Below are 72,089 nucleotides of genomic sequence, written 5' to 3'. Positions count from 1 at the left end.
GAAGAAATTTATGAACAGATTCACAATAACTCCTTTAAAAAAAGCATGATTGCAATGATTTTCCTATAAATTCTGTTGATGTCAATTGTGCTAATAATATGCAAAACCCTAAGCTTGGGGATGCTAGTTTTGCTATGTCTACTACTTGTTTCAATGATCATGATTGGGGTGATTCTTCTTATAACCTTGAAAATTTATTTAAGCCCCTTGATGAATATGAGATTGATAATAGTGTTTGCAATAATATTGAAAGTGGGTTTGGAAGAGTGTCAACTTTAGATCCCACATATTTGGAGTATGTTCAATCTTATGATATTTTTGATAAAAGTGGGTTCTGAAAGGTCATGACTTTAGTTAATGTTAATCCCACTATCTTGGAAGAGTGTAAACTTTGCATGCATGTGGATCATGTTGAGAATATGTTATTTGATAGCTATTTTGTTGAATTTGCCTATGATCCTACATGTAATTATTATGAGAGAGGAAAATATGGTTGTAGAAATTTTTATCTTATTAAATTACCTCTCGTCATGTTGAGATTGCTATCGTCTCTTTCTTCTTCCTTGCATATGCTAGTTTTTGCTTGCCTTGCAAATTTGTTTGCTTATAATATGCCTATGCATAGGGAGTATGTTAGACTTAGATGTGTTTGTCACATGTTTCATGATGCTCTCTTTGTGCTTCAATTCTTGTCTTTCATGTGAGCATCATTAAAATTATCAATGCCTAGCTAAAAGGCTTTAAAGAAAAGCGCTTGTTGGAAGTCAACCCAATATTTTTCCTTGCTGTTATTTAATAAATTTTGCTTCTACTTTCTGTTTAGATGCGTTTTCATGTTTTATTTAGTGTTTGTGCCAAGTAGAACCTATAGGATAAACTATGATGATAGTTGATTTGATTCTGCTGAAAAACAGAAACTTTGCGCTCACGAGAAACAATTCAATAAATCACAGAAACGAGGTTTTGCATTGATTCGTTTTGCTGCTGATCAATAAACGAATTGTCCAGTACTTCCTATTTTGGTAGGATTTTTAGAGTTCCAGAAGTTTGCGTTAGTTACAGATTGCTACAGACTGTTCTGTTTTTGATAGATTCTGTTTTTCGTGTGTTGTTTGCTTATTTTGATGCATCTATGGCTAGTAAAACAGTTTATAAACCATAGATAAGTTGGAATACGGTAGGTTTAACACCAAAATAAATAAAGAATTAGTTCATTACAGTACCTTATGTGGTGGTTTTGTTTTCTTTCACTAACTGAGCTTATAAGATTTCCTGTTGAGTTTTGTGTTGTGAATTTTCAAGTTTTGGGTAAAGCTTTTATGGACTATGGAATAAAGGGTGGCAAAAGCCTAAGCTTGGGGATGCCCAAGGCACCACAAGATATTCAAGGATAGCCAAAAGCCTAAGCTTGGGGATGCCCCGGGAAGGCATCCCCTCTTTCGTCTTCGTTCATTGGTAACTTTACTTGGAGCTATATTTTTATTCGCCACATGATATGTGTTTTGCTTGGAGTGTCGTGTATTATATTAGTCTTTGCTTTTTAGTTTACCACAGTCATCCTTGCTGTACACACCTTTTTGGAGAAGCCAATAAAATTAGAATTTGCTAGAATACTCTATGTGCTTCACTTATATCTTTTGAGCTTGATAGTTTTTGCTCTAGTACTTCACTTATATCTTTTAGAGCACAGCGGTGGCTTGATTTTATAGAAATTGCTAGCCTCTCATGCTTCACTTATATTATTTTGAGAGTCTTTTAGAACAATATGGTATTTGCTTTGGTTATAAATTTGGTCCTAGAATGATGAGCATCCAAGTTGGGTATAATAAAAACTATCATAGAAATTGAATTGGATGCTATGATCAATTTGCTGCTTGATAATTGTTTTGAGATATAAAGGTAGTAATGTTAGCGTCATGCTAGTGGATAATTATGAAATTAAGAAATGCTTTTGTTAAAGTTGGCAAGTCTCGTAGCATGCACATATGGTAAAAGTTGTGTGACAAATTTATTGCATGAGGTGCTCTTTTGATTGTCTTCCTTATGAGTGGCGGTCGGGGACGAGCGATGGTCTTTTCCTACCAATCTATCCCTCTTGGGGCATGTGTAGTAGTACTTTGCTTCGAGGGATAAGTAGACTTTTGCAATAAGTATATGAGTTCTTTATGACTAATGTGAGTCCATGGATATACGCACACTCATCCTTCCACTTTGCTAGATTTTCTTATTACCGAGCAACTCTCGCCGGTATTGAACCCATTATTTACCTTCCTCAAAACAGCCACCATACCTACCTATTATGACATTTCCATAGCCATTCTGAGATATATTGCCATGCAACTTTCAACCGTTCCATTTATTATGACATGTTTCATCATTGTCATATTGTTCTTTGCATGATCATGTAGTTGACATCGTATTTGTGGCAAGGCCACCTCCATAATTTTCATACATGTCACTCTTGATTCATTGCATATCCCGGTACACTGCCGGAGGCATTCACATAGAGTCATATCGTGTTCTAGCTTTGAGTTGTAATTCTTGAGTTGTAAATCCATAAAAGCGTGATGATCTTCACTATTAGAGCATTGTCCTAGTGAGGAAAGGATGATGAAGACTATGATTCCCTCACAAGTCGGGATGAGACTTCAGACTTTATAGAAAAAAAGAAAAAAGAGAAAGGCCATAAAGAAAAAAAGGGAGAGGCCAAAGAAAAAAAGAGAAAAGGAAAAAAAGAAAAAAAATAATGAGAGAAAAAGAGAGAAGGGACAATGCTACTATCTCTTTTTCCACACTTGTGCTTCAAAGTAGCACCATGATCTTCATGATAGAGAGTCTCATATGTTGTCACTTTCATATACTAGTGGGAATTTTTCATTATAGAACTTGGCTTGTATATTCCAATGATGGGCTTCCTCAAAATGCCCTAGGTCTTCGTGAGCAAGCAAGTTGGATGCACACCCACTTAGTTTCTTTTTGTTGAGCTTTCATATATTTATAGCTCTAGTGCATCCGTTGCATGGCAATCCCTACTCACTCACATTTATATCTATTGATGAGCATCTCCATAGCTCGTTGATACGCCTAGTCGATGTGAGATTATCTTCTCCCTTCTTGTCCTTACAACCACCACCATTTACCACCATAGTGCTATGTCCATGGCTTGCGCTCATGTATTGCGTAAGAGTTGAAAAAGCTGAAGCGCGTTAAAAAGTATGAAAAAATTTCTCGGCTCATCATCGGGGTTGTACATGATGGGAGTATTTTTGTGTAATGAAAATGAAGCATGGCCTAACTACATGATTTTGTAGGGATAAGCTTTCTTTGGCTATGCTATTTTGATAGGACATGATTATTTGTTAGTATGCTTTGAAGCATTATTATTTTTAAGTTTTATAAGCTTTTATCTTGAATCATTTGGATCTAAACATTCATGACACATTAAAGAAAATTACATTGAGAATTATGCTAGGTAGCATTCCACATCAAAAATTTCTTTTTTATCATTTACCTACTCGAGGATGAGCAGGAATTAAGCTTGGGGATGCTTGATACGTCTCCAATGTATCTATAATTTTTTATTGTTCCATGCTATTATATTACCCCTTTTGGATGTTTATGGGCTTTATTTTACACATTTATATCATTTTTGGGACTAACCTACTAACCAGAGGCCCAGCCCGTATTGCTGTTTTTTTGCCTATTTCAGTATTTCGAAGAAAAGGAATATCAAATGGAGTCCAAACGGAATGAAACCTTCGGGAGCGTGATTTTTGGAACTAACGTGATCCAGAGGGCTTGGAGTGCAAGTCAAGAAGCAGCCGAGGCGGCCACGAGATAGGAGGGTGCGCCCCCTGTCTCGTGGGCCCCTCGGGCGGCCACTGACGTACTTCTTCCTCCTATATATACCTACGTACCCCGAAAACATCCGGGAGGCAGACAAAACACAATTTCCACCACAGTAACCTTCGGTATCCATGAGATCCCATCTTGGAGCCTTCGCCGACACTCTGCCGGAAGGGGAATCGACCATGGAGGGCTTCTACATCAACATCCTTGCCCCTCCGATGAGTTGTGAGTAGTTTACCACAGACCTACGGGTCCATAGTTATTAGCTATATGGCTTCTTCTCTCTTTTTGGATCTCAATACAATGTTCTCCCCCTCTCTTGTGGAGATCTATTTGATGTAATCTCTTTTTGCGGTGTGTTTGTCGAGATCCGATGAATTGTGGGTTTATGATCAAGTTTATCTATGAATAATATTTGAATCTTCTCTGAATTCTTTTATGTATGATTGAGTTATCTTTGCAAGTCTCTTCGAATTATCAGTTTGGTTTGGCCCACTAGATTGATCTTTCTTGCCATGGGAGAAGTGCTTAGCTTTGGGTTCAATCTTGCGGTGTTCTTACCCAGTGACAGAAAGGGTTGCAAGACACGTATTGTATTGTTGCCATCGAGGATAACAAGATGGGGTTTATATCATATTGCTTGAGTTTATCCCTCTACATCATGTCATCTTGCTTAATGCGTTACTCTGTTCTTATGGACTTAATACTCTAGATGCAGGCAGGAGTCGGTCGATGTGTGGAGTAATAGTAGTAGATGCAGGCAGGAGTCGGTCTACTTGTTATGGACGTGATGCCTATATACATGATCATGCCTAGATAATCTCATAATTATTCGCTTTTCTATCAATTGCTCGACAGTAATTTGTTCACCCACCGTAATACTTATGCCATCTTGAGAGAAGCCTCTAGTGAAACCTATGGCCCCCGGGTCTATCTCCTATCATATTTGCTTCCAATCTAGTTTTATTTGCATCTTTACTTTTTGCATCTATATCATAAAATACCAAAAATAGATTTATCTTATCTTACTATCTTTATTAGATCTCACTTTTACAAGTGGCCGTGAAGGGATTGACAACCCCTTTATCGCGTTGGTTGCGAGTTCTCAGTTTGTTTGTGTAGATGCGTGGGACTTTTGAGGAACCTCCTACTGGATTGATACCTTGGTTCTCAAAAACTGAGGGAAATACTTACGCTACTATTGCTGCATCACCCTCTCCTCTTCAAGGAAAACCAACGCAAGCTCAAGACGTAGCAGTGTTCCACGATGATCTCATCGGATGAACCACGATGTCGAGGATTCAGGTAATCCCGTATACAATTCCCTTTATCAATCGGTACGTTACTTGCCCGAGATTCGATCGTCGGTATCCCAATACCTCGTTCAATCTCGTTACCGGCAAGTCACTTTACTCGTTACATAATGCATGATCCCGTGACTAACCACTTAGTCACATTAAGCTCAATATGATGATGCATTACCGAGTGGACCCAGAGATACCTCTCCGTCATACGGAGTGACAAATCCCAGTCTCGATTCGTGCCAACCCAACAGATACTTTCGGAGATACCTGTAGTGCACCTTTATAGTCACCCAGTTACATTGTGACGGTTGGTACATCCAAAGCACTCCTACGGTATCTGGGAGTTACACAATCTCATGGTCTAAGGAACTGATACTTGACATTAGAAAAGCTTTAGCAAACGAACTACACGATCTTGTGCTATGCTTAGGATTGGGTCCTGTCCATTACATCATTCTCCTAATGATGTGATCCCGTTATCAATGACATCCAATGTCCATAGTCAGGAAACCATGACTATCTATTGATCAATGAGCTAGTCAACTAGAGGCTCACTAGGGACATGTTGTGGTCTATGAATTCACACATGTATCACTGTTTCCGATTAATACAATTATAGCATGAATAATAGACAATTATCATGAACAAGGAAATATAATAATAATCATTTTATTATTGCCTCTAGGGCATATTTCCAACAAGCGGCACATGCATCGTGGTTGCTGTGGACGAGTGTCGCACCGTACCTCCCGTGTCTATGACCGCGCCATCCGCCGTCAACATTTGCATGCCCGCACCCTGCGAGCGGAGAAAGAAGCCGACTCGCGAAGCTCGACGAGATGGAGTCCAGCATGTCTGCCCCGCCACCATCATCGAGGAGAAATAGAACATGGGAGGCCGCCGCCGCTTGCACCGAGGAGACACTAGCGTACACACCTGGTGTCTTGCCCAGTGGCAGGCCACCATCGAGCCCTTCCCCTCCGGCTAAAGCAATCCAGGCGGTTCCACTCAGATGAGCGGCACTGCCGAACATGGGGAAGCGAGCCACCCTCTGCACTGAAGTATATACCTCTGGGGCTCACGGCAGTCCGATGAGCGGGTTGTCGGACATGGGGAGATCTGCCGCGGCCGGCCATAGACTAGTCAAGGGTATCCATGCCATGGAAACGAATATCCGCCGACACCGGATGTAGACTAGTTTTACCTTACCCCAGCATAGTTTTTAGTTAAAAAATATTCAAAATCTAATGAATTTTGTCCGATTTATATCAAATCCGCTGTGTTTGCATGAATTTGGTTTGGTTAGTTCCAATAGTGGTTGAAATGTATACGTCCAGTGTTGGATGATCAGTTACCGCATCAGTGTTCATGGACTGGTCTCCTGGCCGCGGACAAATAACGCAGCAAATTTGCGGGTCATCATTAGAGATGCCTTTTGGAATTTGAAGGTAAAGATTATAGCAAAATTCCCCCGCAAAAAATAACATTATTGCAAATTTGAGTTTTAACGGATACGGCTCCATTGGGTGGATTTGGGGATTCCTCTATACCTCTTTCTTCCAGCTTTGCGGTTTGGTCGAGTCACCTGATTAATCACGACAACGCGAATGACTTGTGGGTCCCGAGTTAGTCCAGCATCCACTGTGTGTGAGGTGGAGACGGGCGCAGAGCCACCAATCCTCGGAATCATAAAAGTGCTGGCCCAGCCTAGCGCGCCCATCAATCAATCCGCGGAATCTATTCCCCCCGCAGCAGACGCCATGGCCGCCGCACCGACGCCGCAGCCCTTGCTTCCGGTGACTAACCCCTCCGCCGGGGGCGGCGGCCTCACCGACTCCGCGCTCGCCACGCCGGCCTTCCAGCTCTTCCTCAGCAGGTTCTCCGACACGGCGCGGCGCTCGCTCGCCGACCGCCGCCCCTGGACGGAGCTCATCGACCGCTCGGCCATCTCGCGGCCGGACTCCCTCTCCGAGGCCACCTCGCGGCTGCGCCGCAACCTGGGCTACTTCCGCGTCAACTACGCCGCCGTGGTGGCCTTCTCCCTCGCGGCCTCCCTCCTGGCGCACCCCTTCTCGCTGCTCGTCCTCCTCAGCATCCTCGGGGCCTGGTGCTTCCTCTACGTCTTCCGCGCGCCCGACCAGCCCGTCGTGCTCTTCGGCCGCACCTTCACCGACCGGGAGACGCTGCTCGGCCTCGTCGTCTCGTCGCTGCTCGCCTTCTTCCTCACGTCCGTCGCCTCGCTCATCATCTCCGGCCTGCTCGTCGGCGGCGCGCTGGTGGCGGTGCACGGCGCGTTCCGCATGCCCGAGGACCTCTTCCTCGACGACTCGAGCTCTGTGTCAAGCGGCAACACTTCCCACAGGCTGCTCTCCTTCCTCGCGTCGCCCGGATCTGGTGTTTGAGCCTGCGCGAGATCTGGTAGCCTTCTTGGACCAACGAGTTCATTTCAAGTCTGAATCTAATTTCGAGAGATCTGATTTTGGTTTTAGTATGTATCTCCAGTTATGCAAAGATCCGCGTGAGCTGTATTCTCTCGTATTTTGACCAGATGTTAAGCATTAGCAAATTGATCACTGTGCACTATGAAACGATTGAACGTTAGCAAATTGATCCGCATTATTAGCTGTATTCTCTCGTATTTAGCCAGATTGTTCATAGTATACAGGTTTTATGGTTTTCACTGTGTCTGCCTTTTGCTGTAGTTTTTTATCAACTTGCTCAAACTAATTCTGGTGCCTGAATTTGGGGTTGTGGTGAGATATTTCGTCGGTCAAACAGCTTCACTTATGTCAGAGCATCGTACACCCGGCCTCCTCAAACGCCTTCTTTCGGATGTGCTCACAGGGATAGTGTGTGTGCGTGTGTGTGCATTCACAGAGGTGAATGTATACGTGTGTATATGAGCACTTGCGTCTGTGTATTGTGTTAAGAAAAACGCTTCTATACGTGGCAGGCCGGAAAACTCACAAAATTGTGACCTGGGCGGATTCCTTGAATCGGTTTTATACGTCAAGGCTAACCAGCACCCACATATCCAAAGTCTAGGATAAATATGAGGATGCCTCGACCCATTCAGGCAGGCGTGTGTGTCATGTCGGGCCTCGACCCATTCAGGCAGGTGTGTGTGTCATGTCGGACCAGACGGACTGGACTCACTACAAATTCCATCTAATTGACCAAGTCCGTCAAAATCCAACGCCCTCCTCCCGCTTTCATCCCTCATTTTTTGCGTCCGAGCCCTCGCCGTCCTCCATTCTTGCTCCATCATCTGCGTCGCCCTAGATGTTGTTGCCACCCGCCCTCAACCGCCGCTATGGATGTTGCCTCGGAGTCGTCCGTGGGGCTCCTGTTGAGGATATAACTATTTGTATAAGCCGCCCAGGAGGGGCCGGGTTACGCAAAGAAGACTTACCAGAGAGAAGCCCAAGACCAAAGGTGAAGATGGCGGTTCATAGAGGGCTTAAGGCCCGCAGGCGACTTAAGGCCCGTTGTAATAAACCGCCATAGTAATATGACTTGTATCATAAGGTAGACTTAACTAGTCACCGAGCCGGACACTGTTTATAAGCCGGACGGGACTCTGTAAGCCGCAGGACGTCAACCCGTGTGAGGGAGTCCCGGACTAGGGGGTGTCCGGATAGCCGAACTATCATCATCGGCCGGACTCCAAGACTATGAAGATACAAGATTGAAGATTTCGTCCCGTGTCCGGATGGGACTTTCCTTGGCGTGGAAGACAAGCTTGTCGATACGGATATGTAGATCTCCTACCATTGTAACCGACTCTGTGTAACCCTAGCCCTCTCCGGTGTCTATATAAACCGGATGGCTTTAGTCCATAGGACGAACAACAATCATACCATAGGCTAGCTTCTAGGGTTTTAGCCTCCTTGATCTCGTGGTAGATCTACTCTTGTAATACCCACATCATCAATATCAATCAAGCAAGACGTAGGGTTTTTCCTCCATCAAGAGGGCCCGAACCTGGGTAAAACATCGTGTCCCTTGTCTCCTGTTACCATCCGCCTAGACGCACAGTTCGGGACCCCCTACCAGAGATCCGCCGGTTTTGACACCGACATTGGTGCTTTCATTGAGAGTTCCTCTATGCCGTCGCAATCAGGAGGGATGCCTTTTCCCGTCTTTAAAGACGGCGCCGTCGTCAAGGGAGCTTTGGCCACGGCCAAACTATCCGGCTAGGCGGTTTTCTTATGACCGCATGTTCGGCCGCCGCTCCGGCAATGACCTCTCAGGTCATCAAAAGCGATCTTCACGTCAACTCGGAATTCGCCGAGCAGCTAGATTCGATGGAGCTCTCCTCCGTAAATGAGCTCTTGGATCGCATCGCCGCCCTGGGAGTCGCTACAGACTACGATCAGATTGGGCTTAAAACCGATCTGAGAGAAATTAACTCTCCCCAGGCTACCCACCACGTTGTTGTGGTAGAGGAACAACGCGGCGACTCTTCTTCTATGTTAAAGACCAGTTATGTCCGGATTCCCGATCCCTCCATGCCGGATTCCCGTGGAGGGACGGACGTCAATCAAGTACTGAACCTAAAGTCAGGCATCGGACCAGATTTGTTGGATAACATCCAGCAATCCAAGCTTCCAAATCCGGAAACTTCTCGGCCTTTGAGCCTCAGATTGGGCGGGGTTCCGAATTTAATTCTGCCCGCCCACCCAAACATAAGCGATCTATCTCAAATACGGCAAGAGCCCGATGAAACAGTACATCATTACCGGGCCAGATTCCTCCTGGTTATGGACAGGATAAAGGACTGCCGTGAGGAAAGCGCAATCTCAATTTTCTGCAACAATTGCACGGACAAGGGAATCATGAACGCCATAAGTCGTCGCGAAGTTACACGCTTCGCCGACCTGGCCACCACAGTACAAAAATACTGTGCGATGGAGAGTGCCTGGAAAACCGAAACTAGGTTTTGGGACAATCCAGCCCTAAACACAACCCTAGTTTGAAATAAAAGGGTGCGTCATACTCAAGCACCTGGGTTAAAAACCAAAAAACAAAAACCCCCTAAAGGGCACGGAACCGTACTGGAGGGATGGCTCAACGGACCCTGTAAAATCCATAGTGCAGAGGGCGCCACTCCAACACATAGCCTTCGAGCATGTTGGATACTACGGCAGGTGGCCAAAAGTGGCGAAGGTTTTCTAGCCCCGGGCAACCAGCCCAACAGTACCAGTACGATATTAACAGTCTTCGAGACTTTCGCATCAAATAATATGCGGAAACGAACAATCCGCAGCCTCGCCGAAGTCTACCAAGTAGCAACAAAAAATCCATGGAGCGACACGGCTATCACCTTCAATGCCAGCGACGAACCTAAATTCCGAACAGCCCGAGCACCAGCCGCATTGGTCCTCAGTCCGATAGTGGACGGCTTTCGTCTTACCAAGGTACTCATGGATGGCGGCAGCGGATTAAACCTCATCTATGAGGAAACCCTCCAAAAAATGGAAATTGACTGGAGCCGCATTGAGCGAAGCAGCACAACCTTTAGAGGAATAATCCCTAGTCGGGAAGTACGCTGCACAGGAAGAATCACACTAGATGTAGTGTTCGGCTCATCGGATAATTACAGGTCTGAGGAGGTCACGTTCCAAGTGGCCTCATTCGGCAGCGGATATCACGCCTTGTTAGGGCGAGAGGCATTCACAATTTTCCAAGCTATACCCCATTACGGGTACATGAAGCTTAAAATGCCGGGGCCCAATGGAATCATCACTCTTGTCAGTGATCCAGATATAGCACTCCGCGCTGAAAATAAGACAGCCGCACTAGCCCTAGAGGCACTATCCGAAGCCCTAGCGGCAGAGGAACTCACTGCGTTGCGCTCCACGGTGGATAGGGACGACGTGATACTCGATAAGAGATCTAAGTCCACCTCTTTTAAACCAGCAGACGAAATAGTCAAATTCCAGGTCCATCCAACGGACCCCACAAAGACGGCCTTCATTGGGGCACAATTAAACCCTGATGTAGAAGCCGCACTACGAGAATTCCTTCGGGAAAATTGGGATATTTTTGCCTGGCACCCTTCAGATATGCCAGGAATCCCATGCAGGCTGGCAGAATACAGCCTAAATATCCTAAAAGGATTCAAGCCAGTCAAACAGGCTCTTCGGCGATTTTCCGAACCCAAAAGACAGGCAATGGGAGAGGAGCTAGCCAAACTCTTAGAAGCCGGATTCATCAGAGATATAAAACATCCGGACTGGCTAGCAAACCTGGTAATGGTACCAAAAAAGGACAAATCCTGGCGCCTTTGTGTCGATTTCAAAGACCTTAACAAGGCCTGTCCAAAGGATCCTTTCCCCCTCCCCCGCATCGACCAAATCATCGATGCTACCGCAGGGCACGATTCATTGTGCTTCCTTGACGCATACTACGGATACCATCAAATCAAGATGGCGGAAAAAGACCAGGCCGCAACGGCATCCATTACTCCATACGGACCATTCTGCTTCAACACAATGCCCTTCGGACTCAAAAACGCCGGTGCAACATATCAGTGCATGATTTAGACATGTCTGGCTACCCAGATAGGCAAAACAGTGGAGGCATACGTAGATGATGTCGTCGTTAAGACCAAACACGTCGAAACTCTAGTAGACGATTTGAGGCTTACATTCGACAACCTCCAAGCATACGACATTAAGCTCAACCCGGAAAAATGTGTTTTCGGCGTACCAGCCGGAAAGCTCTTGGGCTTCATTGTATCCGGTAGAGGAATTGAAGCAAACCCAGCCAAGATCCGAGCTCTGTCACAATTGGATACCCCAAAAGACCTCAAACAAATACAAAAACTAACTGGATGCGTGGCGGCTCTAAGCCGCTTCATCTCCCATTTGGGAGAAAAGGCACTGCCCCTCTATCGCCTCCTCCGGCGCACCAAACACTTCGAATGGACGGATGCTGCCACGGCCGGACTCGAAGAAATTAAGGCCATATTGGCAACAAATCCGGTCCTAGCCGCGCCCAACCTGGGTGAACCGATGTTATTATATATCGCGGCAACACATCAAGTTGTCAGCACGGTACTCGTCGTCGAACGAGAGATAGAAGGGCACAAATTCCCTCTTCAAAAACCAGTGTACTACGTATCCACTGTCTTAACTCCATGCAAGTCCCGGTACCCACATTATCAAAAGATAGCGTACGCGTTGTTCATGGCATCCCGGAAGCTGCGACACTACTTTCAAGAGTGTTCCATAACGGTGGCCTCCGAAGTACCTCTCAACGATATTATAAACAATCGCGACGCGACGGGCAGGATTGCAAAATGGGCCATTGAGCTCTTACCATTTGACATAACCTACAAACCACGGCGAGCTATAAAGTCGCAAGTTTTGGCTGACTTCATCGCCGAATGGACCGAAGCCGAACTCCCTAAAGAGTACGGCACATACTCCAATTGGATCATGCATTTCGACGGCTCCAAAATGTTGGCTGGCCTGGGGGCTGGCGTCGTCTTGACGTCCCCAACCGGAGACACAGTCCAATATGTACTTCAAATAATGTACACGGACTCCAACAACGCAGCCGAATACGAGGCCCTTCTACATGGTCTCCGAATGGCAATCTCCATGGGTATTCAACGCCTAGAGGTGCGTGGGGATTCAAACCTCACAATATCCCAAGTAAATGGAGACTTTGACGCCAAGGATCCGAAAATGGCAGCCTACCGTAACGCCGTCCTAAAAATGTCAACTCGGTTCGAAGGACTCGGATTCCACCATGTAGCCCGGGATAATAACCAGGCAACAGACGTGTTGGCACACATCGGTGCAAAACGCGACGCCGTCCCTCCAAACATCTTCCTGGAGCGGCTCTTTAAGCCATCCGTATTATGGGAAGAGGAGTCCGGAAATAACAACCCGGAACCAACTGCACCACCCAACACGAAACATTCTGACACAATCGGCGGCTCAGCTAATGAAATAACACCTTCAGCCCACGAAATAATGGCAGTAATTGCCCCGTGGATGGAACCATTCCTAGCCTACTTAATTAGGCAGGAACTTTCCAAGACCAAAATGAGGCCCGCTGCATAGTTCGGCGATCTAAAGCCTACAAGGTCCATGAGGGAGAAATTTATAAGAAAAGCACAACCGGAGTCCTTCAAAGGTGTATCTCCGAAGAGGAAGAGCGAAATCTCCTGGCTGAAATTCACGCCGGACTCGGCGGGCACCACGCCGCAGTCCGGGCCCTTGTAGGCAAGGCCTTTCGTACAAGATTTTATTGGCCGACAGCCCGGGCAGATGCTCAGGACTTAGTCCAAGGATGCGTCGGTTGCCAGCTCTTTGCTAATCAAAGCCACATGCCACCCACCGCCCTCAAAACTATACCCATCACTTGGCCGTTCGCGGTCTAGGGGCTTAACATGGTTGGACCCCTTAAAGGGGGAACCCACAAGCAAAAATACTTATTGGTCATGGTGGGCAAATTCACCAAATGGATAGAGGCCAAGCCGGTTAAAACGACCGAATCCGGACCTGTAATAGACTTCATATCTGGGGTAGTACACCGTTTTGGCGTCCCCCATAGCATCATCACTGATAACGACACGAATTTCACGGCCGACGAGGTTAAACTCTGGTGCAAAAACATGGGCATCAAGCTCGACTACGCTTCAGTCTATCACCCTCAAACTAACGGTCAAGTCGAACAAGCAAATGGTCTAATCATGAGCGGCATTAAACCCAGACTAGTGCGATCCCTCACGGAATCTAACACGCACTGGGTAGAGGAGCTCGACTCCGTACTCTGGGGGCTGCGGACCACGCCAAACCGCACTACCGGATTCACACCATTTTTTATGGTATACGGCGCAGAGGCAGTTTTGCCCTGCGATATAATTCATGACTCACCTTGCATGCGCATGTACAAAGAAAGGGAAGCCGAGTTGGATCGGCAGGATACTTTGGACGCCTTAGAGGAGGAGAGCGACGTGGCAAAATCCCGTTCCGCATTCTATCAGTAGCAGGCTCGAAGATATCAAAGCAGAGAAGTACGGGCCAAAACTTACAATGTTGGCGAGCTAGTTCTACGCCTGCCGGACAAGAAAAAGGACAAACTTAAGCCCAAATGGGAAGGTCCCTTCATCATCGACCAAGTCCTTACCGGCGGTGCATATCGTCTACGCAACGCATCTAACAACCGACTCAAGCCAAACCCATGGAACGCAACCCGTCTCCGAAGATTCTACGCCTAGCGCCGGACTCAGAGTTCGTCTCCTTCCTCCATCCACCTTTCATATTTTTTTGCTGTATTTTGTTTCCCTCCTTTTTCCTCCCTCTTTCAGTAAAAGCCTTTGAGGGCTGATCTGCGCATTGTTCGCACACACTCGACGTGCTACTCGCACTCGTTATACCTGGGGGCTTCTTTAACAGAAGCTTATTTATACGGGCTTCATGCCCAACACATGTGTCATACTTCCGCATGTACCTTTTACTCACCATTATATGCATCGATATGACTTAAGTTTTGGCCAAGCTGGGTTGCCTGGCTCCTGTGCTTACCCCTACGTTCCCGATTGTTCGGCTAGGAGGTAAAGGGAGCACCTCTGCGATTGTTACCGCCGGGTCAACCGGATGTGTACCTCAGACTGGGTGAAGCCGAAGGCTAGCGTTCTTAAGGGAATATTCGGTCGGTGACTTGAAAGATGATTTATTACTTATTTATTTATCTGCACCCAGATGCTTTTTCTGCTCTTTTCACAGTCCGGACATGCACTTTAGGGCATGCCTCCCAGGGAAAGGAACCCCTAACGGAACTATTCTCCCTGGAAGATGTTTCTTACTAACCATGTAATATAACATAGATAGTTGGGCACTTGTCTGATAAAGCACTTATGACCCCTACGCCTGGTCTCCATGCATGCCCCGGTTTTTGTATAACCGTGAGGGTATTCGGACACACTCCGGAGTGTTGGGTCCCGAGGTTGAAGCGAAAAGGTCCGCAAAGACAAACGATCTACAATCTGGCTAGAAGGCATTTTACATGTCATTTTAAATTACATCGTCAAAATGACTGATTTTACTCCTCTTCTATCCCATCTAACAGGCTGTCTAGTTTATAGTCCCGTTGGGAATATTTCGCGGCCAACTCTACTTGGCCGTACATCAGGCTCACAGGGATCTCCTTCCCATCGGGCCCCACAGGTCCGACCTCGGCCATGTGGTTTGGATCAGCCTTCATGTACCGCGTATTCACCATGGCCCAGGCCTCCCTGGCGCCTTGACGGCAGGCCGATATCTTCCACAGACGGAAGCGCTGCTGTACTCCCTGAAGCTTCTCAGTAAGCCCTCCAAGACCCTCGGGTAGGGAGCCGGAAGGCCATAAGGCCTGAACGATGCCGCTCATCGCCTACCAGACATGTTCGTGCAGTTGCAGCAGCTCGGGAAGAAGGTCACCCGTGGAACCAGGCATTTCCTCCGCCGGACGACCCGTGAGCACACCTACAGACACATTTTTGTCAATCGACTTCCTCGCCGAACTCTTCTTTTCAAAGAGTTTGCTCAAGCACTTACTATAAATGCCGCGACGAAGCCGCCGACTCTCCTTTACGGAGTTAGACAGCTGGACCCGAACATCTTTTAGTTCTTCGCCCAGCTGGGTGTTGGCATCTTGGAGTTTGTTCCTCTCCTGCTGCACCCTCATAAGCACCTTCTCGCCGGCCTTCAGCTGGCGCAACAGATGTTGCTTGTCCGGATCTAGTCCGGCACCCTCTGCAATATTATTGTCAGACTAAACACACATGCCGCACTTCATAAACTACTTCTATTTTCGAAATATGTATTACCAGAGGGGGTCTCTGTGGCTCCCCCGGCGGCGGCTAGTGCGGCCTCAAGTTGGGCCTTGCATTCTTGAAGCTCCTGGGATAGGTGGGTATTCTTCTCCGTAAGATCCTGCATAACAAATGATCCTTAAATCAGTTAGTTTAACTATTTTAAGTCTCGGGGGCTACTGGCATATATAACTATTAAAATTCCTCACCCGTATGTCTTTCACATACTGCTCCATGGCTCTGGTTAAACCATCTTGAGCAGCACGGAGGTGCGCGTCTCCCGCATTAAAGGCATTCAACGCCTATGGGGAGAAACACGCGTCACGAAGAACTGTCCGATGACGCCTGTGATTCATGGCGCTCTCCACCTCAGACCTGGTGGCGGACAACCTGTCGGCATCCTCCGTTGGAGGAGCATCCGGCTCGCGCCTTGCGCTCGCCTCCCCCTCCGGACCAGGTGTTGGAGCCTGGCTGGCGGAGGCTTGGTTGGCAACCTCTCTGGACACAGTCCGGCGAGCGCTCTTTCTCCTGGAAGAATCATGAGAATTAATATACCTCCCAGGAGTCTTTCTCTTAAAGACAATAGTGCGCCATACCTTTGCGGCGACGTTTCGATTCGCGCCGCACTTCTCTTCCGCCTGCTGGGCCGCACTGACCCTGGTTGGTCAGTCGCCGCGGGCTCGGCTTCCCGCCGTAAAGGCACCTCCTGCGAAGCACCGTTGGTACACGGTGGTCAGAAATAAGCATTAAAAAAGTAATGGTGGCAGGACTTCGGTCGTACTCACCTGGGAAGCCGGAGATAAACTGGGGTAGTCAGTCGTAATGGCGACTAGAGCATTGTCTATGCTGAGTTGGTGGAACACCCCATCAATCAGTTCCACCATTATGTCCGGATCCTCCCCGGAGGCCGGATCAAGGGATCTTCCCGGATCCTCGGGTTGTGGAGTCAGGCTTTCTATGCCCTCCACATCCCGGCGCAGTTCCTGCGTCGAAATCATAAAGTAAGACACTTATCTTTGAAAGCACGGATCGGATATATAAACGTCCGCTTACCCAGCTCCGAGGGTTATTCATGGAGAATCCATTCAATGGACTCATGCGGAGGAAGTCCTCCTTCTCCCCCTTATACAAGCCGGACAGGATCTTCACCAGATCGGCGGCCGATCCCGATCCCTTGCGGCCATGACGAGTGGAGTCATTCTCCCCGTTGAAATCCCACATGGGGTGGCCCCTATATTGGAGCGGTTGCACCCCTCGCATAATGCATGTGGCCATGACTCCAATCATGGTCAATCCGGAATGGGCCAGTAACCTTATCCGGCCCATCAGATATTGGACGCTCCTATCATCTTCCCGTTGAGGGCTCCACGGGCGCCAACTCAGGCGTTTCTTCAGAGGAGCGTTGCTAAACTCCGGGAGGCCGATCCGAACTGGATCTGGCAGCGGGGCGTCATCCATATAGAACCACTCCGAAGGCCAGTATTCGGACGCCTTCTTCGGGGTTCCGGATAGATATCCGATCCCGGCGATGCGCCATATTTCGGCTCCGCCCACTTGATATATCGACCCCTCGTGAGAACGGGGTACGAGGCAAAACAATCTCTTCCACAACACAAAATGGGGCTCGATGCCCAAGAACAGCTCACAAAGAGCTACAAAGCCCGCAATATGCAAAATGGAGGCAGGTGTGAGGTGGTGAAGTTGGAGTCCATAGAACTCCAGGAGCCCCCGGAGAAACGGATGTATGGGAAATCCGAGTCCCCTTATTAGGTAGGGGACGAAGCATACCCGCTCTCCTTTAGAGGGATTGGAGACGCTCTCTGTCTGCTTCCCACCCTTGTAGGTGGCCAGTCCAGCTCGAACCGGAACTATAAAGGCTGGGGGAAGGTATCCCTCTGCTTGGAGCGTCACTAACTCGCTATGCGGGACTGAACATCTCCTCCAATCTCCTGGCTGAGGACTGGGAGCGCGAGAGGAGGATCCGTGTCGACTGTCCATGTTGGAATGGATTTTTGTCAGATGCGCTTTGATGAGTGCTTGCGGAAGGAGGATGGTGTGATTCGGATCTGGATCCTCGCCTCTCTTATAGGCGGCTTATTCGTGCAGCTAGGGGGGTAAAACGTAAAAATACCCTGGCTTTTCGCATTCGTACGAACGTGGAAGAGGGCCATTATTGGACGTGGAAGCCAAGGAGCGCAACATTTATAAGGAAACCGGACACTATTCGGCAAACACATGGAATATGGAGGAGAACCCGCCTTGCAAACGCCAAAGACAATATACACGCCGGAATCGTTGTCATTGAAGCCTGGTTCGGGGGCTACTGAGGGAGTCTCGGACTAGGGGGTGTCCGGATAGCCAAACTATCATCATCGGCCGGACTCCAAGACTATGAAGATACAAGATTGAAGACTTCGTCCCGTGTCCGGATGGGACTTTCCTTGGCGTGGAAGACAAGCTTGGCGATACGGATATGTAATCTCCTACCATTGTAACCGACTCTGTGTAACCCTGGCCCTCTCCGGTGTCTATATAAACCGGATGGCTTTAGTCCATAGGACGAACAACAATCATACCATAGGCTAGCTTCTAGGGTTTAGCCTCCTTGATCTCGTGGTAGATCTACTCTTGTAATACCCACATCATCAATATCAATCAAGCAGGACGTAGGGTTTTACCTCCATCAAGAGGGCCCGAACCTGGGTAAAACATCGTGTCCCTTGTCTCCTGTTACCATCCGCCTAGACACACAGTTCGGGACCCCCTACCCGAGATCCGCCGGTTTTGACACCGACACCGTGTATATAAGGGGACGACCTGCTGGTGGCTTAGGGCAAGAAACAACTCATCGAGAGCCGGGCATAGCATATCTCGCTCCCTGATCATCGAAACATCAATACCAACCCAACTAGACGTAGGCCTTACCTTCACCGTAAGGGGCCGAACTAGTATAAAAATCTCTCATGTCCTTTGTCCCGATTAACCCCTTTAAGCTTCCTAGTTGCGATGGCTCCACAACTAAGTCCTTTCACGAGGACATCTGACGTGACAATTACACGACAATTGGCGCCCACCGTGGGGCCAGCGCACGGTGGATTTGAGTTCTTGAAGGGCAACTTCAAAGGGCTCAAGGGATACGTAGTGGGCCGGATGACCAAGAGTCGTCGCGGCAAGATCTACATCGACGACGAAGGCTGGGGCCCCGACGCCAGCTCAATTGAGTACGGGTACCGGGTCCCCTTCGGAGGGACCACGTCTTCATCGGCCGGATTGGTGAGCCGGGACCTGAGCCGGACAACTGCACCGACCTCGTCGAGACGGCTCAGCGTGCGAAACCCGCTCGAGCTCAACCCGGCATGAAGCGTGTCTTTGTGGGCTGCATCCACGGAAAAGAGCTTACTGAAGGACCTGAAGATGGTGGTGAGACGACCATCCTCTCTGATGGTGATTCGTCCGCCGGTTCAACAGATTCACTGTATCAAGTACAAGATGGCGTGCTTGGGGGCTGTTCCGATGGCTTCAGTATTCCGGACCCCTGTGAGTCGCCGAATTGGGCAGGAGTCTTCATGGCTGGGACTCAACCCGGCCAAAACTCTATAGCCGCGGCTGCAATTATGTCCGGGATAGGAGCGGTTGGGGCAGGAGGCCCTGTGCGCCCGCCGGCTCAAGTGCTGATAGACCTCATGGACAAGCTTACGGCCCTGTTAACCGCCACGGTTATCCCTGCGAACAAAAATGAGCATGACGTGGAGGTGGCACGGGTACATGAGGAGATAGCTCAGGCCAAGGAGGCCTTGGCAGCTGAGGATACTAGACTAGCTACGGAGCGGGCGGCTCTCGACGCCCGGGCATAGCGGTTGCAGTCAGAGGCTTACCAGCTCACGATGAGCTTAAACGCGTCCAATGAGGTAATGAGGAGGAGACACCAGAAGACCCAATCCCGGTTACCTCCGAATTACGACCCTCAGGTTCTTTTCGCTACACCCGGAGCCGGCCCAAGTAACCCTCCAGATGCCAATCAGTTTATGACATCCGGAGCAGGAGGACCGGCTCAGCGTCGAGAGATGCCACCTCCTCATGTGAGCATGGCACCACCGCATTATGTGCCGATACCGAAGGGTCACTTTTCCAACCCCATGGAGAATTTAATCGCAGCATCAGCGCATCTGGCGGCTCTTTCAGTGGACAGTGATGATCCAACAGCGGTGGAGACCCGGAGGATCGGGGAACTTGTCCAGACGGCCCTAGCTCAGGAAGAGACCTATTCTTATAGCCGGGATAGGATTCATTCAACTCCTCCGCCTTGGTTAGCACCGCCTCGTCAGAACCGGAGCCCGAGTTACAGCAGGCACATTGAGTCCGAAGCTTTGTCAAGCAACGCCCAATGCCGTGACCAACATGGTGGCTATAACCCGGTGCAAGAGCGAGTACGTCAGGAGAACGAGCGGGCGGCTCAACAGGCGGCTCATCAGGATATTCCAGAGTATCCAACGACTTCTATTGAGATGGGAGTAGCCACCAGAACCGGTGGTGTTCCTTGTTTGATACCGGCCTTGTGCAACATGCGCCTGCCCAAGGACTTCAAGGGACCTCGAAAGGTGCCGAATTACACGGCCGACTTACAGCCTGGAGCATGGATTGAGAGTTATGAGATGGCCATGGAGCTGTTGGAAGTCAGTGAAGCGGCAATGGCTAAGTACTTCACCATGATGTTAGATGGAACGGCCCGGTCTTGGTTAAAAAGCCTGCCACCCAATTCCATTGGTTCGTGGGAGGAGTTAAAAGCCCATTTTATCCAGAACTTCAAGGACACCTGTAAGCAATCTATGTCAATCGTGGACTTGACGAATTGTAAGCAGGGGAAGGGTGAATCCAGCACCTATTGGGTACGCCGGATCAAGGAGATAATTCATTCATCTGATAAGATGGATGCCGGCTCTGCAGTCCTCATGTTGGAGAAAAATTGCAGCTTTGAGCCGCTGAGGTAGAAACTGGGGCGCCTTAAGCGTGACTTCAGGGATATGGGTACGCTGATGGCGGCTTTAGTCAAATATGCCGATTCTGATAGTACCAAGGATCCCGCATCTGACGATGAGAAGACAGGGAAGGGAAAAAGGAACGGCAACGGAAAGGGTCAACATCACAACCCGGTGAATCAAGGCGGCAATAAGCGTAAGGCGGACGGCAACCCGAAGCTTGTAGCCAACGCTAATACACAGGGTAACAATCAGAGACGTAAGGGTAAGTGGCCTCGATCCGGCGGGTCAGGCCCATCTCTTGAGCAGCTACTCAATGAGCCCTGCCCGAAACACGGCACCCGGGAGCACCCTGCTACACACCCATGGAAAGATTGCGCGATCATGAAGGCGTTTAAAAATTCCAATACCTTTGATGGTTGTCATGGATCTGGCGGTGGTTCAGGGGCTGGCGGCTTTCATGGCCCGGGCGGCGGTTCAAATTCCGGTTTTCAGGAACAGCCGGGTGGAAATAATCCGCAGCAATCTGGTCAGGGAGGACAACAGCAGCAGCAGTCGGGTTATCAGAGCCATCCGAAACAGTTGAGTGGTGGGCAGTACCATGTGTTTACCACTAGCTTATGCAAACCTAACCAGAAGGTTCATAAGAGGGTCGTAAATTCGGTTGAGCCGGCAATTCCTCGTTATTTAAGATGGTCAGAGCAACCCATCATTTGGAGCAGAGAGGATCACCCTCCACGCGTTGATAATCCGGGTCAGTTAGCCTTGGTGGTAGCACCCCAGGTTGGTGGATATAAATTCACTAAGGTACTTATGGACGGAGGTAGCAGCATCAATATACTCTATTATGAGACCTTTCAGCGTATGGGGTTGACTGAGAAGAATCTGAGAACATCCAACACTGTTTTCCATGGGGTGGTTCCAGGCAAGTCGGCTTACCCAGTTGGCAAGATTGAATTGGAGGTGGCCTTTGGAGATGAGTATGACTCCAGGGCTAAGAAGTTGACGTTTGAAGTGGTCAAAATCAGGAGTCCATATCACGCTCTGTTTGGGCGACCGGCTTATGCTAAGTTCATGGCATGTCCGTGTTACGTTTACTTACAGCTCAAGATGTCGGTTTACAAGGGCACCATCATTGTGTATGGGAGTCGAAAGGTGGCCTTGGAATGTGAAGAAGGCGACGCGGCTTACGCTGAGACTGCCTGTGCTACGGAGGAGCTCAAATTCTATCAAGACAATGTTGACCCGGCGGATATGACCTCCCTCAAGAAACCAACTACTGAGCATGACCCAGCGTTGAAGTTTAAATCGGCCGCTGAGACAAAGCTTGTTGACTTTACCCCGGGAGACGCCTCTAAGCAGTTCAGTATCAGTGCCAATTTGGATCCTAAATAGGAAAGCGCGCTCATCGAGTTCATCCGTGAGAACCGGGACATCTTTGCATGGAAACCTTCTGACATGTCGGGTGTACCAAGGGAACTCGCTGAGCACACTCTCAATATTGATCCGAAGTATAAGCCGGTCAGGCAGTTTCTCCGACGGTTCAACGAAGAGAGACGGAAAGCTATTGGGGAAGAGGTTGCCCGGCTCTTAGCGGCCGGGTTTATTGTTGAAGTTTTTCATCCGGAGTGGTTGGCTAACCCGGTGTTAGTGCTCAAGAAGAACGGCACTTGGCGGATGTGTGTGGATTACACGGACTTAAACAAGGCTTGTCCGGCTGATCCCTTTGCTCTTCCCCGTATTGATCAGATCATTGATGCTACGGCGGGTTGTGAACGTTTGAGCTTCTTGGATGCTTACTCTGGTTATCATCAGATCAAGATGGCAGTTAAGGACTAGGAGAAGACAGCTTTCATCACTCTGTTTGGGGCCTTCTGTTATGTATCTATGCCATTTGGACTCAAGAGTGCCCAGGCGACTTATCAGCGATGTGTGCAGAACTGTTTGCACGATCAAATTGGGCGTAATGTTCATGCTTATGTGGATGACATCGTGGTGAAGTCCAGAGAAAAGGAAACCTTAATATCCGACTTGAGAGAGACCTTTGACAATCTTCGGGTTTACAAGATGATGCTTAACCCGGCCAAGTGTGTGTTTGGTGTACCTGCAGGCAAGATCTTGGGTTTTCTGGTGTCAAACAGAGGCATTGAAGCTAATCCTAAGAAGATCACAGCGATTACCTCTCTAGCTAAACCGGCGTGTATCAATGATGTTCAGCGCCTGGCGGGACGTGTTGCTGCTTTAAGCCGGTTCATAAGCCGGTTAGGGGAGAAGGCCTTACCACTATATCAGATGATGAAGAAAACAGTCACTTCCGTCTGGAGCGATGCTGCTAACAGTGCCTTCGAAGATTTAAAGAGACAGTTGTCTGAGCCACCGGTTCTTGTGGCTCCCATTGATAGAGAGCCGCTATTGTTATATGTGGCTGCTAACTCGCGGGCCGTTAGTGTTGCCATCGTGGTGGAGCGTAAGGAGGCATGCAAGGAGCATCCGATTCAACGGCCGGTTTACTACATCAGCGAGGTGCTCATTGAGTCTAAACAAAGGTATCCACATTGGCAGAAGCTTGTTTATGGTGTGTTCATGGCAAACCGGAAGCTGAAGCAGTACTTCCAAAGTCATCCTATAACGGTGGTAAGTTCAGCTCCTTTGGGAGACATCATTCAGAACAGGGAGGCCACAGGACGAATCGCCAAGTGGGCTATTGAGCTTGGGCCTTATGATTTGAAGTATATGCCTCGTACTGCCATCAAATCTCAGGCCTTGGTGGACTTTATCAATGATTGGACAGAGTTGCAGGCACTTGAGGAGAAGCCGGATAATACGTATTGGACTATTCACTTTGATGGGTCCAGGCAGTTAGAAGGATCAGGGGCTGGAGTTGTTTTAACTTCCCCTCGAGGTGACAAATTTCGTTATGTGCTCCGACTCATGTTTCCCTTTACTAACAATGCAGCTGAGTACGAGGCCTTGCTCCATGGTCTCTGGATGGTGGATGGCCAAGGAAATGAATTTGAGCCGGGTAAGGTGTTTGGGCGACTCAGATCTCGTGGCTCAACAGGTCTCGGGCACGTGGGATCCTAAGGATCCCCTTATGGCGTCTTATCGTTGTGAAGTAGATGTTGTAGCTGGGCACTTCAAAGGGTATCAAGTGGAGCACATTGATAGAAGGAAGAATGAGGCGGCTGATGCGCTAAGCCGGTTGGGATCTCAACGTAAGCCAGTGCCGCCTAACACCTTTATTGATGTTTTGCATAATCCTTCTGTCAAGGTACCTACCGAGGAAGAGCTTGCCGTGCCAGACTCGGAGGCACAGTTGGTGGTCGCACTTCACGCCATCCCAGATTGGACATTGCCATACTTGGCTTATATGACCCAGGGAGAGCTGCATGAGGATGAGACCTTGGCGAGACAAATTCAGGCGGTCCAAGTCCATGACAATTGTTAATGGTGAGTTACATCACCTCAGTGTCACAGGGGCATTCCAGCGTTGTATGTCACCTGCGGAGGGTCAAGAGATACTTCAAGAGATCCATGAAGGAGATTCTGGTCACCATGTCGGCTCAAAATCTCTGGTGGACAAGGCTTTCCGTCATGGTTTTTATTGGCTGACGGCTCATGCTGATGCAGAGGATCTTGTTAGCAAATGTGACAGATGTCAAAAATTCTCACGATGAGCCCATGTGCCGGCTCAAGAATTGAGGATGATTCCAATTACTTGGTCGTTTGCAGTCTGGGGGTTGACATGGTGGGACCCTTCAAGAGGTCTAAGGATAAAAAGACACACCTCCTGGTGGCAGTGGATAAATTTACAAAGTGGATTGAGGCAGAGCCGGTCAGTCAGTGTGATGCAGCCACAACAGTTTAATTCATCAACAAGGTGATCTTTCGTTTTGGTTTTCCACATAGCATCATAACTGATAATGGCACTAATCTCTCCAAGGGTGCCATGGAAGAGTTCTGTCAGCGAGAGCATATCCGGCTTGACGTTTCAGCTGTTGCTCATCCTCAATCCAATGGTCAAGCAGAAAGAGCTAATCAGGAGATCTTAAGGGGTATCAAACCACGGCTCTTGGTCCCTTTACAGCGGACTCCGGGTTGTTGGGTGGAGGAGTTACCCTTTGTGCTGTGGAGCATCTGCTGTGGAGCATCAACACTACGCCTAATAGATCTACAGGTTATACGCCTTTCTTCATGGTTTATGGAGCAGAGGCAATTCTGCCAAGTGATATTCGGCATGATTCGCCCCATGTGGCGGCTTACGTTGAGGCTGATAATGAAAAAGCTCAATAGGAGGCACTTGACTTGTTGGATGAGGAGCGAGACTTGGCAATAGCCCGCTCAGCGATTTACCAGCAAGACCTTCTTCGCTATCACACCCGCCGGGTCATAAGCAGAACCTTTCAGGAAGGCGACTTAGTGCTCCGGCTCATCCAGGATCAGTCTGATATGCACAAGCTATCCCCTCCTTGAGAAGGACCCTTTGTGGTCAGCAAGAATCTGAACAACGGGTCATACTACCTCATTGATATTCGAGAGCACAAAGACTCACGTAAATCGGAGGAAGAGACCCGCCGGCCGTGGAACATAGCCCATCTTCGGCCTTACTATACTTAAGCCACCGGCTCTCAAGATGTATATATTTTGACGATGTATATATTATGAAGTAATAAAGCAGGACCTCTGTCCTTTTTTATTTACCCTCAAAAGTTTATATGTCTTTTTTGTCAGATGGTGGACACAACCAACAGGGAGCGGATCATATCTGAATCCGGCTTATGATCATATCTGAATCTAGCCATGATCACTTGGGGGCTTCCTGTTCAAACATAGGTCGTATCCGAACCAAAGAGAACATAGCTGTCGATACCCACTTGATCGGCATACTGCCAAACCTACTTGGGGGCTTCTTGATCATATTTGAATCACAGCTTAACCCCTTTTGGTCTGACGTGGATCATATTCGAATCAGCATCATTAAACAACTCTTATTGTCACTTAGGGGCTTCCTGTTCAAACATAGGTCGTATTCGAACCAAAGAGAACATAGCTGTCGATACCCACTTGATCGGCATTGCCAAGCCACTGGGGGCTATATGATCGTATCCGAATCTTAGCTTAACCCCTTTGGAACGGTTTACTGATCGTATTCGAATCAGAAGCCTGTAAATTATTTTGACTATCCTGCGACCTTGTGAAAGGCATTATGAGATGTTTTTTGTCTTTCCGGTTTAATATTGGTCACACGAGGTTGTTAAGTGCCAGGTGAGCATCATGTCAGCAGGAAAGATTATCAAAGGATCGCAGAATAAGGTGAGTAAATTCAACACACCACGGAAGCAAAAGCCAGAAATATATAGCAGTGCCGGCTTACGAAAGAATTGAGCACTAGGAACATGCGCGAAGGCATGTCAAACATTGGGAAGTTTTTTCTACCCTATTACAAGACTCCCCGAGTCTGAATAAATGAAGCATTGTTTTTTGCAAAAACACCTGGCGATTCACTCCTTCGGCGGGCTTGAAGACTCCAGGTTATCCTTCTCTGCTTCTCCGTCGGCTGTTTTGTCCTGGAAAGTTGACGAGGCCTAGTCAATGCCGTTCAAAGCTTCAAACTCAGCTTCATCATCTATTAAACCGGCTGGGTCCACTTCAGGGGCAAAAGTATGCTTACGAATTGGAGGGATCAGGCTGATTTGATCATATGGAGTGTTTGAAATTCTCCGATTCTCACTGTCATAAGCCGGCGCATACTTGCTAAGGTCAGTGTCGTTTCCAATAAGGGTTGCCACGGGACGTATGGCTTTGACGCAGGCGGTGAAATCATGGTCGTCAAATACAGTGTCGTCTTCCTTCAGACTTGGGTATCCAAGGGCAAGGTCGGCCGGGTCTAGTTCTGGGAGCCATGCTTTAGCCCGGCTCAATGCGGCTACGGCCCCGGCTCTTGAGGACGCCCGCCTTAAGTCTTGGATCCACTGAGGAAGAAAAGCGAGGCTCTTCAACACGTCTTGCAGAAGGCGGGGATGTGGAGTTGATAAGGCTACAATGGCCAAGGCGTGTTGTGACCCGGAGTATAGCTGTTCCACTAAGGTGTAAACTGCTTTAAGCTTGATCAGCATGTTTTGCTTCAGGTTGGTACTCCTGGGGCCTGTATGTGCACAAGCATAACAGTCAATCGTAAGTAATTATTACAATAGTCATTGTAAGGTTACAATGTTTGAGGTTTTGCACAATAACTTACCGAAGATGGCTAAGACCGTTTGAGATACCTACCGTTTTAAGTCGGACAGCTCGGTTGTTGCTTCTGCAAGAGATGCTTCTGCTATCTCGGCCCGAGTCACCAGGGAAGCCTTCTCATCAGCCCAAGCTTTCTTCTCCGACTCAAAATTCTTCTTCAACTTCTCATTTTCAGAGATGCTGAATTCAAATTTGGAGTTGGCCTTCTGAGTTTCAAGTTCTTGAGTTTCCAGACAACTCTTCAGGACAGTAAGCTCCGATTCAAATTGACTGGTGGTGGCCTGCATTGACACCACGTTATGGTAAGGATCACGGTAAGGTAACATTCAAGTCCCAAGCACTTTACAAGTAAATATACTTGGCACTTGGGGGCTAATGTAGGCTGAAGAATTTTAAACCTCCCATGACGGGTCACACATATTAAGTCTCAAGCACTTTACAAGTAAAGATACTTGACACTTGGGGGCTAATGTATATTGCAAATTTAAAAGCCTCATGTTATAACCGGGTTAAATAAATTCTTTTTGAGCTGGATAAGCTAACAAGTAAAGCAGATTTCTAAGTCTACAACATATTTATTCATAAGCAATAGACTTGGGGGCTGGTACAGTATGTAAGATTCAGGTAAAAAGTATAAGTTATACCTCAGATTTGTGTTGTATTTGTTTTACCATGTCAATTTCCAGGTCACGGATATTATGCACTTGATTCAGATAGCCCGAGACTATATCACCAATGCTTAAGTGAGTATAATTAGTAATGTCCTGCTTGGCTTTTCGGCGTTCGGCAAGTTCTTCCTTGGCAGTACATTTGGCAAGGACGGTAGGCCGCCCTAGTTCAACAAACTGAGACCTCACAATCTCAACTCCCGGTTCATTTGTCTTGACCGGGCTAGGAGTATTCGGGTCATTTGTGTTGAGAGTATCTTCGGCGGGCGGATCAGAGGTTGGCGCTGGAATATCAGAAGCCGGATCAGGCGGCGGTTAATGGTTAGAGCTGTCTGGAGAAGACGCATTAATCACCGGTTCAGTTACAATCGGGTCTTGGGACGGCTTATTCTTCTTCGCCCTCTTGCTGGGTTTCACTTGCATGCTGTTAACAAAAGCAGAAGGATGAATACGCAAGCATGGGTAAAGTAAAGTTCAAAGTGCATAAGGTTACATTACCCGGGAGCAGTTTTGAAAGCCGACATGTTTGACTGCATGGATTCACTGGAAGAAGGAGAGGTATCCTGATAATTGGAGTCAGACGAATTGAGAGGATGACGAATTAAGCCCGCTAAAGGTAAAACAGAATGTAAATCGGAGATAACCTCAGTCCGACGCTTCCTGGTTACGTCAGGTAAGCCGGAGGAGAGTTCCGCATCCTTGTTGTTCCGGGTCTGCCTCCGGTTCTCAAGCTGTTGTTGCTTCAAAAGAAATTGAGGATCTTGATAAGCAAGAGCATGTGAAAATCTTACTTTCCGGGCCACCCTTCGGATCTTTTGCTTTGGCAAAGGCTCTGAGTCGGAGGAGATTATAGTTACCTCTTCATTGGCTGCTTGACTGTTCCCCGTATCCTCCTAAAGGGATAGAATGTCAGACAGGTAATGACAAGGGAATTAAGAAAATTTAAAGATTACCTCTTCATCATCCGAAGAACTATCCTCCAATCTGAGTAAGTCGGAGGCGCTGGGTTTCTTCTTCTTCGAGGATCCCGTCTTGGCGGCTTTCCTTTCGGCTTTCTTGGTTCTCCTGGCTTGTTTGGCAGCCTCATGGTCGTATTTGACCTTCCAGAAGTTATCATCGGCCTGTGGAAAAGGATAAGGAATTATGAATACCAAAAAATGTATAATATAGCAGAGAGTATTTATTAAGATTGATAACTTACTGCAAGGGCCGGGTTCTTCTTGCAAAAGGGAAGTAAGCCGAAGGTGTTACTCGTCATAGTGCCCTCCTTCAGCAACGACTAGGTCGTAGCATCCACCACATCATCTGGTAAGTCGTCAGGACTATGGCGTAACGGGTCATCCTTTTCGCCTGTATAAGTACACATTAAGCCGGGACGGCGGCTTAATGGAAGTACTCGCCAAGAAACCTAGACTCGGACCAGATCGATGCCGTTTAAACCATTTCCCAAGAGAGCTTTGATCTTGTTGATGGTGGGATTGAGAGGCAGACGTTCAACGGCTGTCAGTTTGTCTGGTAGCGGATGGTTGGACTCAAGGCGCATGGCGCGAAAGCCGGGCAGAAGCTTCTCATCAGCCGGAGAAGTGTCCTGACAGTAGAACCATGTCTGGTTCCAAGATTTTGGGTGACTCGGCAGCTTAGCATAAGGAAAAAGACAGTCTCTCCGTCGCTGGATTGAGATGCCGCCAAGCTCAAGACTGGGCCCATTGGCACGTTCATTTTGCCGGTTCATGTAGAAAAGTTCCCTGAATAATAGCAGACTTGGCTCCTCTCCCAGGTACACCTCGCAGAAGACTTGGAAATTGCAAATATTTGACACGGAATTGGGTCCGATGTCTTGAGGTCTAAGGTCAAAGAAATTCAAAACCTCCCTGAAGAATTTTGAGCCGGGAGGAGCAAATCCCCGGCTCATATGATCCGTAAAAATTATTACCTCTCCTTCTTTGGGTTGAGGCTTTTCTTCAGACAGGTCAGGGGCATGATAAGACATGACCTCCTTTTTTGGCAGATGGCCAGATTTCACAAACTCAGCCAGTTTGCTCTTGGTAACTATGGATGGGACCCAATTGCAAGTTACAGGGGCCTTGGTAGCCTTAGGAGCCATGACAACAATTGGCCTATGGAAAAATAAGAAGATCCGGTTCAATTTTAACCCGGGAGAAAAATCCTAATTATTCAAGGTGGTGGCTTAATGAGGGTCCTAATGATATAAGGATGACTGTGCAACAATATTTAAGCCGCTACAAGTATCAAGAGAAGTTCAAAATTCTTCAGGTCATGAGGAGCAACTAAGGTTCTGTGTCAGTTATTTAAGCCGGACACCTGGATAGTTGTGTTTAAAGGCATTTAACATAAGGAATTTTCCGGGTGATAAACACAGGTTTCATAATCTTCTACAGATATTTAAGATCAAAGGTCTGTTCTGATAAGAAAATTTTCTAGACCTAAAGACTAACGCAGACGTGTTCATAGGCTCGAATGAGGCTTTTATATAGAGAAAGGGATCTGTTTTTTATCCAAAATAAGTGCGAAAACAACTACCGCGGCCATATTATATCGTTCTCAGATCAGACAAGGAGTCTAAGAGGAAAACTAACAAGGGTTTGGCTCTAATGGTGATGAACTCTGACGAACTCGAAGAAGCCCTAATGCGGATCTAAGCAAGGAATGGAAGGGAACTTACGGATCTGGATGGGCTGCGGAGGATCGTCGCGTTTCTCTGGTCCAACCAGGTCGATGCAGCGGCCTGAGACGGTGAAGACATGAAGCTCGACAGCGGCGGCAGCGGAGCTCGAGAGGAGGCGAGAGGAGGAAGACGACTGAAAGAGGGAAGAATGGAAGATCAGGGTCGCGCCTATTTATAAGAGAAGGATAACTGAGGCGGCGCGAGAAACGAGGAGATAAAATTTATTATCCAGCGACCCTAACGCCTCGATTCTCGGGATGGTTAGTAAAAATAAGTTTTATTGAAGATGACGTCACGGTGATTTAATCCAGATCCAGATGATGACGTCACGGCGGGTTAAAATCTTCATGCAAGACAAAAGACTAAGGACAGTTCCATAAGATATTTTAAGATTGACATGAACAGGTTCAAATCAATCTTGGGCCTAATGTTGGGGATATAACTATTTGTGTAAGCCGCCCAGGAGGGGCCGGGTTACGCAAAGAAGACTTACCAGAGAGAAGCCCAAGACCAAAGGTGAAGATGGCGGTTCATAGAGGGCTTAAGGCCCGCAGGCGACTTAAGGCCCGTTGTAATAAACCGCCATAGTAATATGACTTGTATCATAAGGTAGACTTAACTAGTCACCGAGCCGGACACTGTTTATAAGCCGGCCGGGACTCTGTAAGCCGCAGGACGTCAACCCGTGTATATAAGGGGACGACCTGCTGGCGGCTTAGGGCAAGAAACAACTCATCGAGAGCCGGGCATAGCGTATCTTGCTCCCTGGTCATCGAAACATCAATACCAACCCAACTAGACGTATGCCTTACCTTCACCGTAAGGGGCCGACCTAGTATAAAAACCTCTCGTGTCCTTTGTCCCGATTAACCCCTTCAAGCTTCCTAGTTGCGATGGCTCCACAACTAAGTCCTTTCACGAGGACATCTGACGTGATAATTCCACGACAGCTCCCGTCCATGGCGATGAGCTGCAAGGCAAAGAACGTCGCCCGGAGGGAGCGACGAAGGAAGCAGCGCGAGCGGGAAGTGGTAGCCAAGGATGTTGAGCACACCGATGAGGATGTGTCCCTTTCATTGTGCCCGGTCACCCTACATCCATCCATCCTGCCGCTGACAAGGAAGCCACCGCCCGCCCGCGATCAACAATGATCCGACGACTGCCTAGACGATTCTCGACGCATTTTCGTAAACGGAGGCGCAGGGCGACGAGGTGTGTGACTCACTGCAACTCCGACGGACGTGGACGAGCATGGATGGTGTCGGCTCCCGGTCTACCCACATCATGTTCGACGGAATGTCCCAGTAGGAGACGGTTCAAATTTTGCTCCATTTGGTATCGCTTCGTTCGTTATATAGTTGCTATGCCATTGGACCAAATAATTGCATATGCCATTGAATTAATTAGTTGCATATTTTGTTAGTTTATTTGGAATCATGACCATTATAAAAGAATTTCACGTCAGGCATGATCACTGTGGGTCAGCATCCTACGGACCCTATGGAATGACTCGCGGGATCCAAATTGTCCTATGTTTGGTGTTGAGAGAACATCGCGCACTAACAAGAAAAGAACGACAACGATACCCAAGGCAAGAGGTCCGACATTCATAACATTTGAGGATGCTTTGTTGGTTAAATCTTGGTTGGCCACAAACATGGAAACAAGAGGACAACAAGTATTAGGAAAAGATCCACAAACACTATCATGAAAATAAGGAATACGTGGTGCCGCATCTTATAAATACCACTTGCAATGTGGCCTCTCTCCAACATAGATGACCCACCATCCAAGATAGCGTGAACAAGTTTGTCGACCACTATGCTTCCGTGCTTGGCCTAAATTAAAGTGGAATTAGAGTCCAAAGTCACGTAAGTTGAATTGCTTCATTTCGTCATAATTTGCATTGCTAGTGTTTATGTCCGATTACTTTATTGTTTGATGGATAGTGTTGGCGGCCACTTCGAACCAACAAACCGAGAAGAAACCATTCAGTTTTAGCTATTGTTGGATGAAATTGAATGGCCAACCAAAGTGGAATTAACTTGTGTAAGACCTCAAAATTGGCAACAAGAGGTTGAAGAAAAATGATGGTTCAAACTCCAATCAATCCATTGGATTGGATGCTGAAGATGAAGAAGTTGTTGGGAAGAATGGTGACGGTAGAGAAATCTGTCAATACCCTTGGTAGGGTGGCGAATGCGGCCAGAAGTGTCAGAGCGGAGGTCGCACAAGGGGGTTACCTAGGTTCGGCCCTCTTATTGAGATAAGATGCTGCATCATGCTTCTGATTTGTATTCATGGTGGTGCACCTCGTACGAGGGGGTTACAGTGTAGAAAAGAATACGGCTACCGAGATTACAATCGGTGTTGTAGATTAGAATGGCTACCCCTAGCCCCGCTTATATAGACGACTGAGGGCTAATGTTTACATTGGGGGTCTAACCAACCTCACGCCGCCGCCATCTTGGCTTGCACGCCAAGATGATCTCTCGATCTCTACCTGGGCCTCTGCCCCCTTCAAGAATGAAAACGCATGCGGGCTCCTCAACAACCGTGGCATGTCTTCACGAGTCCAACGTCAAGGGGTTTTCGAGCCTACTGAGTGCACGGCTTGTGGAACAACACCTTTATGAGTTCAGAATGACCAGCAGGGAGCTCCGAGGGCTCGGGCTTCCCAGCGTGCTCCATTTATCCTGAGGCCTTTGTGGCATTAGGTTGTATGTCCACCTGCATGTTCTTCATTGTTTTGGAGTGTCGCGCCTTGAGATCTGCATGCCTAGGTACCGTGACTTCATAGTTTCGGGGTACCTCATCTTGAGCTTTGCGCTCTAGTTATCGAGGCGTCGCCAGCCCACGTCTTGTCATGTCCCGTTATTAATGGCAAGAAAACTGAAAACATTAGTCCGATAATATATATGTTGACATGAATTACCAAAACCACCAAGTAATCAAACGTGCTTTCAGTACGCGATGGCTTCGTATTTGGTCTATCCTGCGAAGACTAGAGGACATCAACCCATTTATGATAACGTCAACCCGACTGAAGCATAGGGTCAGAAAGTTTTTCTCCCATCATGGATGATGGTATACTCTTGGATAGAATCTACCTCATCTTAGGTTGGCGTTTTTTGTTGTAAAATATTTGTTTTTGTTATTGTTTGAACGAGTTGTCTGTGTAATATGCAGAGGCCGGACATTCACTCAGTTCAATTGTATCACGTCGATATATCAGTCCTCCACATATGAGTCGTGGCTAATCGATGATGTTTTTTCTCTTTCAAATCAGCACATTTCGATCTTTGCTGTAGTTACTGATATCACATGAAAGTTCATTTTAAATAATAAGCTGATGAATCACTGAAAATACGCAAATTTACAGGGGAATGTTACAAATCATGGTGGAAAATCAAAACCCCTAGTAGAAGTACAAAATAAAGATCACAAATACCCCCCAAATGGCAGGAACTGAGAATAGAACGTGTGGGCAGCCTTCAATATCCCTGGTGTTTGTATCTTTGCCGGTCATTAGCACATTGGAAGATCAACTGGAGGCGCCTCCAGTGACTGTAGCTCGCCATACCCGTCCTCGACCAGAAACGCCATTGCCAGGCCCCAGGTGATGTGCACATCGAGATGGCAATGCATGAGCCACACCCCCGGGTTGTCGGCGCGGAACCGGATGACCGCCCAGCCGTTCACCGGCACCGCCACGGTGTTCCTCTGCGGTGGGTTCTCGAGGTTGAACTTCGCGGCGTCCTTCTCGGCGTCGTAGTTGCCGAAGCCCTCGGCGAGGATGTAGAAGTCGTAGCCGTGGAGGTGGATGGGGTGGTTCTCCGGCGTGACGATGCTGGTGTCCTGCAGGACGACCTGCACCACGGAGCCGAACCTGAGCTTGTACAGCTTGGTCGCCGGGATCGGCTGCCACAGGCTTTGGCTGACGTTCTGCGCCGTGTAGTCGAACTGCACCGGCGGGTTGGCCGGGAAGTCGGTGGTGTACACGCCCGGCATGTCGTAGTAGTGCGCGTGGAGGAGGGAGGTGGCCTTGGGGAAGACGAACGAGACGTTGTTCATGCTGGCCGTGAAGCGGGTGTTGTTGTTCGGCCCGGCGCACAGCTGCCCCGGCTCGCAGTTGAACAGCCCGAGGCCGACGGTGAAGAAGAGGTTCTCGTCGACGGGGCTGGGTATCTCGACCTTTCGCGGGCTCTTGATGCCCGCGGCGAAGGCCGTGGCGGCGCCGGTGTCGTTGAAGGCCGGGAGGGTCGGGAACGCCGGCGGGATCGAGGGGCCGAAGTCGGTGGTGCAGCCGCAGTCGTACTCGAGGATGGCGGTGGTGGTGGTGTTGTCGAACGCCACGCCCTGCGTGGTGACGTAGCCGCGCGCGGCGATGTAGTACCGCGTGGGCGCCTGGTCCATGGTGACGAGCACGTCGGTGGTCTGGCCCGGCGCGATCATGAGCACGGAGGTGACGAACGGCTTGGTGTAGGACGCGTCGACGCCGACGACCGTCATCTTGTGGCTGGCGATGGAGACGAAGAGCTCATGGTTGAGCGCAGAGTTGATGAACCGCAGCAGCGCCGTCTCCCCGGGCTTCACCGAGATCGCCGTGGTGTCTGCCAAGAGCCAAAGCGAACGACACACACGTCGTCAGTTTACATGTTCGTGTCACGCACGATGGCTGCATCGATCGCCAGCGAGATCAGTAGCTAGCGGTACCTTGGCGGGAGCAGTTGTAGAGGTCGCCGGGCTGGCCGTTGACGGTGAAGGCGTCGGAGACGTTGGGCGCGCCGCCGGTCCTCTGCGCCTCGCGGATGACCTCGACGGGGTTGGCGTTCCACCACTCGCCGAGGAGGATGGGGACCTCGCGGGCGGGCTTGTCGAAGGGGTAGGGCTTGTCCTCCCGGGGCCGGATGATGAGCGCGCCGTAGACGGTGGCCCGGAGCCAGGAGCTGTGGGCGTGCCACCACAGGGTGCCCTCCTGGCCCTCGATGGTGAAGCGGTACTTGTAGCTGCCGCCGGGCTTGATGGGGCACTGCGTCACGAACTCGGGCCCGTCCGCCCACCCCGTCCTGAACTGCCGGATGCCGTGCCAGTGGATGGTGACGTTGTACTGCGCCTGGTTGACGACGTTGACGACCAGCGTGTCCCCCTCCCGGACCTCCAGCGTCGGCCCCGGGAACTGCCCGTTCACCGTGATGATGTTGTGCTCCTCGCACAGCCTCTTCACCGGCGTCTCTTGGACCTTCACAACACAAAACAAACAATCAGCAAAGCCGTACCCCAGAAATGTTGCTTAGAACCATGGTCTGCATTGCTAGTAGGAGAGACAGGGAGGTAGCTAGGAATAGGATGACGTACGATGAACTCGTGGTGGTGCACTTTGGTGGCGCCGGCGAGCAGGGCGGACGCGAGGCAGCCGAGGAAAAGGAGCAGCCCGGAGGACGCCATTGCCGGTCCACCGATCGCTGATCGGTGATCGCCGATCTCCTCGTCTACGCCGGCGCTCTCTGAGATGGGGTGCTAGCTAGCTAGAGAAGGTCTTCTTGTTGTGGCTGAAGGCTCGAGTTGAGTTGGCGATGAGACTTCCAGCGTCGAGGGGGCGGTATATATAGCGTTCGGAGGAGCAGGGTTCAAATGCGCTCGTCGTCGTGTTCCTGCCGTCCGGCCTGCAGCTGCGGGTTGATCGATTAGGTTGTGATTTTTCTGCGTGGGGAAGCTTTTCGCGGGCGGCCATGCTGCATCGAAGTGACCTGCTTCGATCGAAGCCCTCGTGTGTCATGTCAACCCTGCAGATGGTTTGGTGCACCCACTGGAGTGCCCCCGGTTGGCGCATGCGCAGTGGTTTCACGGAGCAAGCGACTTACTTGAGAATGACACGAAAGGTGCGTTTTACTTTCCACCGTGCTTTTCATGTGTGTCACATCCAGTTCGGTTACACGACTCACTTGATCTGCGTCTGTCTGGAAACATTATTGCTCATTTAACGGTCGGTAGTCATAGCAAAATGACATTAACGGTCGGTATATAGGGACGTGGAGTTTCTAGCCCGAGCTCAAACGAGCTCGGGTGAACAGAAAAAATCGAAAATTTTGAAAAAAAAAATTGATATTTTTTTGGGTGCAAACATTGACAAAATATTTACGTGCTCACAAAATTTCAAGATCTTGAAATCACATTTTTGAAAGCCGTGGAAGAAACAAAATTGATACTCCAAAAATATTATCTTCAAAAGCATTTTGAAGTGCTGATTTTGTTTTTTTGCCATGACTTTCAGAAATGTCTTTTCAAGATGAGATTTTGCAAGCACGTAAAACTTTGTCAATGTTTGCATAAATAAATTCAGATTTTTTGAACCTTTTTTTTCATTTTCTTTGGATTTTACTGTTCATCCCGAGCTCAAATGAGCTCGGGAGCAGAAGATGACTTTTGGGTAAATATGGATTACTTTTCTCTCGACTTGTGTCCACCTTCGCCGTTTTCAAAGCTTTTTCACAAAGTTGACATTGTGAGCTTCAATCAGTGGTATGCAAATCTTCTCGGTCTTTGTTTCAATTTTACACTGTTGATTTGTGGTTTTGGAAGCTACATCATGCAGATGAAGTATGGTTCTGACTTGTGTCTATAGATGAAATGCCACTCGAGAGATGTGTTTTCTTGGAGGTATTTCCAACAAGTATAGAGATTTTTTTTAGCGAAATAATGTGGTATGGAGCTTGAAGGGTTAGATAACCCACACCTCACTTCCCCTATCCAAGGCAGCGGCAACCCAGCCGGCGATGTCGACCCATCTACAGTTAAGCATACCCACCGTACATACAGAACCCGCATGCGAGCAATGTCCCATGCGGCACAACAGTCAAATTAAAACAAATTGACAAATGGATAGGCACGTCTAAATAATGCACAAAGTGGTTAAATAATAAAATAGGTGTACTCTGGTCATTTAATGCATCAAAAATGATATCTAACAAATTGTTTTTTATGTTCGAGGGATTTTTCATCCTTCACAGGCATCTTTTTTCCCAATAGAAACTTTCGTTCTATTCATAATCAATTATGGTAATACAAAGAACATCAGAGATAACCCAAAATTATAACTAGGTCCGTGGACCACTTAGCGACGACTACAAGCACCGGAGTGAGCTGAAGACGCGCCGCCGTCAAAGTTTTCCTCCATCACGAGAGACGGGCAAATCTTGTTGTAATAGACAGTCAGGAAGTCGTCGTGCTAAGGCCACACAGAACCAACACATGAGAGCAGCAATCATCACCGATAAAGAGAGTTATAGATTGTAAACACTCAAACAAAGATGGGCAAAGATCGGATGCAAACAGATCCATCGAAGATCATAACCGATCAAATCCCACGAGATCTGAGAGAGACACACCTCCACACGGTCTTCAACCATGCTAGACGCGTGCCACATCACCTCAACCAAGATGTTGAACCTAACACCGGTGAGGGGGTGATGTCCTCCACACCTCCACGGCCCAAAGGCCGGATGACGCCGACGAAAAGAGGAGGACAACCTGGGGTCTTTTCGTGTGGAGGAGGAAGGAACGCGTCCCTCACAGGCATCTCTAATTTCAAATGTTACAAAAGGTCAGCGGAGTTTGCTCACCATCTTTTTCCCGATCGGTTAATCTGCCGCTGTCAGAAGCTAGCGAAGGCAGAGAGCATACGGGCTACGCTTCATACCATCGCTTGCCAAGGCTTGTGGACAAAGCAACCTGGTATTGAAATCCAATGATTAGGAGTCAACCTTGACATTTTCTACCATTCAATCTGTCCTACGAATGGTTGGCCAAATGGCCACCATAAAGATGCTTAGACTGAACTTGGTCGAAATGTGTGTGTATGTGTATGAGCTGAAGTCTTTTTGCATTGACCTCAGTACCAAAGAGGTGGATTTGGTAAGCTACATTGCTGCAGGTGTCAAATATTTGTTCCAACAAATCAATCAATCTTGTGACGATGGCAACAATGGCAACCACACCTGATTGCTCAGTCCCACATGCCAAGCCTGCCTCGCGCCTCCTTGGAAGCTAAGGCTATGCAACACCTCAGCCCGCCATGAGACGAGTTCCCAACCCCTCCATCCATCCATCCATATACGACTCCCCCGAAGAGTTTGGTACCGATCAGCTCAAAGTCTACGACCGCGTAACTCTGAAATAGTATGAAATTTCTCAAGTGAGCTTTTTAAAACCGGGTGTTCCTTTCACGCGCAACAACAAAAGAACGGAGCCCTTTTGAATTCGTTCAGTAAGAAACGCCGAGGTGCGAAATGCGTCAGAGGATCTATCTGATATGATCTGGTCTGGTCTGGTGAGTTAGGAATGGCAGGTGAGAACAACAAAATAGCGCAAAACAACAACCCCGATCCACCCCCCAAAAGCCCCAACCGACTGGAGAAAATTGTCCAGATAAGTACAGTAGCTGGGCGTGCAATCATCCCTGACAGCGCCACTTGATTGGTGATTATTGTGTCTGATAGAGTAGATAATTTCTTATTGTCCCTCCATGCCGCATGTGCCTGATTTCCTTTTTGGCGGAACGGTTTCGGCGGTTGGAGAAAAATGACAGGCGCCGCTGCGCATGGACCTTATTTAATTGTGGTATAAGGGTTGGTTAAGGCATGCTCAATGTCTTCTAACCACAACTGCAAATGCACTTTTACTCCGTAGTTTATGAAGTTGTTAATCTATCCGCTGGAGACTTGGGTTTCAATTTATCCTTGTGCTACGGTTTTAGTACTACCATCTGGGTTCTGGCTATGCAGATCGAGTATAAACTTGGTTCACGTAGTTCTTCAATGTTAGTTTTCTATAGTGTCGACGCCGGTATGACGAATAAGAGAATCTACAACTGGGCCCATCAAATCCTCTATACGTCCGGATGGACAGTTCGATCACTGCTCGATCACGAAAATGCCACTCAATCGAACCCCTCAAATCAATCATATACGTCCGGTTTGTCCGGCACCCCTACGCCCAGCCCATATGTGAGGCAGATATGAGGGTGCCCGGACGCGTCCACCACATCTAATTGACAGGTGGGCCCCATGTGTCCGTTGGAAGGTCCCAAGTCGGCATTCACGCCGCCGCTCTGGCGGGCCACTCAAGGGGCCAAGCCCGATTATTTAAGCCAGACGGCGAGCCTCAACCCTAGCCACTCCCATCTCATCTCCTACCTACTACAAAATGCTAACCCCGAAGTGTCGACTGGAGATCCAAATGAAGATGCACGCACGACGCGCCGCTCGCATTGCGGCCGACCTGTAGCCGAACTCTCCAGGGGAAGAAGAGGATGCAGTGCCGGAGCAGGAGGAGGTGGAGGCGCCATACACTAGTAGAAAAAGGGCCTATTGTCCCGGTTCGTAAGGGCCATTTGTCCCGGTTATTGAACCGGGACTAAAGTGTCGGTACTAATGCCCTAGACCTTTAGTCCCGGTTCTTATACAAACCGGGACAGATGGGCCTCCACGTGGCCGGGCGGCGAGCCCAGGTAGGAGGCCCTTTGGTCCCGGTCGACGGTACGTACTATACGTATAGAGAGGACTAGACACGCTAGCTAGTAAGCAAATGAAGGAAATAAAAGATCGTCATGAACATATGCATACAAAGAGAAGTGATATCGACCACCTCTCCTTCTCTGAGAGATTGGTCGAACAACAAGTTCTCGTATATCTATCCGACGCTACTGGCTACATATATACAATATAATTATCTCTTACAATATTGTCGGCGTTCTGGGAACGGGGGTACCCAGACTTGCCTGCCTACGGCCTGCGGCGTGGCTCAAGGAGTGGCCCATTATGGCCCATCTTCATCGACACATGCTCAAGACCCTCACGAGGGGCCGAGCCTCGCGGGGCGGACGACAGGAAGCTTCCTCAGGCACAGCCTCGTCAGGCTGGCTCGCGAGGAGGCGGAAAGATCAAGGCGGGGTACCTCACGAGGTGCCCATGACACAAGCCATGATGACCGAAGCCAGGCGGGCGCCGGCCTGCGCAGAGTCCTTGTTTCCTCTTTGGTGCAAAGGGGGCAAGCGCAGGCATGGGTATCAAGCAAAGGCAACCATTTCGGTGCAATAAGACCAAGACCAGCAGAACGGCAGGATGGAGGTCATCGTGGAGCCCAAGCCGGCATCATCATCAGAGCCTTTGGCAGGCGAGGACCAACTTTAGTCAGGATAAGTGTACTAGATGTTCCCCTTCAAAATGGCCAATTGTTGGCGCCCTTCCCGCTCAATATTTGGGAAGAGGACCAGGGTCTCGCTCTATAAATAGGACTAGCCACCACAGTAGAAGGGGATTCAATCCGGATTCAATCCTCCCCAAGAGGCGTCACCTCCACAAAAACTCCTCCCCTCGCGAGGCAGTTCTTCCTTTGTATTGTTCATCATCAGACCCCGAGGCAATCCACCACACCACAAACTAGAGTAGGGTATTACACCATCATGGTGGCCCGAACTAGTATAAACCTCGTGTACCTTGTGTTGTTCTTCGTGTAGTTTAGATCCTTGCGAGGCGACGAGACGTGAGTTGGTAGAGGGAGTGATCTCCGCGCGCACCCCAGAGTTCGAACCTTAAGGGTCCGCCGGAACCCGAAATCCGACATTTGGCACGCTAGGTAGGGGTGTGCCGGAATCCGCCTTCCGCCACCTTGTGTTTCGCCGTTCATCGCATCCATGTCTGACGCTCGTCGAGCCCGCACCGAGCGCCGGGCTGCTCTCGCCACCCGCGTCGCCCAAACGGCGCCCATCGGCGGATGCCCCCGTCGTTCCCCGTCGCATGCCGTCAACGCCGCCACCGGCCCGGCGGGGAACGAACAGCAGGCGTCGTACCTGCATCCTTCGGTGCAGCGAGAAGGCCGCACCGCCACTCCGTCGCTGACTCCAGCCGGTTCGTCGTCCCACGTCCGTCGCGCTCCTGCGGACACGCACGCCGCGCTGCTCCTGGCGCGGGAGCTCCTGCACTACCGTCCCATCGACGACCTCTACGACGAGTGGATCGCCAGCATCACCGAGCTCGTCAGCGCCGCCGTGGGCTCCCCTGCACCGTCCCTCTCGCTGCACCGCCCCCTGCCCTGCGCGGGAAACGCAGCTCCGGAGGTGCCTCAGCCGCCTCCCCCTCAGGAAGGTGCCCTGGCCCCGAGGCGCGCGGCCTCAGGACGGGACCCGCTCCGTCCAGCGCCCGCGCAGCAAGAGAAGAGCTGCCAAGAGATCCCTCGTCCTCAAGAAGCTGCCCGTGTGCTCCCCGCACCGGCACGTTATGACCGCGCTCCTGCTCCAGCGCGCCAAGACCCTGCGCTGCTCCTGGTGGCAGCGCGTGGAGACCTCCAAGATCAAGCTCTTCGCCACCAAAGGCCTCCCGTGGCCACTGCAGGCTGTCGGGCCTTCACCTCCGTGCTGCGCGGCGTGGCCTGGCCGGGCAAGTTCAAACCAGATCTGCCCTCGCACTACGACAGCACGGCCGACCCTGCAGAGTTCCTACAGCTCTACGACATCGAAGCCGCCAACGGGGACAAGAAGGTCATGGCGAACTGGTTTCCCATGGCGCTCAAGGACGGTGCTCGCACATGGCTCCTAAACCTGGCTCCTGGCACAATTTCCTCCTGGGACAAGATGCGCACTTGCTTCATCGCCAACTTCCAGGGTACTCGCGACCGGCCCCCGGCCATGAGCGACCTGCGCTGCACCAAGCAGCAGCCAGGAGAGACCCTGCAAAAGTGCATCCAGCGCTTCAACAACGCTCGCCTCAAGATCCCCAGGGTGACTAAGGAGGCCATCATCTCAGCCTTCTCCGATGGCGTGCGTGACATCAAGATGAAAGAGGAGCTAGCAATCCATGAAGACCTGTGCACATCCCTGGAGCTGTTCAACTTGGCGACCAAGTGCGCCAGGGCTGAGGAAGGGCGCCTTTCCCTCCTCAAGCTTCCGGCTGCTGATCCAGAAGAGAAGAAGCCCAAGGTCAAGGACGTGAAGCGCAAGGGGGCTGTTGTGCTTGCAGCAGAGCCAGACACCGAGCGAGGCAGGGATCAGCCTGAGTCATCCAAAGGCAGCCGGTACTGTGTGTACCATGACCTCCACACCCACAACACCAACAAATGCCAAGAGCTCAGGACTGTGCGAGATGTGCGTGCCGGCCGAAGCCCCGAGCGCAACGACCGGGGCTATGGCCGAGGAGGAGGAAGAGGTGGAGGACGATGGGAAGACAATGGCCCTTGCCAAGGGTGGCGTGACCGACCTCGCGAGGACCGCTGGCAGGACCAGCTTCGCGAGGGAGGCTGGAGGGATCAGCCTCGAGAGGATTGCCCTCAAGGCAACGCCGGCCTCCCTCCTCTGCCACCTCAGCCAGGGAGGAATGAAGACTATCATCAGGACAAAGGGGCTTCCAGGAGCCACGCGCAATCGCTTGCATCTTGGGCGGCGCACAGGCCCCAGCCTCTCAGCGCATCTTCAAGCAGTTTTCTCGCGAGGTGAATGCAGTCCTCCCCAAGCTTGAGGCCACGCGCCCTCTCAGGTGGTCAGTGTTGGGAAACGTAGCAGAAATTCAAAATTTTCCTACGTGTCACCAAGATCTATCTATGGAGAAACCAGCAACGAGGGGAAGGAGAGTGCATCTACATACCCTTGTAGATCACTAAGCGGAAGCGTTCAAGTGAACGGGGTTGATGGAGTCGTACTCTTCATGATCCAAATCACCGGAGATCCTAGTGCCGAACGGACGACATCTCCGCGTTCAACACACGTACAGCCCGGTGACGTCTCCCATGCCTTGATCCAGCAAGGAGAGAGGGAGAGGTTGAGGAAGACTCCATCCAGCAGCAGCACAACGGCGTGGTGGTGGTGGAGGAGCGTGGCAATCCTGCAGGGCTTCGCCAAGCACCGCGGGAGAGGAGAAGGGAGAGAGGTAGGGCTGCGCCAGGGAAAGGTGAGAACCATGTGTTGGCAGCCCCAAAACCCTCAAGTATGTATAGGGGAGAGGGAGGGGGTGCGCCCCCTCTAGGGTTTCCACCCCAAGGGGTGCGGCTGCCCCAATCCCATCTAAGGGTGGCGGCCAAGGGGGGAGAGGGGGAAACTTGCCCCCCAAGTTAGGTGGAAGCACCCCCTCCCCAAACCCTAGGCGCCTTGGGCCCTTGTGGGGGGGCGCACCAGCCCACCTGGGGCTGGTCCCCTCCCACACTTGGCCCATGCAGCCCTCCGGGGCCGGTGGCCCCACTTGGTGGACCCCCGGGACCCTCCCGGTGGTCCCGGTACGTTATCGATAAAACCCGAAACTTTTTCGGTGACCAAAACAGGACTTCTCATATATAAATCTTTACCTCCGGACCATTCCGGAACTCCTCGTGATGTCCGGGATCTCATCCGGGACTCCGAACAACATTCGGTAACCACATACAAACTTCCTTTATAACCCTAGCATCATCGAACCTTAAGTGTGTAGACCCTACGGGTTCGGGAACCATGCAGACATGACCGAGACGTTCTCCGGTCAATAACCAACAGCGGGATCTGGATACCCATGTTGGCTCCCACATGTTCCACGATGATCTCATCGGATGAACCACGATGTCAAGGACTCAATCGATCCCGTATACAATTCCCTTTGTCTAGCGGTATTGTACTTGCCCGAGATTCGATCGTCGGTATACCGATACCTTGTTCAATCTCGTTACCGGCAAGTCTCTTTACTCGTTCCGTAACACATCATCCCGTGATCAACCCCTTGGTCACATTGTGCACATTATGATGATGTCCTACCGAGTGGGCCCAGAGATACCTCTCCGTCACACGGAGTGACAAATCCCAGTCTCGATTCGTGCCAACCCAACAGACACTTTCGGAGATACCTGTAGTGCACCTTTATAGCCACCCAGTTACGTTGTGACGTTTGGTACACCCAAAGCATTCCTACGGTATCCGGGAGTTGCACAATCTCATGGTCTAAGGAAATGATACTTGACATTAGAAAAGCTTTAGCATACGAACTACGATCTTTGTGCTAGGCTTAGGATTGGGTCTTGTCCATCACATCATTCTGCTAATGATGTGATCCCGTTATCAACGACATCCAATGTCCATGGTCAGGAAACCGTAACCATCTATTGATCAATGAGCTAGTCAACTAGAGGCTTACTAGGGACATGGTGTTGTCTATGTACCCACACATGTATCTGAGTTTCCTATCAATACAATTATAGCATGGATAATAAACGATTATCATGAACAAGGAAATATAATAATAATAACTAATTTATCATTGCCTCTAGGGCATATTTCCAACAGTCTCCCACTTGCACTAGAGTCAATAATCTAGTTCACATCGCCATGTGATTAACACTGATAGGTCACATCGCCATGTGACCAACATCCAAAGAGTTTACTAGTGTCAAACTAGTTCACATCATGTGATTAAGTCTCAATGAGTTCTGGGGTTTGATCATGTTTTGCTTGTGAGAGAGGTTTTAGTCAATGGGTCTGTAACATTCAGATCCGTATGTACTTCGCAATTCTCTATGTCATATTGTAAATGCTGCTTCCACGCTCCACTTGAAGCTATTCCAAATGGTTGCTCCACTATACGTATCCGGTTTGCTACTCAGAGTCACTCGGATAGGTGTTAAAGCTTGCATCGATGCAACTCTTTACGTCGAACTCTTTATCACCTCCATAACCGAGAAACATATCCTTATTCCTCTAAGGATAATTTTGACCGCTATCTGGTGATCTACTCCTTGATCACCTTTGTACCCTCTTGCCAGGTATGTAGCAAGGCACACAGCAGGTGCGGTACTTAGCATAGCATACTGTAGAGCCTATGTCTGAAGCATGGGGACGACCTTCGTCCTTTCTCTCTCTTCTGCCGTGGTCGAGCTTTAACTCTTAACTTCATACCTTACAACTCAGGCAAGAACTCCTTCTTTGACTGATCCATCTTGAACACCTTCAAGATTATGTCAAGGTATGTGCTCATTTGAAAGTATTATTAAACATTTTGATCTATCTTATAGATCTTGATGCTTATTGTTCAAGTAGCCTAATCCAGGTTTTCCATTGAAAAACACTTTTCAAATAACCCTATATGCTTTCTAGAAATTCTACATCATTTCTGATCAACAATATGTCAACAACATATACTCATCAGAAATTCTATAGTGCTCCCACTCACTTCTTTGGAAATACAAGTTTCTCATAAACTTTGTATAAACCCAAAATCTTTGATCATCTCATCAAAGCGCATATTCCAACTCCGAGATGCTTACTCCAGTCCTTAGAAGGATCGCTGGAGCCAGCATACCTTTTAGCATCCTTAGGATCGACAAAACTTTCTGATTGTATCACATACAACCTTTCCTTACGAAGACTGGTAAGGAAACTCATTTTGACATCCATCTGCCAGATTTCATAAATGCAGCTAATGCTAACATGATTCCGACGGACTTAAGCATCGCTACGGATGAGAAAATCTCATCGTAGTCAACTCCTTGAACTTGTGAAAAACTCTTCGCCACAAGTCGAGCTTCATAGATGGTGACATTACCGTCCACGTCCGTCTTCTTCTTAAAGATCCATTTATCTCAATGGCTTGCTGATCATCGGGCAAGTCCACCAAAGTCCATGCTTTGTTCTGATACATGGATCCTATCTCGGATTTCATGGCTTCTAACCATTTGTCGGAATTTGGGCCCACCATCGCTTCTCCATAGCTCGTAGGTTCATTGTTGTCTAGCAACATGACCTTCAAGACAGGATTACTGTACCACTCTGAAAGTAGTACGCATCCTTGTCACCCTACGAGGTACGGTAGTGACTTGATCCAAAACTTCATGATCACTATCATAAGCTTCTACTTCAATTGGTGTAGGCGCCACAGGAACAACTTCCTGTGCCCTGCTACACACTTGTTGAAGTGACGGTTCAATAACCTCATCAAGTCTCCACCATCCTCCCACTCAATTCTTTCGAGACAAACTTTTCCTCGAGAAAGGACCCGATTCAAGAAACAATCCCTATTGCTTTCGGATCTGAATTAGGAGGTATACCCAACTGTTTTGGGTGTCCTATGAAGATGCATTTTATCCGCTTTGGGTTCGAGCTTATCAACCTGAAACTTTTTCACATAAGCGTCGCAGCCCCAAACTTTTAAGAAACGACAACTTAGGTTTCTCCAAACCATAGTTCAAACGGTGTCGTCTCAACGGAATTACGTGGTGCCCTATTAAAGTGAGTGCGGTTGTCTCTAATGCCTAACCCATGAACGATAGTGGTAATTCGATAAGAGACATCATGGTACGCACCATATCCAATAGGGTGCAACTATGATGTTCGGACACACCATCACACTATGGTGTTCCAGGCGGTATTAATTGTGAAACAATTTCCACAATGTCTTAATTGTGTGCCAAGGCTCGTAACTCAGATACTCATCTCTATGATCATATCATAGACATTTTATCCTCTTGTCACGATGATCTTCAACTTCACTCTGAAATTACTTGAACCATTCAATAATTCAGACTTGTGTTTCATCAAGTAAATATACTCAGCATCTACTCGAATCATCTGTGAAGTAAGAACATAACGATATTCACTGTATGCCTCAGCACTCATTGGACTGCACACATCAAAATGTGTTACTGTCAACAAGTTGCTATCTTGTTCCATCTTACTGAAAACGAGGCTTTTCAGTCATCTTGCCCATGTGGTATGATTTGCATATCTCAAGTGATTCAAAATCAAGTGAGTCCAAACGATCCATCTGCATGGAGTTTCTTCATGCGTATACACCAATAGACATGGTTCGCATGTCTCAAACTTTTCAAAAACGAGTGAGTCCAAAGATCCATCAACATGGAGCTTCTTCATGCGTTTTATACCAATATGACTTACATGGCAGTGCCACAAGTAAGTGGTACTATCATTACTATCTTATATCTTTTGGCATGAAAATGTGTATCACTACGATCGAGATTCAATAAACCATTCCTTTAGGTGCAAGACCATTGAAGGTATTATTCAAATAAATAGAGTAACCATTATTCTCCTTAAATGAATAACCGTATTGCGATAGACATAATCCAATCATGTCTATGCTCAACGCAAACACCAAATGACAATTATTCAGGTTTAATACTAATCTTGATGGTAGAGGGAGCGTGCGATGTTTGATCACATCAAACTTGGAAACACTTCCAACACATATCGTCAGCTCACCTTTAGCTAGTCTCCGTTTATTCCGTAGCTCTTTTATTTCGAGTTACTAACACTTAGCAACCGAACCGGTATCTAATACCCTGGTGCTACTAGGAGTACTAGTAAAGTACACATTAACATAATGTATATCCAATATACTTCTATCGACCTTGCCAGCCTTCTTATCTACCAAGTATCTAGGGTAATCCTGCTCCAGTGGTTGTTCCCCTTATTACAGAAGCACTTAGTCTCGGGTTTGGGTTCAACCTTGGGTTTCTTCACTAGAGCAGCAGCTGATTTGCCGTTTCATGAAGTATCCCTTCTTGCCCTTGCCCTTCTTGAAACTAGTGGTTTCACCAACCATCAACAATTGATGCTCCTTCTTGATTTCTACTTTCGCGGTGTCAAACATCGCGAATACCTCAAGGATCATCATATCTATCCCTGATATGTTATAGTTCATCACGAAGCTCTAGCAGCTTGGTGGCAATGACTTTGGAGAAACATCACTATCTCATCTGGAAGATCAACTCCCACTCGATTCAAGTGATTGTTGCACTCAGACAATCTGAGCACAAGCTCAACGATTGAGCTTTTCTCCCTTAGTTTGCAGGCTAAGAAAATCGTCGGAGGTCTTATACCTCTTGACGTGGGCACGAGCCTGAAATCCCAATTTCAGCCCTCGAAACATCTCATATGTTCCGCGATGTTTCGAAAACGTCTTTGGTGCCTCAACTCTAAACCGTTTAACTGAACTATCACGTAGTTATCAAAACGTGTATGTCCGATGTTCGCAACATCCACAAACGACGTTTGGGGTTCAGCACACTGAGCGGTGCATTAAGGACATAAGCTTTCTACTGTCCGCATAATCGCTACTGTCAACTTTCAACTATATTTTCTCTAGGAACATATCTAAACAGTGGAACTAAAGCGCGAGCTTACGACATAATTTGCAAAGATCTTTTGACTATGTTCAGGATAATTAAGTTCATCTTATGAACTCCCACTCAGATAGACATCCCTCTAGTCATCTAAGTGATTACATGATCCGAGTCAACTAGGCCGTGTCCGATCATCACGTGAGACGGACTAGTCATCATCGGTGAACATCTTCATGTTGATCGTATCTACTATACGACTCATGCTCGACCTTTCGGTCTCTTGTGTTCCGAGGCCATGTCTGTACATGCTAGGCTCGTCAAGTTAACCTAAGTGTTTCGCGTGTGTAAATCTGGCTTACACCCGTTGTATGTGAACGTAAGAATCTATCACACCCGATCATCACGTGGTGCTTCGAAACGACGAACTTTCGCAACGGTGCACAGTTAGGGGGAACACTTTCTTGAAATTTTAATGAGGGATCATCTTATTTACTACCGTCGTTCTAAGCAAATAAGATGCATAAACATGATAAACATCACATGCAATCAAATAGTGACATGATATGGCCAATATCATTTTGCTCCTTTTGATCTCCATCTTCGGGGCTCCATGATCATCATCGTCACCGGCATGACACCATGATCTCCATCATCATGATCTCCATCATCGTGTCTTCATGAAGTTGTCTCGCCAACTATTACTTCTACTACTATGGCTACCGGTTAGCAATAAAGTAAAGTAATTACATGGCGTTGTTTAATGACACGCAGGTCATACAATAAATTAAGACAACTCCTATGGCTCCTGCCGGTTGTCATACTCATCGACATGCAAGTCGTGATTCCTATTACAAGAACATGATCAATCTCATACATCACATATCATTCATCACATTCTTCTTGGCCATATCACATCACATAGCATACCCTGCAAAAACAAGTTAGACGTCCTCTAATTGTTGTTTGCATGTTTTACGTGGCTGCTATGGGTTTCTAGCAAGAACGTTTCTTACCTACGCAAAACCACAACGTGATATGCCAATTGCTATTTACCCTTCATAAGGACCCTTTTCATCGAATCCGTTCCGACTAAAGTGGGAGAGACTGGCACCCGCTAGCCACCTTATGCACCAAGTGCATGTCAGTCGGTGGAACCTGTCTCACGTAAGTGTACGTGTAAGGTCGGTCCGGGCCGCTTCATCCCACAATACCGTCGAAACAAGATTGGACTAGTAACGGTAAGCATATTGAACAAAATCAACGCCCACAACTACTTTGTGTTCTACTCGTGCAAAGAATCTACGCAATAGACCTAGCTCATGATGCCACTGTTGGGGAACGTAGCAGAAATTCAAAATTTTCCTACGTGTCACCAAGATCTATCTATGGAGAAACCAGCAACGAGGGGAAGGAGAGTGCATCTACATACCCTTGTAGATCGCTAAGCGGAAGCGTTCAAGTGAACGGGGTTGATGGAGTCATACTCGTCGTGATCCAAATCACCGGAGATCCTAGTGCCGAACGGACGGCACCTCCGCGTTCAACACACGTACAACCCGGTGACGTCTCCCATGCCTTGATCCAGCAAGGAGAGAGGGAGAGGTTGAGGAAGACTCCATCCAGCAGCAGCACAACGGCGTGGTGGTGGTGGAGGAGCGTGGCAATCCTGCAGCGCTTCGCCAAGCACCGCGGGAGAGGAGATGGGAGAGAGGTAGGGCTACGCCAGGGAGAGGTGAAAACCATGTGTTGGCAGCCCCAAAACCCTCAAGTATATATAGGGGAGAGGGAGGGGGGTGCTCCCTCTCTAGGGTTTCCACCCCAAGGGGTGCGGCTGCCCCAATCCCATCTAAGGGTGGCGGCCAAGGGGGGAGAGGGGGGAAACTTGCCCCCCAAATTAGGTGGAAGCACCCCCTCCCCAAACCGTAGGCGCCTTGGGCCCTTGTGGGGGGTGCACCAGCCCACCTGGGGCTGGTCCCCTCCCACACTTGGCCCATGCAGCCCTCCGGGGCCGGTGGCCCCACTTGGTGGACCCCCAGGACCCTCCCGGTGGTCCCGGTACGTTACCGATAAAACCCGAAACTGTTCCGGTGACCAAAACAGGACTTCCCATATATAAATCTTTACCTCCGGACCATTCCGGAACTCCTCTTGACGTCCGGGATCTCATCCGGGACTCCGAACAACATTCGGTAACCACATACAAACTTCCTTTATAACCCTAGCGTCATCGAACCTTAAGTGTGTAGACCCTACGGGTTCGGGAACCATGCAGACATGACCGAGATGTTCTCCGGTCAATAACCAACAGCGGGATCTGGATACCCATGTTGGCTCCCACATGTTCCACGATGATCTCATCGGATGAACCACGATGTCAAGGACTCAATCGATCCCGTATACAATTCCCTTTGTCTAGCGGTATTGTACTTGCCCGAGATTCGATCGTCGGTATACCGATACCTTGTTCAATCTCGTTACCGGCAAGTCTCTTTACTCGTTCCGTAACACATCATCCCGTGATCAACCCCTTGGTCACATTGTGCACATTATGATGATGTCCTACCGAGTGGGCCCAGAGATACCTCTCCGTCACACGGAGTGACAAATCCCAGTCTCGATTCGTGCCAACCCAACAGACACTTTCGGAGATACCTGTAGTGCACCTTTATAGCCACCCAGTTACGTTGTGACGTTTGGTACACCCAAAGCATTCCTACGGTATCCGGGAGTTGCACAATCTCATGGTCTAAGGAAATGATACTTGACATTAGAAAAGCTTTAGCATACGAACTACGATCTTTGTGCTAGGCTTAGGATTGGGTCTTGTCCATCACATCATTCTGCTAATGATGTGATCCTGTTATCAACGACATCCAATGTCCATGGTCAGGAAACCATAACCATCTATTGATCAACGAGCTAGTCAACTAGAGGCTCACTAGGGACATGGTGTTGTCTATGTGCCCACACATGTATCTGAGTTTCCCTATCAATACAATTATAGCATGGATAATAAACGATTATCATGAACAAGGAAATATAATAATAATAACTAATTTATCATTGCCTCTAGGGCATATTTCCAACAGTCAGCGTGCGCTATCACATTCAGCTCAGCGGATCGGCTCAAGTGCGCAGCCACGGCCAGAGTCCTCCCGATGCTTTGCTCCCCAATCATCAGCAATGTACAAGTCACCAGGACCCTCATCGATGGCGGAGCAGGACTCAACGTCCTGTCCGTCGAGACATTCAACAATCTCCAAGTGCCATACAATCATCCTCAGCCAACCAAGCCTTTCTCAGGAGTCACTGATGGTTCCACCATTCCAATAGGGCAAGTCCGCCTTCCTGTCACCTTTGGGTAGCATGACAACTACCTCACTGAGCTCATTGACTTCGACGTCGCTCACATTCGCCTGCCATACAACGCCATCCTCGGGTACCTAGCCCTGGCCAAGTTCATGGCAGTAACCCATCACGGCTACAATGTCCTCAAGATGCCAGGGAGCAGTGGAGTCATCACAGTGCCTTATGAGGAGAGGGATGCAGTGTGTTCCCTTGAGCGAGCTTTCCAAGCCGCATCAATCGAAGACCCAGATCACAGGAGCGGAAGACATCCCGAGGCAGTCCCTAAGAAGAAGAAGAAATCGCCTGGTCCGAACCCTTGGGAGGCAGGCCCCTCAGGATCCGCGCCCGTTCAAGGGGCGCCTCCTTCTGTCGCATAGGAAGGCGCGCCCGGTGCCCTCCTCGGGCAAGGCTCGGGGGCTCTCTCCTGGAGGGCCATCAACTTTGCCAGGATCACGAGGGAGGCGCTTGGGCACCACTTGGAGGCGTGCTTCAAAGCACGTTTCCCTCAGGAAGGAACAAGGCAAGGAGGGCCAAACCCTTGGGAGTTCATCAGCGAGATCATTCAGGAGCTGCAGGAGTCAAGAGTCATGAGTGGCAGCCGCCGCTTACCCGCCGTAGCTCCCCATCCAGGCGAGGATGGTGGGCTACGCGTCTGCATCGACGTACTGGGGCTCAAACGAGCCGCCTCTCAGGAGCGCTTCTGGCCCTCACGCTTGGGATGCTGCGAAGGTCCACCCCACAGCTATGGTCGCATGCCTTTCGGCCTGCCAAACGCGGCTGCTGCGTGTCAGCACCTCATGAGCAGCATTCTGGAGGCTCGGGAGGTCGCAGTCCTGGCGGAGATGGAGAAGGCCCTTGAAGAGCCGCCAGCGCCTCCGGAGCCCCCCGAGGCTCCTAGGCCTGGGGGCTCATGAGGATCGGTTTCCATAGCATGAGTCGTCAGCTACTTCAGCCCCCTTCATCTTCAACATCATTAGGTGACATCCTTCGAGTTTCATTTTCAGCTAGGAGCGCCCCCAGGGCTGCATCATTCCTAGGCCGCGTGGGTCCGTCCCTGCGGCATGTATCCCTTTTGTTCATGTCTTTAGATTACTTTGTTGGGGGAGCCCCTCGGGCTGCATTATCCCCAAGCCGCTCGGGCCTGACCCAGCGGTGTTTGCCTTTTTCTTCATCTATCTAAATGAGTTTGCTCCTTCATGCTTAACGTGCTTGACTTAATCGCCTGCTCGATTGACACCAACTTATGGAGCTGCTCCTTAACGACACGACGCTTGTGCATGGGTCCGCCCCTGCAACATCGACAAACCTGAGTGGCTGAGCTCTGGCCACGGCAACCCCGCAAGGCGCCACCTCACCAGGCCTTCAGTGCCCTCGTCACCCCTCCAGAGCAACCAGTAGCTGGCTGGCAATTGTAACGGCAACCCTCGTTTTCCTTGTGATGAGCTTGCAGGATATCTTTAAGGAGCAACGTCGGGAGGGGCCTTCGCAGCGTCTCCTTCCCTCTCGACCGCACGAACCGCTTGCATGTTAAAAGGGGGGCGCTTGAGCATCGCGACTCACGGGCTCTTACTGGACTCCAGCCCTCACCTCCTGGCCTTGTCCACGGCATCGCGACCTGGCATACCAGCAACGGCTGAGCTCGCTCGAGGGCTGGGACCTGAGGACGTAGAGCACAAAGGGTAGTAAAGGAAAGGGGGAAGAGGCTCACGGGGACTTCGCCAGGCAACTCCTCAGCTGCCAACGCGCGGGCCTGGCGCCGCGCCAAGAAGTGGCTTCAGACCTTCGAGATAAGTCATCCTCCGGAGCCACTAGCTATCGCAACACCAACCTCGCACCTAATGCGGCCCCGTGTCAGCAATGTTGCGATCCTTTCTCACTGAAAGATGGCTGCTTGAGCGCTAAAGGAGATCTCCTGAGCATCGCGACTCAGGGGCTCTTACTGGACCTCGGGCCGCTCACCTCCTGGCCTTGACCACGGCATCGCGACCTGGCATACCAGCAACGGCTGAAGCTTGCCTGGGGACCAGGACCTGTCGATGCAGAGCATCAAGTCCTCGCGAGGTTCGAAAGGAGGAACTAAGCTAAGACGGGACGAGCATCTCACACCAATTCATAATAGGGATACGTATTCACCAAAGTCATGGCTAGAACCTTACATACCCCCGTGGGGTGGTACTTCAGTTCCTCGCAGGAACAAAAGACGCGAATCCTAAGGAGTCCTAACTACGGGCACCACGCGGCAGACGCCATCATCAACAGTGGGCCATCAGATGCCGGCGCCAGCTCCATCCAGATCAATGGCACCGACGGCGTGACGCGGCTGCCACGCTTCAGGCACGGCGCGAGCTCAGTGGCTCCTAGCTGTCGCCGGTCGTCGCTGGAGTCAGGAAGAATCTGAAAGAGTCGCTGGACCCCCCCCCCCCGACGCACCCGCTACCACTGGAGGAGCTGCTGGAAGGGCGGGCGGCAGGCCTGGTCCTCGTCGCTCCAGAGCTCCGGCCGCTGCCTCTGGGGTAACACTCCAGCCGGCGTCCTTCTTCATCGAAGACCTTGAAGAGCATCAGGGAGGTGCCATCGTAATCCAGGTGGATCACGAGGGCCCCCTCCGATCGGTAGACCCAGGCAATCTCGCCCCAGCCCTGGGTCATGTAGACCTTGCCCGGAGTGACGACCTCGACCTCCGCTTTGGTCGCAGGGGTACTGCAGTCGGCATGCTGCAGCCGGAGCTCAAGAGGCCCCCTTGGCGGGATCTCGAAGGTGAAGGAGGGAGGAAGGTGAATCCAAGATCGAGGAGGCATGGCGGCGTGAAGCACAAGCTCGCGGGAGGAGCCCCCGGCGTGAACTCCAGGAGGAACGACGCGCACCGCCGTAATCCGCCGGCGATGACAGCGTCTCTGGCGATGTTGCTCGGTGCCCGCGTCTTCAAGGCCCTCAATCCGAGCGTAGAAGGCAAATGGGAATCCAGGCGGCGGCCGCTCGAACTATGGCCTCGACACCTCCTGCCAAGCACCCCCTCCTTCGGGGCAGAGGACAGGTTGTTTCTTTGGCGGAAGCAGAATGGGACCCTCTCGGGGGGCCTTCCCCTTCTCATCTGCAGAAAACCGGTGGATTGGTGCCTTGGTGTAAGGAGGAGCAAGGGCGGGGAAGAAGAAGGAGAGTAGCAGGAAGGGATGGACTGGAAGGGCTCACGCCGTTCCGTACATATAGCCGGAGGAGGCCAACCATCGGCCTCCACGATCACAGGTAATCATGACCCGTTTTTGCATGCAGGGACTTGTCAAGTCGTGCGGTTGCCGAGGCGTCATGGGGAAGCGGGGATGCCCACGTCCAATCAACCGCCACACGGCACCCAAGGCCGCAGGCTGTTGGGGCCCGCGGCGCTTCGCACTTGCCCCTTCGCTTCTCTTCTAAGCCAAGTCCGGGCGCGCCTTGGGCCCGGGGGCTACTGTCGGCGTTCTGGGAACAGGGGTACCCAGACTTGCCTTCCTGCGTCCTGCGACGTGGCTCAAGGAGTGGCCCAGTACGGCCTATCTTCATCGACACATGCTCAAGACCCTCGCGAGGGGTCGAGCCTCGTGGGGCAGATGATAGGAAGCTTCCTCAGGCACATCCTCGTTAGGCTGGCTCGCGAGGAGGCGGAGAGATCAAGGCGGGGTACCTCACGAGGTTCCCATGACGCAAGCCATGACGACCGAAGCCAGGCGGGCGCCGGCCTGCGCAGAGTCCTTCTTTCCTCTTTGGTGCAAAGGGGGCAAGCGCAGGCAAGGGTATCAAGCAAAGACAACCATTTTGGTGCAACAAGACCAAGACCAGCAGAACGACAGGATGGAGGTCATCGTGGAGCCCAAGTCGGCGTCATCATCAGAGCCTTTGGCAGGCAAGGACCAACTTTAGTCAGGATAAGTGTACTAGATGTTCCCCTTCAAAATGGCCAATTGTTGGCGCCCTTCCCGCTCAATATTTGGGAAGAGGACCAGGGCCTCGCTCTATAAATAGGACTAGCCACCACAGTAGAAGGGGATTCAATCCGGATTCAATCCTTCCCAAGAGGCATCACCTCCACAATAACTCCTCCCCTCGCGAGGCAGTTCTTCCTTTGTATTGTTCATCATCAGCCCCCAAGGCAATCCACCACACCACAAACTAGAGTAGGGTGTTACACCACCATGGTGGCCCGAACTAGTATAAACCTCGTGTACCTTGTGTTGTTCTTCATGTAGTTTAGATCCTTGCGAGGCGACGAGACGTGAGTTGGTAGAGGGAGTGATCTCTGCATGCACCCCAGAGTTCGAACCTTAAGGGTCTGCCGGAACCCGAAATCCGACAAATATAATCTCCTAATTAAAAATGAACTCAGCGTACACATGGTATTCTCCGTCTTTAGCGATCACGTGGTCAAGAAAGAATGTCACCAATTCCTCTTGAATTGCTCGCATATGATCTGGTGGTAGGAGTTCATCCCGCATCCGAAATATCTAATTTGAAGAAGGGGTCAATACATATATATGAATAAATGAAACTGAACACAAATGATGGTAATAAAATAAATGAATATTATTATTTATGCACTTCATATTGTTTGTCAGAGTAGCCCCTCTCACAGGTCGTGTGGCGGATGGACTCGCAAATGTAGTATCCACAGTAATAATTCCCTTGTTCCTGCCACAACCACTTTACAAGAAATAGAGGTCAATCAAACATGAATCACTAGGAGATGCACGGAACATGCTACTATAGTACTTACTTTCCGGTGTTTAAATTGCAGCTTCTTCGGAAGTCCCGGAGTTTTTGAGGTGAATTTTTTCCAAACCGTGCTAGACAAAGAAAACAATTACTTGATATCAGGAAATGAACAAAGTTGCCGATATGGTGCGATAATGATCAATTTAACTTACTTCTCTAGAATTTCAGTCATGTCCGCATACTCCTTGGGATCTTTTCGTCTCGAGTCTAAGACGGTTACTAGTCCCCGCTCAAGCTTAATCTCTAGGAGAATATAGTGGAATCTGCGCACGCATGCATAACTCATCAATTACATTACTATAACCTCGACTAATAAGGGAAACCAAATATGCACAAGACAGTAACACTCACTGGAATTCGTAAGGGAAGAGTATTATAGCTTTGTTTTGATTTAATACAAACGATTGTAGCAGCTTGGCCTCGGTATCTCTGGCCTGAAATTTAACCATATATGCATCTATGAGATTTGTGTTAATGAACCCAATATCACCGATTTGCCTTTTCTTCAATTCGACGATCTTCAATCTGCATAATATAGTGAGGATAATTAGAAATACATGCAATGAAAGAGCTGACCTATATATAGAGACTTAATGACAGAAGTAGTACTATGATAACCCGCAAGTATACGGGATAGTTGTAGCCTCTTTCGATAAGTAAGAGTGTCGAACCCAACGAGGAGCTAAAGGTAGAACAAATACTCTCTCAAGTCCTATCGGCCACTGATACGACTCTACGCACGCTTGACGTTCGCTTTACCTAGAACAAGTATAAAACTAGAAGTACTTTGTAGGTGTGATAGGATAGGTTTGCAAGAAAGTAAAGAGCACGTAAATAAAACCTAGGGGCTGTTTAGATAAAGACACAACTAAATTAGTTTTAGTAGAGAGATTTTTTTACGAGAAAGTTATTTGTCCCTAGGCAATCGATAACTAGACCGGTAATCACTATTGCAATTTTATTTGAGGGAGAGGCATAAGCTAACATACTTTCTCTACTTGGATCATATGCACTTATGATTGGAACTCTAGCAAGCATCCGCAACTACTAAAGATCATTAAGGTAAAACACAACCATAGCATTAAAGTATCAAGTCCCCTTTATCCCATACACAAACAACCTACTTACTCGGGTATGTGCTTCTATCACTCACGCCACCCACCATAAGCAAATCATAAACATATTACAAACCCTACAGCAGGGATCCCTCACACTTGCGCGACGCGGAGAGCACCATAGGACAACACCAATAATAAAACATGCAACTCAAACCAATCGCGATCATCAATTAACCCATAGGACAAAACGGATCTACTCAAACATCATAAGATAGGCATACATCATTGGGGAATAATATATAGCGTTGAGCACCATGTTTAAGTAGAGATTACAGCGGGTAAGAGAGAGGTTACACCGCTGCATAGAGGGAGGAAGAGTTGGTGATGAAGGTGGTGAAGTTGTTGGTGAAGATTGCGGTGATGATGATGGCCCCCGGCAGCGCTCCGGCGCCACCGGAAGCAAGGGGGAGAGAGGCCTCTTCTTCTTCTTCTTCCTTGACCTCCTCCCTAGATGGGAGAAGGGTTTCCCCTCTGGTCCTTGGCTCCCATGGCTTGGGAGTGGCGAGAGCCCCTCCGAGATTGGATCTATCTCTTTGTTTATGCGTTCTCTGTTTCTGCCCCTTCACCGTTTCCTTTATATTTTGAGATCCGTAACTCCGATTGGGGTGAATCTTTCGCCCAGATCTTTCTCATAAAATTAGCTTTCTTGCGCCAAAGAAGAGCATCAACCGCCTTACGGGTGGACCACGAGGGTCAGGGGCGCGCCTAGGGGGGTAGGGCATGCCCCCCTACCTCGTGACCACCCGAGACACCGTTTCGCGTTGATTTCACTTCCCAAAAATCATAAATATTCCAAAAAAATCTCCGTCCGTTTTTATCCCGTTTGGACTCTGTTTGATATTGGGTTTCTGCGAAACAAAAAACATGCAACAGACAGGAACTGGCACTGGGCACTGGATCAATATGTTAGTCCCAAAAATAGTATAAAAAGTTGCCAAAAGTATATAAAAGTTGGAGAATATTGGCATGGAACAATCAAAAATTATAGATACGACGGAGACGTATCAGCATCCCCAAGCTTAATTCCTGGTCGTCCTCGAGTAGGTAAATGATAAAAAAGATAATTTTTGATGTGGAATGCTACCTAGCATAATCTCAATCATATGTCTAATCATGGCATGAATATTAAGACATGAGTGATTCAAAGCAATAGTCTATCATTTGACATAAAAACAATAATACTTCGAGCGTACCAATAAAGCAATCATGTCTTTTCAAAACAACATGGCCAAAGAAAGTTATCCCTACAAAATCATATAGTCTGGCTGTTGCTCTATCTTCATCACACAAAGTATTTAATCATGCACAACCCCGATGACAAGCCAAGCAATTGTTTCATACTTTAATAATCTCAAACTTTTTCAACTTTCACGCAATACATGAGCGTGAGCCATGGATATAGCACTATAGGTGGAATAGAATATGATGGTGGGGTTATGTGGAGAAGACAAAAAGGGAGAAAGTCTCACATCAACTAGGCGTATCAACGGGCTATGGAGATGCCCATCAATAGATATCAATGTGAGTGAGTAGGGATTGCCATGCAACAGATGCACTAGAGCTATAAGTGTATGAAAGCTCAAACTGAAAACTAAGTGGGTGTGCATCCAACTTGCTTGCTCATGAAGACCTCAGGCATTTGAGGAAGCCCATCATCGGAATATACAAGCCAAGTTCTATAATGAAAATTCCCACTAGTATATGAAAGTGAAAGCATAGGAGGCTCTCTCTATGAAGAACATGGTGCTACTCTGAAGCACAAGTGTGGTAAAAGGATAGTAACATTGCCCCTTCTCTCTTTTTCTCTCATTTTTTTTGGTGGGCTTCTTTGGCCTCTTTTTTTATTTGGGCTTCTTTGGCCTCTTTTATTTTTCATAAAGTCCGGAGTCTCATCCCGACTTGTGGGGGAATCATAGTCTCCATCATCCTTTCCTCACTGGGGCAATGCTCTAATAATGATGATCATCACACTTTTATTTACTTACAACTCAATATTTAGAACAAAGATATGACTCTATATGAATGCCTCCGGCGGTGTACCGGGATGTGCAATGATCTAGCGTAGCAATGACATAAAAAACGGACAAGCCATGAAAACATCATGCTAGCTATCTTACGATCATGCAAAGCAATATGACAATGAAAGCTCAAGTCATGATATGATGATGATGATGAAAGTTGCATGGCAATATATCTCGGAATGGCTATGGAAATGCCATGATAGGTAGGTATGGTGGCTGTTTTGAGGAAGATATAAGGAGGCTTATGTGTGATAGAGCGTATCATATCACGGGGTTTGGATGCACCGGCGAAGTTTGCACCAACTCTCGAGGTGAGAAAGGGCAATGCACGGTACCGAAGAGGCTAGCAATGATGGAAGGGTGAGAGTGCGTATAATCCATGGACTCAACATTAGTCATAAAGAACTCATATACTTATTGCAAAAATCTACAAGCCATTGAAAACAAAGTACTACGCGCATGCTCCTAGGGGGATAGATTGGTAGGAAAAGACCATCGCTCGTCCCCGACCGCCACTCATAAGGAAGACAATCAATAAATAAAATTGTGCTCCAACTTCATCACAAAGCGGTTCACCATATGTGCATGCTACGGGAATCACAAACCTCAACACAAGTGTCTCTACAATCCACAACCACCCACTAGCATGACTCTAATATCACCACCTTTATATCGCAAAACTATTGCAAGGAATCAAACATATCATATTCAGCGATCTACAAGTTTATGTAGGATTTTATGACTAACCATGTGAATGACCAATTCCTGTCATCTCTCTAAATAGATATAAGTGAAGCAAGAGAGTTAAATTCTTTCTACAAAAGATATGCCCACGCTCTAACAAATATAAGTGAAGCAAAAGAGCATTCTACAAATGGCGGTTGTCTATATAAAGAGAAACAGGCCATCCAACCTTCAAAAGATATAAGTGAAGCACATGAAGCATTCAATAAAGCCATACTCAAAGGATTAAGTGAAGTGCAATGAGCATTCTATAAATCAACCAAGGACTATCTCATACCAGCATGGTGCATAAAAGAAAAGTAAAAACCTAATTGCAAAAGACGCTCCAAGACTTGCACATAATGCATGAACGAAACGAATCTGAAAACATACCGATATTTGTTAAAGAAAGAGGGGATGCCTTCCCAGCATCCCCAAGCATAGACGCTTGAGTCTCCTTGAATATTTACTTGGGTTGCCTCGGGCATCCCCAAGCTTGATCTCATGCCTCTCTTCCTTCTTCTCACATCGAAACATCCTCGATTAGACACTACATCCACACAAAACTTCAACAGAAAACTCGGTAAGATCCGTTAGTATAATAAAGCAAATCACCACTCTAAGTACTGTTGCAAACCAATTCATATTTTGTTTTTGCATTGTGTCTACTGTAATATAACTTTTCCATGGCTTAATCCACTGATATAAATTGATAGATTCATCAAAACAAGCAAACTATGCATCAAAAACAGAATCTGTCAAAAACAGAATAGTTTGTAGCCATCTGAACATTCACCATACTTGTGGTACCCCAAAAATTCTACCAAAACTAGGAAAAATAAAAATGTTGTACAGAAAGACAGTGCAAGAGGAATCAGAACCAATTGACGTTTCAGTTAAAAATGTAAAATCGCGCACTACAGCCAAAGTTTCTGTCCTGCACCGTACAAACCAACAAGCATTGTAAACATCCTAAAGGCAAACTTTGGCACATTATTTTTATAATACAATGGAATTGTACAAGGGGATAATTATTTTTTATGAAAAGTTTCTGTAATCAAGATTCACAAAGTTTCCGTGAGCATGAACAAAGTTCAAGGAGCTCTCCCACTTCAACAATGCTTGTCTTTCTCACTTTCACTTTCCTTTTTGAAAATTTTTTAGGTTCCCCTCTTTATTTTTTTGTTTTTTAAACTATATGAAAGCACTCAACAGAAATAAATGACTCTCTAAAACTTCTGGGTTGTCTCTCTGGCAGCGCTTTCTTTAAAGCCATTAAGCTAGGCATTTAGTGCTCAAGTAATGAATCCACCCGGATCCCAAGGTATATCAAAGCCAATTTTAATTAACAATGATTTGTAATTTAGTAGTGAGCACAAAGTAACATATATCATGCAACAACAAAGTCTAACTCTCTTCCTATGCATCGGCATGTCATAAAAGAACAATTCATGCACACAAAGTAAAGGCCAATGCATAGTATAAACAATTTCTTGCAATTCTATCGTATAGGAAACATAGAGAGGTGGAGATATAGTTCCTCTATCATAATAATTGCAAGTAGGAGCAGCAAGCACATGCATATTACATTCATTAAAATCATCATGTGCAATGGTAAAAGGCAACCCATCAATATAATCCTTAATAAGCACAAACTTCTCCGATAAAGTGTAGTCGGGAGAATTCAAATAGATAATAGGACTATCATGCGTGGGTGCAATAGCAACAATTTCATGTTTAGCATAAGGAACTATAGCAAGTTCATCTCCATAAGCATAATTCATATTGGCATCTTGGCCACAAGCATAGCAAGCATCATCAAAAAGGGATATTTCAAGAGAATCAACGGGATCATAGCAATCATCATAGCAATCATCCTTCGGTAAGCACGAAGGGAAATTAAAACAATGTATGAGTTGAAGAGTTACTCTCATTAGAAGGTGGGCACGGGTGATCAATCCGCTCTTCCTCCTTTTGTTCTTCGCTCTCCTCCTCATCTTTTTCATCCAATGAGCTCACAGTTTCATCAATTTCTTCTTCCATAGATTCCTGCAAAATATTAGTCTCTTCTTGGACAGCGGAGACTTTCTTAATAAGTGCATTAATATAGGCATTATATTCATAATTCTCATAACAATATTTAAGGATAGCTAAATTTTCAGATCCATAACAAGCATCATCAAAATCCTCAAACTCTTTAAACATGGATTCAATTTCATAAGCACCCATAAAAGCAACAAATTCTTCTATTTGTTCCAGATCATAGTAATCATATATACCTCTAGCATAAGATACCAAGGTTTCATTATCATTAAATTTGCATGAAAAGGGGAGGTGTGGAGCATTCATCCTAGAGCAACAAGTATAATCATATTCCGAGCATAGTTGTCTAGCATACCACTTCAACATATTAATTTGATCCCATAATAGTTTCCCTTTTTGTGTCGAGCGATAATCCCTAAAGTATTCATGTTGATCCAACGTTACTCCCATTATAAAGTTGAATGGGGTTTTCTCAGGATTATCAAAGTAGTACAAAATATTTTTCTCATGATGAGAATCGAGGGTTTTAGGAGTTACCCCATCCTCATGAGTAGCAAGTACACCTAATCTTTTTGGTATTTTGTGTTCCATATCCATAACTAAAGATAGAGAACAACTAAGAACAGCAAATAAAAATTACTTAGTGATAAAGCAAACAAGCACACACGAGAATATTCACCCCACGCTATGACTCCCCGGCAACGGCGCCAGAAAAAGGTCTTGATAACCCGCAAGTATACGGGATAGTTGTAGCCTCTTTCGATAAGTAAGAGTGTCGAACCCAACAAGGAGCTAAAGGTAGAACAAATACTCTCTCAAGTCCTATCGGCCACTGATACGACTCTATGCATGCTTGACGTTCGCTTTACCTAGAACAAGTATAAAACTAGAAGTACTTTGTAGGTGTGACAGGATAGGTTTGCAAGAAAGTAAAGGGCACGTAAATAAAAGCTAGGGGCTGTTTAGATAAAGACACAAATAAATTAGTTTTAGTAGAGAGCTTTTTGTTATGAGAAAGTTATTTGTCCCTAGGCAATCGATAACTAGACCGGTAATCACTATTGCAATTTTATTGGAGGGAGAGGCATAAGCTAACATACTTTCTCTACTTGGATCATATGCACTTATGATTGGAACTCTAGCAAGCATCCGCAACTACTAAAGATCATTAAGGTAAAACCCAACCATAGCATTAAAGTATCAAGTCCCCTTTATCCCATACGCAAACAACCTACTTACTCGGGTCTGTGCTTCTGTCACTCACGCCACCCACCATAAGCAAATCATAAACATATTGCAAATCCTACAGCAGGGATCCCTCACACTTGCGCGACACGGAGAGCACCATAGGACAACACCATTAATAAAACATGCAACTCAAACCAATCACGATCATCAATTAACCCATAGGACAAAACGGATCTACTCAAACATCATAAGATAGCCATACATCATTGGGGAATAATATATAGCATTGAGCACCATGTTTAAGTAGAGATTACAGCGGGTAAGAGAGAGGTTACACCGCTGCATAGAGGGAGGAAGAGTTGGTGATGAAGGCGGTGAAGTTGTTGGTGAAGATTGCGGTGATGATGATGGCCCCCGGCAGCGCTCCGGCGCCACCGGAAGCAAGGGGGAGAGAGGACCCTTCTTCTTCTTCTTCCTTGACCTCCTCCCTAGATGGGAGAAGGGTTTCCCCTCTGGTCCTTGGCTCCCATGGATTGGGAGGGGCGAGAGCCCCTCCGAGATTGGATCTATCTCTCTGTTTCTGCGTTCTTTGTTTCTACCCCTTCACCGTTTCCTTTATATCTGGAGATCTGTAACTCCGATTGGGGTGAATCTTTCGCCCAGATCTTTCTCGTAAAATTAGCTTTCTTCCGCCAAAAGAAGAGCTTCAACCGCCTTACGGGTGGACCATGAGGGTTAGGGGCGTGCCTGGGGGGTAGGGCGCGCCCCCTACCTCGTGACCACCCCGGACACCGTTTCGCGTTGATTTCACTTCCCAAAAATCATAAATATTCCAAAAAAAATCTCGTTCCGTTTTTATCCCGTTTGGACTCCGTTTGATATTGGGTTTCTGCGAAATAAAAAACATGCAACAGATAGGAACTGGCACTGGGCACTGGATCAATATGTTAGTCCCAAAAAATAGTATAAAAGGTTTCCAAAAGTATATAAAAGTTGGAGAATATTGGCATGGAACAATCAAAAATTATAGATATGACGGAGACGTATCATACTACTTACAGGCAGTAGCAAGTGATCATTAATTTATCAAGGGCCTTTTGATTGAAAAACGCGAAGAACTCCTCAAATGGAACATTCAACAGTTCAATTCCGACAAGGTCATGCTCCTCTCTAACTCTCAGCGTCAAAATATTCCTTCCCTCAGACTCTCTGCAGGTTTTCATGTACCAATCATGAAATCTTCGCATCATAGTTGTTAGAGATCTTTCATCTTTGACGAGAGGCTTCCTGTACTCGTATTTGTGTTCGTCCACCTCCAAGAAATCATAATGTACATCGTCAGGCAGATAATCCAATATTGTTATAACCGGGCACCATCCCGCCCGGATCATTAGCGACGATATCACTAGACACCTGGAGCGGGGGGAACGATTGGTTCGCTTGTTCGTCGAGCTGGGCAATTTTTTTCCCAGCTTGTCGTTCTCCTAACCTTTGATCACTAACAGTACTTCCCGACCGCTCCACTTTGATAAATGACTTTTGAATAATGCGCTCATAGTTGCCTTTCGCCAGAGACTTTGGTGGTTTCTTCAGGGCAGCCAGAGTACACTTCGCTTTTACCGGATCTATCTTCTCCTCCGGAGGTGGATGTTTCTTTGCTTTCACCCCTTCAAACAAGTTCTTCACTTCGACTTGCACGATCTTCATGTTTTCCTCCAGGCTCCTCTCGTATGGTAACTTCTTTGGAGTCTTCAGAGAAGGACCGAATCTGTATTGCCTCCCGCCTCTGGTTGTATTGCTAGACGCCAGAGCAGATGGAGCGCTTGCGGCTGTCTTTCCTTTATTACGAGGTGGAGGAGAAGGACTACAATGCGCCGGAGCAGCCGGAGCGGCGGTGGGTCTCTTGATCCGCCCTTGTTGACGAGGCGGAGAAGGAGGAGGCTAGCTGCTCGGGCGCGCCGGCGCAGGCGGAGAAGGAGGCGGAGTGCCGCCTCGCGCCGAAGAAGGAGGCTGAGTGCCCTGATCACTCGCCGGAGGAGGAGGCTGAGTTCCCTGATCACTCACCAGAGGAGGAGGCAGAGTGCCCTGACTCGCCGGAGGATGAGGAGGAGGCGGAGGCGTCCAGTTCGGAAGGTTGATGAACTCCTTCCGCCATAGGCATGGAGTCTTCAGAGAAGAACCCAGCCGAATCTCCCCTTCACCCGTAGGGTATTCAAGCTCGAGGTCCTCAAATCCGTCTGTTATTTCATCCACCATCACCCTAGCATATCCTTCTGGAATTGACCGGGAGTGGTAGGTTGCGCCAGGTTCAGTAGGTAAAACAGAGCCAACAGACGCCTTAACTTTCAATTCCATCCATTGCGTCATAAGGTGGCAATGTTGAGACTCCGTGATAGCATCCACGGGTTAGCTAGCAGGAGCCATGAAGATAGGCTCCAGCTGAGTCTGCTCGGTGGAAGCCACGCTGCTTCTCCGCTGATATGGCGGGGTAGCTTCAGGGGAAGCTTCAGTAGATCGTTTGCTGCGATCTGCTTCTCGTTCCTCTAGCCCTTGTACCCTTGCATGCAGTGCCTGCAGTTGGCTATGCTCCACTTTCTTCCTCCTCTCCTGGCATTTCTAACCCCCTGCGTCCGAAAACCCAGCCTTCCACGGAATGGAGCCTGGCATGCCTCGTGTCCGTCCAGGGTGCTCAGGATTCCCGAGGGCCATTGTGAGCTCGTCCTTCTTTCTGTCTGGAACGAACGTCCCTTGCTGCGCTTTCTCGATATACTCCTGAAGCCTCGTGACGGGTATTCACAGTTGCTCGTCCGTCCAAACGCACTTCCCTGATACAGGGTCCAAGGTTTCGCCAACCCCGAAGAACCAAGTTCGGCAACGGTCTGGCCAGTTCAATATCTCTGGTTCGACCCCTTTATTAATCAGGTCATTCTCAGCCTTGGCCCACAATGGTCGGGCTTTGAGGTAGCCACCTGATCCCGTGCGATGGTGATGCTTCTTCTTCGCAGTATTTTTCTTGTTTGTCGTTGACATCTTGATACGTCTCCAACATATCTATAAATTTTTATTGTTCCATGCTATTATATTACCCCTTTTGGATGTTTATGGGCTTTATTTTACACATTTATATCATTTTTGGAACTAACCTACTAACCGGAGGCCCAGCCCGTATTGCTGTTTTTTTGCCTATTTTAGTATTTCGGAGAAAAAGGAATATCAAACGGAGTCCAAACGGAATGAAACCTTAGGGAGCGTGATTTTTGGAACGAACATGATCCAGAGGACTTGGAGTGCAAGTCAAGAAGCAATCGAGGCCGCCAGGAGATAGGAAGGCGCGCCCACCCCTCCTGGGCGCGCCCCCTGTCTCCTAGGCCTCTCAAGCGGCCACCGACGTACTTCTTCCTCCTATATATACCTACATACCCCGAAAACATCCGAGGAGCCACCGAAACACAATTTCCATCGCCGTAACCTTCTGTATCCGCGAGATCCCATCTTGGAGCCTTTGTCGGCGCTCCGCCGAAGGGGGAATCGACCATGGAGGGCTTCTACGTCAACACCATAGCCCCTTCGATGAGTTGTGAGTAGTTTACCACAGACCTTCGGGTCCATAGTTATTAGCTAGATGGCTTCTTCTCTCTTTTTGGATCTCAATACAATGTTCTCCCCCTCTCTTGTGGAGATCTATTCGATTTAAACTCTTTTTGCGGTGTGTTTTTCGAGATCCAATGAATTGTGGGTTTATGATCAAATTTATCTATGAGAAATATTTGAATATTCTCTGAATTCTTTTATGTATGATTGGGTTATCTTTGCAAGTCTCTTCGAATTATCAGTTCGGTTTGGCCTACTAGATTGATCTTTCTTTCCATGGGAGAAGTGATTAGCTTTGGGTTCAATTTTGCGGTGTCCTTACCCAGTGACAGAAAGGGTTGCAAGGCACGTATTGTATTGTTGCCATCGAGGATAAAAAGATGGGGTTTATATCATATTGCTTGAGTTTATCCCTCTACATCATGTCATCTTTCTTAATGTGTTACTCTGTTCTTATGAACTTAATACTCTAGATGCATGCTGGATAGCGGTCGATGTGTGGAGTAATAGTAGTAGATGCAGGCAGGAGTCGGTCTACTTGTCACGGACGTGATGCCTATATACATGATCATGCCTAGATAATCTCATAATTATTCGCTTTTCTATCAATTGCTCGACAGTAATTTGTTCACCCACCGTAATACTTATGTTATCTTGAGAGAAGCCTCTAGTAAAACCTATGGCCCCCAGGTCTATCTTTTATCATATTAGCTTTCAATCTACTTTTATTTGCATCTTTACTTTTTGTATCTATATTATAAAATACCAAAAATATATTTATCTTATCATACTATCTCTATCAGATCTCACTTTCGCAAGTGGCCGTTAAGGGATTGACAACCCCTTTATTGCGTTGGTTGCGAGTTCTTTGTTTGTTTGTGTAGGTGTGTGGGACTTTTGAGGAGCCTCCTACTGGATTGACACCTTGGTTCTCAAAAACTGAGGGAAATAATTACGCTATTATTACTGCATCACCCTTTCCCCTTCAAGGAAAACCAACGCAAGCTCAAGACATAGCAAGAAGGATTTCTGGCGCCGTTGTCGGGGAGGTCTTCGCTCAAGTCAATACATACCAAGTACCCATCACAAACTCATCTCCCTCGCATTTACATTATTTGCCATTTGCCTCTCGTTTTCCTCTCCCCCACTTCACCCTTGCCGTTTTATTCACCCTCTCTTTCACAATCTTCTTCTCTCTCTTTCGCTTGCTTTCTTCTTCCTCGCTTTTTTTGCCGTTATGTCTGAAATTGGGGAGATTATTGTTGATATGGACAATAATGGTAACATGGAAAATTCTGAGGCTCCGGCTGAAGAACCCCCTATCTTGCATACTAAAAAGTTTCGAATCGGTAGTGGTAACATTATTGGAAAAGGTGTTATTCAAGATTTCTTTACTTGTGCCGGTGCTTTACCTTTCATGGGTCATTCTATTCTTCATAGAACTAGTAGTCTTGCAGATGCTATCGCTATGCTTGTGGTTGAACTTGAAAGACAATTTATGCATATGCATCCTTGCATACAAAGAATTTTCCTAGAATTTTCAAATATTGAGCATTCTTCTGTTAAGCACGCTGTTACTATCTTTTTGGCTCATGAATTTAGATTTATAATAAGAGAGGCCAAAGAAATCTTTGCGCACTATAGGGTGGACGCCAGTCGTCCTCCCATAGAGGCGGTCCTCTTTGATCAAGAGGAAATTAGGCGTTTTCAATCTTCGGACTATGTTGCTTTCACTGAAAACATTAGAAAAAAGGTTCCTACCAATGTCTTGATTGATAGAATTTCCGAACTTAATAATGATTTTGCTCTTCGAAATAATGAGCTAGGATACTCTCTTGACTGTAGGCTCACGAGATTTTGCCAAAAGAATGCTTTTAGTGATGAATTAGTCGTGCATTATGAAGGGACAAAGGAGGAACCCGTTCCTCCTAAGATTGATCTTGGGGACTTTTGTCCCACTAAATTTAGCCCTTTTGATTATTTTTGCTTGCCTCAAAGAAAACTTGCTGCCGAACATAGAGAATATGAGATGAGTTTTCAAGATCTATCTTATTATTATGGCACTACTTAGATCTATCTTTGCTTTTATGCCTAGCTAGGTGCGTTAAACAATAGTGCTAGTTGGGAGACAACCCAATTTTCTTTGTGTTTTTTGTTTTTGTTCCTGTTTAGTAATAAATTTTGCATCTACCTTCTGTTTAGATGTGTTTTATGTTTTAATTAGTGTTAGTACCAAGTAGAACCTATAGGATAACCTATGATGATAGTTGATTTGATTCTGCTGAAAAACAGAAACTTTGCGTGCACGAAATTAGTTTCAATAAATCACAGAAACGTTCTTTTGCGTTGATTCTTTTTGATGATGACCAATAAACAAATTTTCCAGGACTTCCTATTTTGGTAGGATTTTTAGAGTTCCAGAAGTTTGGTTAGTTACAGATTGCTACAAACTGTTCTATTTTTGACAGATTCTGTTTTTTTGTTTGTTGTTTGCTTATTTTGATGCATCTATGGCTAGTATTAAGTGGTATGAACCATAGAGAACTTGGAATACAGTAGGTTTAACACTGATATAAATAAATAATGAGTTCATTACAGTACCTTATGTGGTGGTTTTTTTTTCTTTCATTACCGGAGCTTATAAGATTTCCTGTTGAGTTTTGTGTTGTGAAGTTTTCAAGTTTTGGGTAAAGCTTTTATGGACTATGAAATAAAGGATGGCAAGATCCTAAGCTTGGGGATGCCCAAAGCACCCCAAGATATTCAAGGATAGCCAAAAGCCTAAGCTTGGGGATGCCCCGGGAAGGCATCCCCTCTTTCGTCTTCGTTCATTGGTAACTTTACTTGGAGCTATATTTTTATTCGCCACATGATATGTGTCTTGCTTGGAGTGTCGTGTATGATATTAGTCCTTGCTTTTTAGTTTTCCACAATCATCCTTGCTGTACACACCTTTTGGGAGAAGCCTATTTGATTAGAATTTATTAGAATATGCTATGTGCTCCACTTATATCTTTTGAGCTAGATAGTTTTTGCTCTAGTGCTTCACTTATATCTTTTAGAGCACGGCGGTGGCTTAATTTTGTAGAAATTGCTAGTCTCTCTTGATTCACTTATATTATTTTGAGAGTCTTTTAGAACAGCATGGTATTTTCTATGGTTATAAATTGGTCCTAGAATGGTAGGCATCCAAGTTGGGTATAATGAAAACTATCATAGGAAGTGAATTGGATGCTACGATCAATTTGATACTTGATAATTGTTTTGAGATATGGAGGTAGTGATATTAAAGTCATGCTAGTTGGGTGATTATGAATTTAAAGAATGCTTGTGTTGAAGTTACCAAGTCCCGTAGCATGCACGTATGCTTAAAGTTGTGTAACAAATTTGAAACATGAAGTGTACCTGGTTTGTGCATCCTTATGAGTGGCGGTCGGGGACAAGCGATGGTCTTTTCCTACCAATCTATCCCTCTAGGAGCATACGCGTAGTGCTTGATTTTTGATGACTTCTAAATTTTTGCAATAAGTATATGAGTTCTTTTCACTAATGTTGAGTACATGGATTATACGCACTTTTACCTTTCCACCATTGTTAGCCTCTTCGGTACCGTGCATTGCCCTTTCTCACCTTGAGAGTTGGTGCAAACTTCGCCGGTGCATCCAAACCCCGTGATACGATACGCTCTATCACACATAGACCTCCTTATTATATCTTCCTCAAAACAGCCACCATACCTACCTATTATGGCATTAGCCATTCTGAGATATATTGCCATGCAACTTTCCACCGTTCCATTCATCATCATGACATACTTTACTTTTGTCATATTGCCATTGCATGATCATGTAGTTGACATCGTATTTGTGGAAAAGCCACCATGCATAATTTTTCATACATGTCACTCTTGATTCATTGCACCATCTCGGTACATCGCCGGAGGCATTCATATAGAGTCATATCTTGTTCTAGTTTCGAGTTGTAATTCATATGTTGTAATCAATGAAAGTGTGATGATCATCTTTATTAGAGCATTGCCCAAAAAGAAAAAAAAAAGAAAAAAAAGAAGAAAGGCCAAAAAAAGGCCAAAGAAAAAAAAGAAAAAAAGAAAATAAATAAAAGGGGCAATATTACTATCTCTTTTTCCACACTTGTGCTTCAAAGTAGCACCATGTTCTTCATGTAGTGAGTCTCATATCTTGTGCTTCAAAGTAGCACCATGTTTTTCATATAGTGAGTCTCATATGTTGTCACTTTCATATACTAGTGGGAATTTTTCATTATAGAACTTGTCTTGTATATTCCTACGATGGGCTTCCTCAAATGCCCTAGGTCTTCGTGAGTAAGCAAGTTGGATGCACACCCACTAGTTTTCTTTTGTTGAGCATTCATTTATAGCTCTAGTGCATCAGTTGCATGGCAATCCCTACTCCTCATGTTGACATCAATTGATGGGCATCTCCATAGCCCGTTGATTATCCTCGTCAATGTGAGACTTTCTCCTTTTTTGTCTTCTACACACAACCCCCATTATCATATTCTATTCCACACATAGTGCTATATCCATGGCTCACGCTCGTGTATTGCTTGAAGGTTGAAAAAGTTTGAGATTATTTAAGTACGAAACAATTGCTTGGCTTGTCATCGTGGGTGTAGAATTTGGGAACATCTTTGTGTGACGAAAATGAAGCATAGCCTAA

General features: G+C 47.7%; 2 protein-coding genes across 2 annotated transcripts; one reads left to right on the top strand and one right to left on the bottom strand.

The window, feature by feature from the left end:
- Positions 1-6,835: 6,835 nt before the first annotated feature.
- On the top strand, positions 6,836-7,836 carry LOC123071259 (PRA1 family protein B2). Its single transcript, XM_044494790.1, has one exon. The coding sequence runs from the start codon at positions 6,914-6,916 to the stop codon at positions 7,553-7,555; it is 642 nt and encodes a 213-aa protein (XP_044350725.1). The 5' UTR covers positions 6,836-6,913; the 3' UTR covers positions 7,556-7,836.
- Positions 7,837-33,845: 26,009 nt separating this feature from the next.
- LOC123071258 (laccase-3) lies at positions 33,846-36,095 on the bottom strand. Its single transcript, XM_044494788.1, has 3 exons — positions 35,889-36,095; positions 35,247-35,772; positions 33,846-35,143 (listed from the first exon to the last, which is right to left on the bottom strand). The coding sequence occupies exons 1-3, from the start codon at positions 35,976-35,978 to the stop codon at positions 34,059-34,061; spliced, it is 1,701 nt and encodes a 566-aa protein (XP_044350723.1). The 5' UTR covers positions 35,979-36,095; the 3' UTR covers positions 33,846-34,058.
- Between the last annotated feature and the right edge of the window lie 35,994 nt (positions 36,096-72,089).

Source organism: Triticum aestivum, chromosome 3B (assembly GCF_018294505.1).
Source record: "Triticum aestivum cultivar Chinese Spring chromosome 3B, IWGSC CS RefSeq v2.1, whole genome shotgun sequence".
Taxonomy (NCBI): Eukaryota; Viridiplantae; Streptophyta; class Magnoliopsida; order Poales; family Poaceae; genus Triticum; species Triticum aestivum.
The sequence above is the reverse complement of the archived record's forward strand: the minus strand, read 5'-3'. Positions and strand labels throughout refer to the sequence as shown.

What these genes read in the sequence shown, in the direction of transcription:
- LOC123071259 (XM_044494790.1), top strand. Translation starts at nt 6,914, where the DNA reads ATGGCCGCCGCACCGACGCCGCAGCCCTTGCTTCCGGTGACTAACCCC.
- LOC123071258 (XM_044494788.1), bottom strand. Translation starts at nt 35,978, where the DNA reads ATGGCGTCCTCCGGGCTGCTCCTTTTCCTCGGCTGCCTCGCGTCCGCC. An exon ending in TGCACCACCACGAGTTCATC is followed by an intron (nt 35,773 to 35,888) that starts GTACGTCATCCT and finishes TGTGTTGTGAAG; the next exon opens with GTCCAAGAGACGCCGGTGAA. An exon ending in CTACAACTGCTCCCGCCAAG is followed by an intron (nt 35,144 to 35,246) that starts GTACCGCTAGCT and finishes GGCTCTTGGCAG; the next exon opens with ACACCACGGCGATCTCGGTG.